The sequence below is a fragment of the Pygocentrus nattereri genome, chromosome 14 (assembly GCF_015220715.1).
Source record: "Pygocentrus nattereri isolate fPygNat1 chromosome 14, fPygNat1.pri, whole genome shotgun sequence".
Classification (NCBI taxonomy): domain Eukaryota; kingdom Metazoa; phylum Chordata; class Actinopteri; order Characiformes; family Serrasalmidae; genus Pygocentrus; species Pygocentrus nattereri.
In genome coordinates this window covers 27,191,087-27,245,723 of record NC_051224.1, presented here as the reverse complement: position 1 = coordinate 27,245,723, position 54,637 = coordinate 27,191,087, and the positions used below count along the sequence as shown (strand labels likewise).

General features: G+C 41.6%; 1 protein-coding gene across 2 annotated transcripts; it reads left to right on the top strand.

Moving 5' to 3' along the window:
• Positions 1–15,716: 15,716 nt before the first annotated feature.
• LOC108442529 (cytochrome P450 2K4-like) lies at positions 15,717–33,445 on the top strand. 2 transcript variants are annotated; one of them, XM_017722609.2, is made up of 9 exons: positions 15,717–15,926; positions 24,669–24,831; positions 24,913–25,062; positions 25,799–25,959; positions 26,065–26,244; positions 29,948–30,089; positions 30,193–30,377; positions 32,323–32,464; positions 32,552–33,445. In XM_017722609.2, exons 1-9 carry the CDS (start codon positions 15,717–15,719, stop codon positions 32,740–32,742), a joined length of 1,524 nt encoding a protein of 507 aa, XP_017578098.1. In that variant the 3' UTR covers positions 32,743–33,445. The 2 variants fall into 2 exon arrangements, with proteins under 2 accessions (XP_017578098.1, XP_037400415.1); XM_037544518.1 differs by lacking the exon at positions 15,717–15,926 and adding an exon at positions 16,792–16,834.
• The last annotated feature ends 21,192 nt before the right edge of the window (positions 33,446–54,637 follow it).

Here is a 54,637-nt window from a genome sequence, read left to right as displayed (position 1 = left end):
GCTCACACCCAATTCTGACACCTCAACTCATCCTGTCACAAATCTTTTAGGGGTGGTGGTGGTGGGGGTACGGATATCCTGACCTGTGACAAAGCTTTTTGTTGTTGGTGGTGGGGACACAGACATCTTGTCAATCATATTGGCCTGTCAATCATAGGGGGTCATACCTGGCCAATAAAGCTTGATTCTTATTCTTTAAACTGGAAGATCTTGCTCTAGAGACTACTGTGGTGCCATTGTTAAAGGTAAGTAAGAATGTTCAAAACATATGCAGTGATGCTTACATTACTCATTTTTGCTGGAGTGTCGCTTTAAAAGGAATTTCCTTAAATGTTTAAGAGGTAAACAAAGTCAAGAATTGTTCCATTCTTACTAAGTAAAAATTGTTCACAGTGGTGCTGATAGGAACCAGACATCTGAAGAGTTAAACGACTCTAAATGCTATGAAAGTTATTACATCACTTTCAGGTTTTCCACTATTTTACCATTAATGACATTACATAAAACATATGTAGACTCGCTGGGGGTTGTCCTACACAAGCACACCTGACTGAACTCAGCAGCTAACTGCCAGGTTTAGTGGGTGTTTTAAGAGCAGGAAAATCACCAAACTGTCCTGGGCACCAGCCCTCCAGAGCCATAGTTAGGCACCCATGCTTTAATTGCACACAGCTCATGCGGGGAGGGATTCAGTGTAAAGCCCACAGCTGGTGTGAGGTCTACCTGATCCTTAGACACGCCTGGTGGAGGAGTGAAGCGGAAGTGTTGCAAGAGGGAGGTAAAGTGCTCCATCATGGCCAGACTCTCTCCCTGCGCCCTGATAAAGACAGAAAGGATATAGTTAAGATTACAGCATGATTTCTTTGAACAATAGATACGTCAGAGAAAAGCATTTTAAAACCTGTAGAAAATGGCATGAAGGCTTCTCTCTTGACAAATCGTCCCTACTCATCCAGGAAGTGTGTTGGGGCTCTCCCATTCCTTCTCATCCCTCAACACGGATGTCAGTAGTGGGAGCACACGTTTTTATGTTCGTCTTCTCATTCAGGTATTATTGTGTAGCATTTGTCACTTTAAGTCCAGGATCCCTTCTGGTGTTCCAGTCCAGGACTTCATGGTGTCCTTGGGCCAATCAGGATAGCTTGCTCCACCCTCTCATACTGGGATAAAAAGAGGACAGCGGGATGCTGTTGTGGCTTTTGCTCCTTGTTCTTGTGATTCGTTGTCTGCTGAGTATTTGATATTGTGTAGGACTTTCTGTGTATGACCTTGTTTCTGTGACCCTTTGTTTTTTGATACTGCCTCATCCTCAAAACAAGATTGCCTGACTATCGTGCATATAGTATTTGTAAACATATTAGTGCCTCTCCATTGATCACCACCTTATCGTGGTGGAGGGGTTTGCGTGCTTGAATGATTCTAGGAGCTATGTTGTCTGGAGCAAAAGCTCCTGGTAGGGTCTCCCATGGCAAACTGGTCCTAGGTGACAGGTCAGACAAAGTGTGATCCATAATAATCCCTATGAAAAGACAAAAACAGGACTTGTGTACCCTGGAGCAAGTGGCCTGTGGGAGGGGCTCGCCAGTGAGCGTCTGGTGGCCAGGCATTTACTCATGGTGCCCAGCCAGGCCCAGCCCGGTGTTACATGAGTCCCCCCTCCCATCGACCCACCACCAATGGGATGGGCAGTAGTAGGGGTTCAGTGCTTTGTGGATCGGGCAGTGTCCGAAGGCGTGGGCCTTGGCGTTCTGATCCTCGGTTGCTGGAACTGGCTTTTGGACCTTAGAACGTTACCTCACTGGTGGGGAAGGAGCCTGAGTTGGTGCGCGAGGTTGAGAGATACCGGCTAGATATAGTCGGGCTCACCTCAACACACAGCTTGGGCTCTGGGTCCAATCTCCTTGAGAGGGGCTGGACTTTATTCTTTTCTGGAGTTGCCCATGGTGAGAGGTGGCGGGCAGGAGTAGGCTTTCTCATAGCCCCTTGAGTCGGTGCCTGTATGTTGGGGTTTTCTCCGGTGGATGAGAGGGTAGCTTCTCTACGCCTTCGGGTTGGGGAATGGGTCCTGACTGCTCTCTGTGCTTATGCACCGAACAGCAGTTCAGTGTACCCAGCCTTCTTAGAGTCCTTGGGAAGGGTGCTTGAAAGTACTCCTCCTGGAGACTCTGTTGTCCTACTGGGGGACTTTATCGCTCACGTGGGCAATGACAGTGAGACTTGGAGGGGTGTGATTTGGAGGAATGGCCTCTCTGATCTGAACCCGAGTGGTGTTCAGTTTTTGGACTGCTGTGCAAACCACAGCTTGTCCATCACGAACACCATGTTTGAGCACAAGGATGCCCATAAGTGCACATGGCACCAGGACACCCTTGGCCGCAGTTCAATGATTGACTTTGTAGTCATGTCATCGGACTTGCGGCCATGTGTTTTGGACACTCTGGTAAAGAGAGGAGCTGAGCTGTCAACTGATCACCACCTGGTGGTGAGTTGGATCAGGTGGTGGGGGAAGATGCTGGTCAGACAGGCAAACCCAAACGTATAGTGAGGGTTTGCTGGGAACGTCTGGCAGAAGAACCTGTCAGATTGATGTTCAACTCACACCTCCGTCAGAACTTTGACCAGATATCGGGGGAGGTGGGGGACATTGACTCAGAATGGGCCATGTTCCGCTCCTCCATTGTTGAAGTGGCTGACTGTAGCTGTGGCCATAAGGTAGTTGGTGCCTGTCTGGGCGGTAATCCTCGAACCTGGTGGTGGACACCCCAGGTGAAAGATGCCATCAAGCTGAAGGAGCCCTACCGGGCACGGTTGGCCTGTGGGACACCAGAGGCAGCTGGCAGGTATCGACAGGCCAAGCGATCTGCGGCTTCTGTCGTCGCCAAGGCAAAAACCCGTGTGTGGGAGGAGTTTGGTGAGACCTTGGAAAGTGACTAAGTCGGCTCCGAAAAGATTCTGGCAAACCGTCAGGTGACTCAGAAGGGGAAAGCAGTGTGCCACTAGCACTGTATATAGTGGAGATGGTGTGCTGCTGAGTTCGACTGAAGACATCATTGGGCGGTGGAATGAATACTTTGAGGACCTTCTCAATCCCACCGACACGTTCTCCAGTGAGGAGGCAGAGTCTGGGGACATGGGAATAGGCTTGTCCATTACTGAGGCCGAAGTCGCTAAGGTAGTTAAGAAGCTCCTTGGTGGCAAGGCTCCAGGGGTGGATGAGATCCGCCCTGAGTTCCTCAAGGCTCTGGATGTTGTGGGGCTGTCTTGGCTGACATGTCTTTTCAACATTGCGTGGACATCGGGGGCGGTGCCACTGGATTGGCAGACTGGGGTGGTGGTGCCTCTTTTTAAAAAAGGGGACCGGAGGGTGTGTTCCAACTACAGGGGAATCACACTCCTCAGCCTCCCTTGTAAGGTCTATGCAGGGGTACTGGAGAAGAGAGTCCGGCTTATAGTTGAACTTCGGATCCAGGAGGAGCAGTGCGGGTTCCGTCCTGGTCGTGGAACACTGGACCAACTTTTCACCCTCTCCAGGATTCTGGAGGGTTCATGGGAGTTTGCCCAACCAGTCCACATGTGCTTTGTGGATCTGGAGAAGGCATTCGACTGTGTTCCCCGGAGTATTCTGTGGGAGGTGCTTTGGGAGTACGGGGTACATGGCTCTTTGCTACGAGCCATTCAGGCCCTGTACAAACAGAGCAGGAGTTTGGTTCGCATGGCCGGCAGTAAGTCAGACTTGTTCCCAGTGAGAGTTGGACTCCGTCAGGGCTGCCCTTTGTCACCGATTCTATTCATAATTTTTATGGATAGAATTTCTAGGCGCAGTCAGGGGATGGAGGGTGTCCGGTTTGGTGACCTCAGGGTCACATCGCTGCTGTTTGCAGATGATGTGGTCCTATTGGGGACATCAGGCCGTGAACTTCAGCTTTCGCTGGATCGGTTTGCAGCCGAGTGTGAAGCGGCTGGGATGAGAATCAGTACCTCCAAATCCGAGACCATGGTTCTCAGGCGGAAAAGGGTAGAGAGCCCTCTCTGGGTCGGGGATAGGCTCTTGCCTCAAGTGGAGGAGTTCAAGTATCTCGGGTTCTTGTTCACGAGTGATGGTACAAGGGAGCGGGAGATTGACAGGCGGATTGGTGCTGGGTCAGCAGTGATGCGGGCTCTTTACCGGTCTGTTGTGGTAAAGAAAGAGCTGAGCCTTAAGGCAAGGCTCTCGATTTACCGGTCGATCTACGTTCCCACCCTCACCTATGGTCATGAGCTTTGGGTAATGACCGAAAGAATAAGATCGCGAATACAAGCGGCCGAAATGAGTTTCCTCCGCAGGGTGTCTGGGCTCTCCCTTAGAGATAGGGTGAGAAGTTCGGTCATCCGGGAGGGACTCGGAGTAGAGCCGCTGCTTCTTCACATCGAGAGGAGTCAGCTGAGGTGGTTCGGGCATCTGGTTAGGATGCCTCCTGGACGCCTCCCTTGGGAGTGACTGGCGCTGGCGTGACTATATCGCCCAGCTGGCCTGGGAGCGCCTCGGAATCCCCCTTGGAGAGCTAGTGGAAGTGGCTGGGGAAAGGGAGGTCTGGGCCTCATTGCTTAGGATGCTGCCCCCGCGACCCGAACCCCCGAGAAGCGGAAGCTAATGGATGGATGGATGGATGGATGGATGGATGGATGGATGGATGGATGGATGGATGGCATGTGCGTTTGTTTCGGTTTTGTAACTCCGCCCTGATTGTTTTCACCAAGGATAGGTGATGTAACACAGTGGTAAACATGCCCCTGTCCCAGCTTCTTTGGAACGTGTTGCAGACATGAAATCTCAAAATGAGTGAATATTTGCAAACAACAATAAAGTGTATCTGTTTGAACATTAAATATCTTGTCTTTGTAGTGTATATAATTGAATATAGGTTGAAAAGGATTTGCAGATCACCGTATTCTGTTTTTATTTGTTTTACACAACGTCCCAACTTAACTGGAATTGGGGTTGTATTATTATTACACATGTGGACAGTACAATTTGGTACTGATGAACCACAACATAAAACAAAATTATCACAATGTAAAATAGCAAATAACTTGGTGATTTCATCATTTACATTACATAAATGATTTGATACATTAAAAGATTCAGAGAATCTGGAGAAATATCTGTATGCAAGATATTTGGCAAGGGCAAAAAACAGTATTTGCTGGCTGTGATCTTTGGGCCCTCAGGCAGCACTGTATTAAAAACAGACTTGATTCTACAGTGGAAATCACTTCTGAAAACTGTCTGTGTCACTGCATTCACAAATGCTAATTAAAACTCTAAAACGCAAAGAAGAAATGATATATAAACAGAATCCAGAAACCCGGCTGCCTTCTCTGAAAAAGTGTCCAACAAATTAAAATTTGAAATTCATTTTGGAAATCATGGACACCTGCATGCTCTAGGCTAAAGACTACTCAGCTGTTATCAGTGCACACTTCAAAAGTCAATATTCATGATGGTTTAGGGGAGCATTAATGCGCATGGCATGGGTGATGCGTACATCTAAGGAGGCACTGTTAATGCTGAACAATTGACACATGTTTTGGCAACATATGCTGCAATCCAGACAGCGTCTTTTTCACAGAAGGCCTTGATTATTTCAGCAAGATAATGTCAAACCACATTCTGCATGTATTACAACAGCAGTGCTCTGTATTAAAAGAGTGATAAACTGGGCAGCCTGCAGTCCAGAACTTTTACCACTGAAAACATCTGGCACAATATGAAATAAAAAAAACTGCAAATGAGACCCTGAACTGTTGAGCAGCAGAAATCCTGTATCAAGCAAGAATGAAAAACATTTCACTTTCAAAGTCTTCCATTTATCTCCTTCCTTTATCCAGATGAGATTGTAAGAACTACGAAGGCTGAATTTAGTGAAATACGTTGCACCCTGTAATTGTTCTAATACTTGTTGAATACTTCTATTAAGTCTAGATACTCGGGAGGTATTACAAAAGCAGAATCTGAATTGGGGCTTTCTATGGTGGTAGACATTATACTGATCTTTGGGATTTCTAGGCAATTTCTGACACAGTAGGGGGACCATAGAGTGATTGAGCGTTTGGGCCATGAAATGACAGGGTTATGTTTCTCAAGCCAAGGAAGACCTAATATCATGTCAAATTCAGATTTCAACAGAATGAGAAAGGACAGTTTTTCTCTATGGGTTGCACTGGTCTGGAGTAACAAGGGAACTGTGGCATGTGAGGTAGTTCCGACTCCTACTGGTTCTCCATCCTGGGCTGAGACCTTTAAGTCTTCTGGCTTCTAGTTTCACTAGTCTTTCATGAATGAAATTCCCCTCGGCTCCAGAGTTGAACAATGCTGAAACAACATGAGATTGTGATTGGCAGTAAATCAGTACAGATATTAACATAGACTTTGAAACCAACCCCTTTGTGGGAACACTCACCACATTAGCATGTGAAGTAAACCCCACATGCTGTCCAGGGGTCGACGCCTTGTTTTTAGGGGGTCTGTGGATACAATCCCTGATGTCCGGCTTGGCCACAATACAGACAGAGGTGGTGCAACAATCTGCATTGCCTTTCTTCCTGGGAGAAATGGGAGAAATCACATAACATAGGCTCTGGGGCTTCCTCTGTTTCTCTATGCAAGTAAACTGGAGCTCTTGGGATTCTCCAGGTTCTCTCCATCTTCTTTCTCTGTGAACTAAGCAGGTGCTCAAGCTTAATAGCTAAAGATATCAGCTGGTCTATGTTAAGTTCATCATCTCTGTTGGCCAGCTCATTCAAGATCTCAGTATTTAATCCCTGACAAAACATGACTAAAAGTATAGCCCCGTTCCATCCGCTATTTGCTGCCAATGCCCGAAACTCTAATGAACAGACCACAACCGAGTGTTTTCCCTGACGAAGTTGGGAAAGCAACTTGCCACTAATCTTTCCTTCATAGGGATGGTCAAATACCTGCTTAAATTCTTTAATATACTGAGCTTAAGATAAACAATGAACATTATTCCAATGCGTGGTAGCCCATTCTAAAGCTTTATCAGCTAGATGTGATATTACAAAAGAAATTTTAGCTTGATCAGAGCTAGGAGGAGAATTATCAAAAAACACTGCACACTGCAGTAAAAAACCTCTGCACTTATCCGGATCGCTTCCAAACTTAACAGGTTTACTAACCAGAAAGTTTGATGGAATGTTCTCAGCAGTGGTGGGTCGGGCAGAGCTCGTGGTTGGTTTAACCAAACTCATCTGTTGTAACTGCCCTGGCAGTCCTTTCACACTCGCTACTAGCTGGGCAAGCTGGGCTTGTTTGTCCGCTTGTTGGTGTGCAAGAGCCTCCAGGGACTGAATGACACATATTGGTGTCTGCTTAGCAGTTGTCATTGCTCTGAAAGAGCCTTCTGAAGGGCTTCTGGATCTGCCGTCTGCATGCTGGCAAAGTATTCTGTAACACTGCAGTAGAATTCAGATGTGAGCAGATTGTAAGAAGAGAGTTTTAATCTTAAGAGTGAGCAAAATCGAAAACAGCAAAGAGTCCATGGGTAAAACACAGGTCAGAAAACTCAGGCAACGGTATCCAAGGGGTAAGACAAAAAGACGGAAGACAGATAACAATGGTGAGAAAACACAGGATGAAAGTCATAACAAAAACGCTCAGTATGATCGGAGATGCAATCCTTTGCGTTTAACCTATGCTAAGCCTGGACTTAAATACTAAATACTAAAACTCAGGTGAGTGAGAGCGCTGACAGGAACGCAAGTCAAGTTCATTAGTCACATGATCTCCTGTAGATCTCTGTGAATTGGTGTCTGACGGAATCATGACAGACAGCAGACAACAGAGGAAAAAAAGGTCACCTGTAGTATATAAATTACAGGGTTTACAAAGTTTGGCCTCAAGTAAACATGGCTTTTTGGCTGCCACTACCCTCTCTTTCTATCCTTTCAGTGCTATTAGACTACTGAGAGATTAGTGTTATATATGTATCCTTCAAATGCACACAAGATATTTTTGTCTATTTCTTTGTGTAATGTTCAACATATTGCTCCAAAAACACTAAGAATTCTTTGGACTAGATCATACCTACACCTTCAAAGTCTAAATGTTTGACAGACATTAATCAGGGGGTGAGAGCTTAGCAAACTTGCTCATTTACAAATAATCTTTAGCAATGACTGACTTGAGCTGTGTAGTCAAATGTTTAATCAGAATTCTACCTGCTATGGATATGAATTCTACTCCTTTTATTTATTTCTCCTGAAACAAAGAGAAGTTGATATGAAAAGGGATGTTTTTTCCTTTGGTAAATTATGTCATGATCAGCCCAACTTAAAGAAACACTGGTCAACAATGACAGTATTTTACAATGATTAAATTTAATAAACACTGGTGGAACTTTCTGGTCAAGTAACATATGACCAGACACAAACCATCTATAAGTACCACCCATAAGTAATTTTACAGAAACACAACCTACTAATGTGCACAACCTACATGCATTCAGCATTAATGATGCCTTCACAGATGTGCACATCAGCCATGCCATGTATAATTATGCACCCATATAACATCATGAATTAGGGCTTTTCACTGATAACAACTTTTCACTGATAACAAGCTGGTCTTTACCCCAAGGGATACAGTGTCCATAATTTCCAAAAAGAATTTCAAATGTTGATTCGTTGGACCATAGGACCACTTGCCTTCAGCTCATTTTAAATAAGCTCGGGCCCAGAGAAAGTGACAACATTCCTGGTTCCTGTTTATATATTTCTATATTTCTTCCTTGCGTTTGAGTTTTAATTAGCATTTGTGCAAGCAGCGCCAAACTGTTTTCACAGACAGTGTTTTTCAGGTTTTCTGGGCCCTTGCAGTGATTTTCACTATAGAATCATGTCTGTGTAGTGCTGCCTGAGGGCCCCAAAATCATGGCCAGCAAATACTTTTAATCTCTGAATCTTTTAATGTTATTTACCATAGATTATGAAAAGCAAAAAATAACTGTGCAATCTTTCACAGAGAACCCCTCCTCATCTTTACTTCTGAAAGACCCAGCCCCTCTGAGATACTCGTTTTATACCCAATTATTTTATTGAGCTGTTGCCAATTAACCACCTTGTTTTTTTGTAAGCATTACACAACTTTACTAGCCTTTTGTTGCCCCCATCCCACCTTTTTTGGAACATATTGTTGACAACAAATTCAAAATGGGCAAATATTTTTCAAAAAACAATCACATTTCTCAGCATTTTTCAACATTTGATATGTTGTCTTTGAAGCATGTTTATTGAAATACTGGGTTTAATTGATTAGCAAATCACTGTATTTTGTTTTTGTTTACATTCTTCACAGTGTCACAACTTTTTGGAAATGGGGTTGTATTTTCATTCTGACAAAGTCTATCAGATAACTCAAGCATCTTGTTCAGCACAGATCAAACTCAAAGGTGTTAAGTTGATGTCAAAGGTGAAGGGTTTCCTGGTCCACTTTGCTGTAGTCTCAGATGATTTATTTTTTCTGTTAAAAACTTGGGAAGCGCCAAGAGACAACTGAGTATAAGTTAATTAACATTTTAAGCTGTTACTGTTCACCGAAATAATTTTTTGCAAAAGTGGCAAGCTTCAACCCATCCTTGCTCATGAAGTCATTTGCCATATGTTTCTTTTATACCAAAGTATGATCACATCACTTGTGTCAGATGTATGAACATTTCATAATTTAATGTACCTATATCTCAACTTTTTGGAATGAATGAGTGCATAAAGTTGATACAAGGTCATATAGAGTAATATAAGCTATTAAGTAAAAACATTAATTATCTTGTCTTTGTACTGTTTTTAGTTCAATACAAGCCAAAGGGCATTTAGAAGATTTTAAAATATTTCATATGTAGAGGCGGGGCGGCACAGTGGCGTGGTGGGTAGCGCTGTCGCCTCACAGCAAGGAGGGCCTGGGTTTGATTCCCCGGCCGGGTGACTGGGGTCCTCTCTGTGTGGAGTTTGCATGTTCTCCCCGTGTCTGCGTGGGTTTCCTCTGGGTTCTCCGGTTTCCTCCCACAGTCCAAAGACATGCAGTCAGGCCAATTGGGTGTGCTAAATTGTCCCTAGGTGTGAGTGTGTGAGTGTGTGAGTGACTGTCTGTGTCTGTCTGTCTGCCCTGCGATGGACTGGCGACCTGTCCAGGGTGTATCCTGCCTTCCGCCCGAAGACTGCTGGGATAGGCTCCAGCTCCCCCCCGCGACCCTGACGGAGAAGCGGCTTAGAAAATGGATGGATGGATGGATATGTAGAGGCAGAAGCTAACCCCAGTCACCTGGATCTCTTCTACTTTGAAAATGTCTACTCTCTTGACAATAAACTTGACCAGATCCTATTATAGCTTTTCCAGTATGAACTACTGCTGAACTACTACTGCATTTTTGTTTTTACAAAAATGTGCTTATAATGACAGCACATTCGGCCATTCAGCTAGCAGGGCTGACAGCACATGATGCCAACAGGGCAGCACTGTCCAGTAGGACCTGCTGTGGTGGCTTTCAATGTTGCATGAAAGCTGTAGTACAACCCCAATTCCAATGAAGTTGGGACATTGTGTAAAACATAAATAAAAACAGAATACAATGATTTGTAAATCCTTTTCAACCTACATTCAATTGAATAAACTACAAAGATAAGACATTTAATGTTCAAACAGATAAACTTTATTGTTTTTTGCAAATATTCACTCATTTAGAATTTGATGCCTGCAATACATTCCAAAGAAGTTGGGACAGGGGCAACAAAAGACTGGGAAAGTTGAGGAATGCTCAAAACACCTGTGTGGAACATTCCACAGGTGAACAGGTCAATTGAAAACATGTGAGTGTCATATTGGGATTGGGTATAAAGGTAGCATCTCTGAAAGGCTCAGTCGCTCACAAGCAAGGATGGGGCGAGGTTCACCACTTTGTGAACAACTGCGTGAGCAAATAGTCCAACAGTTTAAGAACAACGTTTCTCAACATGCAATTGCAAGGAATTTAGGAATTTCATCATCTACAGTCCATAATATCATCAAAAGATTCAGAGAATCTGGAGAAATCTCTGCAAGTAAGCGGCAAGGCAGAAAACCAACATGGAATGCCCGTGACCTTCGATCCCTCAGACGGCACTGCATTAAAAACCGACATCATTCTGTAATGGATATTACCACATGGGCTCAGGAACACTTCAGAAAACCATTGTCAGTGAACACAGTTCGCCGCTCCATCTACAAGTGCAAATTAAAACTCTGCCACGCAAAGTGAAAACCATATATCAACAACACCCAGAAACACTGTCGGCTTTTCTGGGTCTGAGCTCATCTGAGATGGACTGACGCAAAGTGGAAAAGTGTCCTGTGGTCTGACGAGTCCACATTTCAAATTGTTTTTGGAAATCATGGACATCGTGTCCTCCGGGCCAAAGAGGAAAAGGACTGTCTGGATTGTTATCGGCGCAAAGTTCAAAAGCCAGCCTCTCTGATGGTGTGGGGGTGTGTTAGTGCCCATGGCATGGGTAACTTGCACATCTGTGAAGGCCCCATTAATGCTGAAAGGTACATACAGGTTTTAGAGCAACATATGCTGCCATCCAAGCAACGTCTTTTTCAGGGACGTCCTGCTTATTTCAGCAAGACAATGCCAAGTCACATTCTGCACGTGTTACAACAGCATGGCTTCATCGTAAAAGAGTGTGGGGACTAGACTGGCCTGCTTGCAGTCCAGACCTGTCTCCCACTGAAAATGTGTGGTGCATTATGAAGCGCAAAATATGACAATGGAGACCCCAGACTGTTGAGCAATTGAAGTTGTACATCAAGCAAGAATGGGAAAGAATTCCACCTACAAAGCTTCAACAATTAGTGTCCTCAGTTCCTAAACGCTTATTGAGTGTTGTTAAAAGGAAAGGTGATGTAACACAGTGGTAAACATGCCCCTGTCCTAACTTCTTTGGAACGTGTTGCAGGCATCAAATTCAAAATGAGTGAATATTTGCAAAAAAACAACAAAGTTTATCCATTTGAACATTAAATATCTTGTCTTTTTAGTGTATACAATTGAATATTTTTACACAATTGAATAGTTTTACACAACGTCCCAACTTCATTGGAATTGGGGTTGTAGTATCAACTCAATGTTCTGAGCTTGTGGAGTTCATGAGGTGTGTGCTATCTCCCCTGACATTTTACCACCATGCTCATTGTCATAGTGTACATTCCACCCAGCACTAAAGCAAAGGAAACACTATACCAACTCTAAGGGGCTATCAGTGACCTGCAGACTGCTGTAAGGGAAAATATGGCTTTCTGTGTGATTTATTCTCTATTCCTGTGTCGTAACGGTAACACTCTTGTGCGTGCAAAACAGCATATGCTTCTTGTTATTTTTGTGTGTTCCAAAGGCAAGATGAGGAGGAAACTGAGCCTCACTCAGAAAACGGCTGAGTAAGCTAATCACAGCACACACACACACACATAGCGTCCTGCTGAGAGGACAAAGGCTGCTATGTCAGTATATAATTGGCTCTGCTCCAGTGGCGGGGGAGGTTTCACACAGCCTTATAGGAGGGAGAGGGGCGATGTGAGGCTCAGAGTCCTAAGGTTCCTACACTACTTTCACTACACTAAGGCTCTCAATAAATTTTCTTTATTTCATCTTCATTGTCTCGTTGGGTCACATCTTTTGAATTTCCACGACACTGCATACCCTGATGCATTCTTCAGTCTTACTTTAATCATGCAAATCTGAAGTCAGTGCTGCCTACATTCTTGATTTTACATGATGATTTTATGACTTGTGGAATAAACATATTGAATCTTGTTCACACCAATATCCATGGAGCACACAAGACTGTACCCTGAGACCTGCTTAGACCACATCACTGTTGTGGTAATTGCAGCATACAGACCTGTACTCAAGCATGCCAAACCAGTTCGCCTATGCTAAAGCAAACATGTGAGAACCTGATCTGAGGCAAAGCACAGATAAGTACAGAGTATCCACTGACACTTTCAGGACACCAAAGACACACAGCATATGGGGCAGGGCATAAAAGCCATCTCTGAGTGTGTATACATGCACTTATTATTCCAATCATTATCGGATTTCTCCATTCATCCAATTGTTCAAATGGTCATGTAAACACCATAATCTATAATCTTTTCCTAGAAATCTGATAAAGAGAGCTGGATTTTAGCTCAGCAATCAGATTTCTCAGTGCATGTATAGTCATACTCTGATTTCAATCAGAGATCTCAGTCTATGCATGCACGAGACCATATATCACATAGCAGGAAACACTTTTGAAAAGGCATTGAACCCAAACATTAAATAAAGGATTTAAATATTCTTCATCTTCTAAATGATGTGTGTTCATATTTTCAGGTAAAGTGGCATGAGGTTTTTAAAAAATACAGTATGAAGTTTAACTTATGTTACATTTACCTCATGTCTTCTTCTGTGAGTTTATTGGCTGGTTGTAAAGCAAAAATCTGATTATTGCCTGACTCATGTAAAAGCAGAGTTTCCATTATTTGATTACTCAAGGGCATTTAAACATGTTGATTACATACTGACGAAATCTGATTTTCTGCAGTTATCGGATTAAGTGCACACGCTCACTGACTACAAGTGACATCACATGTCTGAGATATTGATGCACTCAACAACTTTAATACTTCAGTACAAGGTTTGAAGCACAAAACCACCACAACTTGTCATACAAAAACTGGCAAAGTAAATAATTAATTTCTATCAGAATGGGGGAAAAAAGAGTAGTAATCTTTTTGAAAAATGAAGTTTGATTTAATTCTAATTTGTATTTGAAATGCATTTTGATTCATAATGTTTTTCATGTGGATTTTATCATTTTGTTTGGAGATTTTGGCACATAATTAACCCCACAGGAGAGGTTTATTGACTGGTGCAGAAACAATCAAACATGTCTCTTAATGTCAATAAGAAAAAAAAGAGATGATTATAGACTTTAGGAACTGACACTTGACTTGGATTTGTGCACTTACATTTACACTTATGTACTTTTTGATGAGCACTGTGATAGCTCACACTTAAGCAACATGTCAAAACAGACAGGCAGGAAAAGAAAATTAACCTCCATATAAATACATTGTCATACTATTTAGTTAGCTATGCTAATTACTTGGAACTGGCTAGTAGCTAATGTTTCCTGTACTTGCTACTTGCTTTCGATCTCAACAACAACACAAAGTAAATTAAAGTTGTTTACTCACTACAAAACTCAGTTTAAGATGATCTAGCTTCATCAAAACATGGATAAACTCCCACAGTATGGCTGCTGGGGGTTGTGGGTTGTGATGCTAATAAAGTTGGAACTGCCTCTCTCTTCAGTCTTAGGTTTGAGAAACTGCTGTCTGGAGTTAAATATGCAGAACAAACTTTGAATTAAAGTTGTCCTGGATCCTGTTAAACATGAGGTAGCTGAAGTTGGCAGCTTGGTTTGTACATTTTCTGTTCCACCTTGAAAGCTGCTGCAGTTACATTCTGGCGCCTATACAAGCTGTAGAATTTAAGATGGAATGGAACATGTACGGTTACAAAGTTGGATAGGAAGCCTATGCAATTTAAAGATGATCACCGGCCATGCCTGTTGATAGCTCAGTTCCTTGGGAAGAATATGAAAATTCCTGCCACAGCTTTGAATATGTACAATTTCTGCAAATACCCCACCATTTCCATTGCTGTTGCTGTTGTCAAGTCCTGCTGGGTTAGAATGTGGGCTGGTGTGCATAAAATTGAGGTATAAATATTAATGGGTCAATACTGTTACATAACAGTTTAGGATTTTGGAATTGGTTAATTTAATGCCATCTTTTGCAAATGTAGGATTTGTACTTCAAGAAGGAAACAGCAGTGTTTGAAGTTCACTGTGTGTCAGTTCCTTGTACTGAGCTCTCCTTATTCAACTATGTCAATGCAAATAGAGTTTGCCATTCTATGGTGCCTTCATGCTGAAATGAGCAGTAATTGGTTTTATTCAACTCAATTATCTATTTTGAATGAAACTATGCAAAGCAACATTTTAGTTTAAATGGGCAAAAGCAATATTTCACATTGGTTCACAAGCTCCTCCCTCAGGGTTGCGGGGCAAATCAGTTCAATCATATTTTTAATTATTTAAAAGACTTTGAAACAGCTTCTGTTCCACATTTTATAGTATACCACTATATGATGTGACTCTTCCTGGATTCCATACAACTGGACAAAACTTGCTGAACTAAACAGTTTGTAATGTGCATGTGTCTTGTACAAGTGACACAATTCCATATAATCAATGTGCTTTACCACAGAGTGTACCCTCAGGTTAATCTTTGACCTGTGTCTCACTTTAGCTGATATTCTCAGTTAACCATCTGGAAATATATGCAGAATTTCACTTTGGCACTGTGGTGACACCTTCTGCTAAAACTTAAAAAATCCTCCATGTGAACTAACTACATATGCTCTGACTTAAACTAAGTAAGTAATCCTTTCTGTGAATACTATAAACTTCCGCCTAGTGCCCTGGTTTTGAATGTAGCTCCACCCCTGGTTCCTGACCACTCCTTGACAACTGGTATTTAAGGGCAATTCAGTCCCCTTACATACCACTTGCTTCCTGAAGACTTCATTATTTTCTACATATTTTGTCTTTCTTTGCAGAGGACATTTTTTTCAGCAATGACTTTGGTGGAAGAGCTTCTTCTGCAACCTACTAGCAGAAGCATATTGCTTGGTGCTGTAGTGATGCTTCTGACACTTGTTTATTTTTGCTCCTCTCGCTCTAGATGTCAGCAAACATGGAAGGAACCCCCAGGACCCAAGCCACTGCCTATCCTGGGAAACTTACTAGATATTGACCTCAAGAAACCCTATTTGAGTCTCTTCTCAGTAAGTGGCTTCATTATTATGTTTACTTTGTGTTGTAGTTCATTTCAATAGCAATGTTGTGAAGGAAATTAAGAATCTTTGCCGATACCGTCAGAGCAATATCAAACCAAGCCATCCCGGGCAGCTTGGGAGAGGGTTCGTGCCAATATAGGTGTTTATGAATAATTATAGGGTCAATATAGACACCCAATATGTCATATGAAAGCTTAGAACCTCTGCTTGCCAGCTATCTAGCCAGTTTAGCTTGTATTTCCTTTCAGAAAATAACCATTTTGGGCGAAATATACCTTGTTAGCAAAAGTTTTATTAAAACTGCGGTTTTTATAAATCCATATTTGATCCAATGTGGACATGTTATACATCATTCAAACTGTCTGGCTCTCCGGATTACGATATGATACGTTTTACTGTACGACGTAGGGTTTCCGAATTAGAGCCAAAAGAGTGTGGCATTTCAAACAGGAATTTTTTTTCCCGAAAACTCAGCCTTGGTGCGTAATGACTCCTGGCGGTCGGAGGAACACGTCACACGCAAACACATCACAGCTTCGCTTACCTCTCCTTGTTGGCTTCAAAATGACACCACACCCGTGTATTTCCGATAATGCATTCGGTAGTAATCCTCTTTTTTGTGCAAAGAGTGCTTGAAAAAAACAGAAGGCAAAAATCTTTTATGTCTAATTTAAACCCAAATTAAAATATGTTCTCCTTGGGCTATCACTTTCAATCACACCTGCTCGTAAAGCTGAGATTCTCCCCTTTCCAACGACACGTCAATCAAACCTGTCGACCAGGTGTCACGTTAGGCGGACGCGCAACAGGGGAGGCGGGATATAAACAGGAAGATTAGCCATGGATAGCACGCCAAGAGCGCAGCAGGCATGGAGAACGTCATAGAGAATGCCACGGTAAACACAGCTGAACATAATTATTTGGCTTTTATAATACAGTTGAAATTGTTGTTATAACAAAATTTTGTCAAATAATGTAAAGAAATACACCATAGGATGTTGCCATCAAGAGTAGGTAATACATAAACTTTTTTTCCTGCAAAAATTGTTAGAAAATTAGTTTTTTTTTCAATTTGGAGAGGTTGTGGTCCTTTGGAGACTTCAAAGGGACACTTGGAGAAACTTATGTACACTATCTACTCTAGAGTGAATATCTTCTGATCAGTGAGGGTAATCAGTTGTCAGTAATCACATGGTAAAAATTTGACCCCAAGGGGCAAAATATGGAACTGCAAAAACATTTCATGGACATGACCTCTTCAGTTTATGGTCCCTAAAATCTAAAACAAAAAAAGAAATTTTGAAAAGCGCCTTGTTTTTTTTCCTATTTTTACCATATTTTGGCCATTATAGTTTAATTTCAATAATTTCAAGTGTTTTCAATTAATTTTGTAAAGGCTTTTGAGTAATAATACTTCTTAAAATTCCTCTGGATTATATAATATTTGACCTCTCCTTGGATCACCACCTTATCGTGGTGGAGGGGTTTGCGTGCTTGAATGATCTTAGGAGCTATGTTGTCTGGAGCAAAAGCTCCTGGTAGGGTCTCCCATGGCAAACTGGTCCTAGGTGACAGGTCAGACAAAGTGTGATCCATAATAACCCCTATGAAGACACAAAAGCAGGACTTGTGTACCCTGCCCGGAACAGGGTTACCGGGGCCCCACCCTGGAGCCAGGCCTGGGGGAGGGGCTCGCCAGCGAGCGTCTGGTGGCCGGGCATTTACTCATGGTGCCCGGCTGGGCCCAGCCCGAAGGAGTTACATGAGTCCCCCCTCCCATCGACCCACCACCAATGGGAGGGGCAGTAGTAGGGGTTCGGTGCGTTGTGGATCGGGCAGTGTCCAAAGACGTGGGCCTTGGCGTTCTGATCCTCGGTTGCTGAAATTGGCTTTTGGAACTTGGAACGTTACCTCACTGGTGGGGAAAGAGCCTGAGTTGGTGCGCGAGGTTGAGAGATACCGGCTAGATATAGTCGGGCTCACCTCAACACACAGCTTGGGATCTGGGTCCAATCTCCTTGAGAGGGGCTGGACTTTATTCTTTTCTGGAGTTGCCCATGGTGAGAGGCGGCGGGCAGGTGTGGGCTTTCTCATAGCCCCTCGACTCGGTGCCTGTATGTTGGGGTTTTCTCCGGTGGACGAGAGGGTAGCTTCCCTACGCCTTCGGGTTGGGGAACGGGTCCTGACTGTTGTCTGTGCTTATGCACCGAACAGCAGTTCAGAGTACCCAGCCTTCTTAGAGTCCTTGGGAAGGGTGCTTGAAGGTGCTCCTCCTGGAGACTCTATTGTCCTACTGGGGGACTTCAATGCTCACGTGGGCAATGACAGTGAGACCTGGAGGGGTGTGATTGGGAGGAATGGCCTCTCTGATCTGAACCCGAGTGGTGTTCAGTTTTTGGACTTCTGCGCAAACCACAGTTTGTCCATCACGAACACCATGTTTGAACACAAGGATGTCCATAAGTGCACATGGCACCAGGACACCCTAGGCCGCAGTTCAATGATTGACTTTGTAGTCGTGTCATCGGACTTGCGGCCATGTGTTTTGGACACTCGGGTAAAGAGAGGAGCTGAGCTGTCAACTGATCACCACCTGGTGGTGAGTTGGATCAGGTGGTGGGGGAAGATGCCGGTCAGACCAGGCAAGCCCAAACGTATAGTGAGGGTTTGCTGGGAACGTCTAGCAGAAGAACCTGTCAGATTGATCTTCAACTCACACCTCCGTCAGAACTTTGACCAGATATCGGGGGAGGTGGGGGACATTGACTCAGAATGGGCCATGTTCCGTTCCTCCATTGCTGAAGCGGCTGACTGTAGCTGTGGCCGTAAGGTAGTTGGTGCCTGTCGGGGCGGTAATCCTCGAACCCGGTGGTGGACACCCCAGGTGAGAGATGCCATCAAGCTGAAGAAGGAGTCCTACCGGGCATGGTTGGCCTGTGGGACACCAGAGGCAGCTGGCAGGTATCGACAGGCCAAGCGATCTGCGGCTTCAGTTGTCGCCAAGGCAAAAACCCGTGTATGGGAGGAGTTTGGTGAGGCCTTGGAAAGTGACTTTAAGTCGGCTCCGAAAAGATTCTGGCAAACCGTCAGGCGACTCAGAAGGGGAAAGCAGTGTGCCACTAGCACTGTATATAGTGGAGATGGTGTGCTGCTGACTTCGACTGAAGACGTCATTGGGCGGTGGAAGGAGTACTTTGAGGACCTTCTCAATCCCACCGACACGTTCTCCAGTGAGGAGGCTGAGTCTGGGGACATGGGAATAGGCTTGTCCATTACTGAGGCCAAAGTCGCTAAGGTAGTTAAGAAGCTCCTTGGTGGCAAGGCTCCAGGGGTGGATGAGATCCGCCCTGAGTTCCTCAAGGCTCTGGATGTTGTGGGGCTGTCTTGGCTGACACGCCTTTTCAACATTGCGTGGACATCGGGGGCGGTGCCACTGGATTGGCAGACTGGGGTGGTGGTGCCTCTTTTTAAAAAAGGGGACCGGAGGGTGTGTTCCAACTACAGGGGAATCACACTCCTCAGCCTCCCTGGCAAGGTCTATGCAGGGGTACTGGAGAAGAGAGTCCGGCTTATAGTCGAACCTCGGATCCAGGAGGAACAGTGCGGGTTCCGCCCTGGTCGTGGAACACTGGACCAACTCTTCACCCTCTCCAGGATTCTGGAGGGTTCATGGGAGTTTGCCCAACCAGTCCACATGTGCTTTGTGGATCTGGAGAAGGCATTCGACTGTGTTCCCCGGGGTATTCTGTGGGAGGTGCTTCGGGAGTACGGGGTACATGGCTCTTTGCTACGAGCCATTCAGGCCCTGTACAAACAAAGCAGGAGTTTGGTTCGCATGGCCGGCAGTAAGTCAGACTCGTTCCCAGTGAGAGTTGGACTCCGTCAGGGCTGCCCTTTGTCACCGATTCTATTCATAATTTTTATGGATAGAATTTCTAGGCGCAGTCAAGGGATGGAGGGTGTCTGGTTTGGTGACCTCAGGGTCACATCGCTGCTGTTTGCAGATGATGTGGTCCTATTGGGGACATCAGGCCGCGAACTTCAGCTTTCGCTGGATCGGTTTGCAGCCGAGTGTGAAGCGGCTGGGATGAGAATCAGTACCTCTAAATCCGAGACCATGGTTCTCAGGCGGAAAAGGGTGGAGAGCCCTCTCTGGGTCGGGGATAGGCTCTTGCCTCAAGTGGAGGAGTTCGAGTATCTCGGGGTCTTGTTCACGAGTGATGGTACAAGGGAGCGGGAGATTGACAGGCGGATTGGTGCTGGGTCAGCAGTGATGCGGGCTCTTTACCGGTCTGTTGTGGTAAAGAAAGAGCTGAGCCATAAGGCAAGGCTCTCGATTTACCGGTCGATCTACGTTCCCACCCTCACCTATGGTCATGAGCTTTGGGTAATGACCGAAAGAATAAGATCGCGAATACAAGCGGCCGAAATGAGTTTCCTCCGCAGGGTGTCTGGACTCTCCCTGAGAGATAGGGTGAGAAGTTCAGTCATCCGGGAGGGACTCGGAGTAGAGCCGCTGCTTCTTCACGTCGAGAGGAGCCAGCTGAGGTGGTTCGGGCATCTGGTTAGGATGCCTCCTGGACGCCTCCCTCGGGAGGTGTCACAGGCGAGTCCACCCGGGAGGAGACCCCGGGGAAGACCCAGGACACGCTGGCGCGACTATATCGCCCAGCTGGCCTGGGAGCGCCTCGGAATCCCCCTTGGAGAGCTTGTGGAAGTGGCTGGGGAAAGGGAGGTCTGGGCTTCATTGCTTAGGATGCTGCCCCCGCGACCCGAACCCCGGAGAAGCGGAAGATAATGGATGGATGGATGGATGGATATATAATATTTGAGTAAAAAGCATTAATATTTGGGTATGTCATTTCAGATGAAAATTGGCAAAAATAGGCTTGGAGTTTAAGAGGTTAAATGACCTCAGCTTATTTTGAAACTCAGAGAGAGAAAGGGAGAGAGAGAGAGAGAGAGAGAGAGGGGGAGAAAAGGGAGAAAGAGACCCATCTCTCTCTCTTGGGACCTAGAGCTTTGGACCATAAGCCTTCTACACATTCCATATACCTAAAATGAGACACCACATATGGAGCCTATTTTCCTATGAGCATTCCAGGCTCAGTACATCAGTAACATATAGTGTTTTCAGATAGCACTCCACTGGAAGTATATTAGAGCCCAATATCATATCAGTATCATATATACTGTTTTTATATCAAGGCTTAGACACCTCTGTGTATAATAGTAATATTTCTCAACCTATTCTGGCATACATTGACCTTTAATTCCATAGAGCCTTGGTTGGCAGACATAGGAATCTAATATTCATTTATGAAAAAAATGACTTACATAACGGTAGAGATAGCAGAGTATAAAGAGGAATAGCAGAGTACAAAACTTTCTCAATTATATTTACAAAAAGAAAAAAATGCATATCTAGACATGCTTTCTAAGTGAATTTAGCTACTTTAAGGTGACACAAATCTTCAGTTTTGTACAGTTTTTATATTCTAAATAAAAATGCACTCTGGAGAAGCCACACCAACTGAGAGTCAACTCCAAAGGACGGAATTGATTCAACACAGAGACTTTTGAGTTTACCTGCAGCCACATTTGAGTGTGAGAAATTCTTCTCTGTTGCTCTTTGTCTTCTTGAAAAATATGTACTTCCACAACACGTACATCAGTAGACTAGCTGTATTTTGCTTTGGAAAAAATGAAAAACAAAGTAAAATGTACAATTTGTCACAACACTTGGCCTGACTTCAGCTTTACCAGTGCTGAAAGATTTATCCACCTGAAGCTGATGGAAAAAAAAAATCAGGTGCCATTTAGCTAGCCCCTGTTAGTCAGCTGTGTTAATTTGGCTAGCATTATCTCGCCAAAATGACCTTGCTGTGGGTCACTGACATTGTATCCCTGAAGAACAACTGTGGTAACACCTGAAGTTAATATATGTTATCATTTATACCATCAATCATAATAATGTATCATACCTTTGCTTTTGCACTTTTGTCAGCTCTGTTTTGCTTTTTTGTTGAAAATTATTTCATGGAATCATATCCATTAATTTCTTTCACTTTAAATTGGAAATGGAGTTGACGCCAACATTCCTAAAATCTTGCAGACCTCCTGAACTGGCAGGTGTCTGCAAACATTACTGTAATTGGAAGTAAATATTTTTGGTTTTTACCAGTTTACCTAAACAATATAAATTGTTTTTTTTTTTGCAAATTTAGTAAATACAATGATATAAACTAATACATTTTACAGTAGGCAAAGAAGCTCTTGCTGTTTGCTGGGACCTAAACTGGCTTGCTTCCAGTATACCTCTCCCAGTTCAAAGACTCTAGGCAGAGCAGAGAGTGGCACATTTTTCTATGGGGCTGTCCTGCTTGCTGGTGCCCACTGAACATGTACACAAGCAGATTGTGTATTCAAGTAGATATTACATGAGCAAAATAATAGTGTTGATATTTAAACAAGCAATAAACAGCACTGTAAGAATGCAATAGTTTTTCAAAGTATTTCCTGCAGTTCTTTTTGATAAAAATCTTATGAAATCTTATTTGAACTATTGTAACAAGTGGGAGCGATGATGAGGCGGATGCATATGCAAAGAGAAGCGAGATTTATTGGGGCAAATGCAGAGTCAGGGTCAAAATGAACCAGAGAGCCTACACGGAGAGATCGGGGAACAGACATGATGAAACAAACACAGACTAAACACACAACGGAAGTCAGAAGAACAAGCACGAGTCAATACAATACACTACAAAGAATACACAACAAAGAATACACTACAAAGACCAGCAAACAACTAGCAAAAAACACAGGGCTTAAAACAGAGACAATGGGGGTTAACACTAGCATGACTGAGATTTCAAGATCCTCAGCACATCACCCCTCTTTTTTGCCAGCAATTAGCAGTACCATAAGTCAACTTTTATAATGTTAATTCACAGAGAAGCACTGAGGCAGCAGCTCTGTGGTGCATCCAGAAAGCCTACTAGTAACATCTGTCTTTCTCTCCCTATGTCTGTAAATATATAAATATATAATATACTGATTGTTGTTAGTGTAATATCTCCATATCATTATCATCAGTATATTTAATTTTCTACAGTAAATTAAAAATAAAAATGTTTTGCACCGTATGTATTTGTTTTATCATTATATATATCTATCATTAGAAATACCGTTTTTGGATACAGTTATACAGTAGTACTAAATTTGCCAAAATCAGGTCAACAATATTAGCATTGTCTGCGAACTTTGCTAGCTGGCTAGTTCACTCCAACCTAGCCAACAGTATGAACGACTGACTGAACGAACTAATTAAACTCTAACAAGGAAATGTTGAAATTATGTTAAACTGAAACAAGGAAATACTACGAGTGTGTTTTATTTACACAAATGGGTTGCAGTTTGTCTTTCGCCATAAATAGGTCAAAATAGCTGTCAATCAAAACAGGATTAAGCCTTTCAACTGATCCTCCAATCATCTTGCAGAAGCTCTGCGTCCCCACCCGCCCACCCACAGCTGCATTCACCCCCAGCAACGCTCCGCGGCCGGGGACGGGACAATTGTAGTCAATGAAACGTTAACACAACTGTACATATTTGATCATTTAATGTTTGACATTTTAGGGGAAGCTGAGCTTCCCTTGCAGTCTTATAGAAATTGCCACTGCTCTGTCCGTCGCTACTGCGCGCCCTTGAATTATAACTTTTGAAACACGATTCTACAAATTCTCCGTCGCGCTGTAGGATCGGTAACATAAACATTCAGATTGTAACTTCAAGTTCACCTTCAAGTTGTGTCATGTTAGGTGCTTTGGGAGCTGTAGGAGCTTTCTGTGGGCACGGGGGTTGGTGCTTCCAACACATTCCTTCACAAGTCCCATTGAGTGACAGAGAAGGTTAACTATGCAGATAAATGGATCTGCCATGAGCTACTGTGCGAACCACCAGCTAACATTCTAGAGTGCTGTGAAAAAGTATTTGTAATTTCTTCAAGTTTTGTATATTTGTCACACTTTAATGTTTTGGATCATCAATTTACTTTTAATATTAGACTTGAGATTACTCAAGTCAACAAAGTCATTGAAATCTACCAGTCTGGACAGGGTCACAAAGCCATTGCTAAAACTCTGGCTCTCTAGCGAACCACAGTAAGAGCTATTATCCACAAATGGAGAAGACTTGGAACAGTGCTGAATTTTCAGTGGCTGGCCTACCAAAATTTTACCAAGAGCGCATCCATGACACATCCAGGAGGTCACAAAAGAGCCCAGATGTATATCTAAAGAACCGCAGGCCTCAGTTAGTCAATGTACATGATTCCACAATAAAAAAGACACAATGCAAAAGTTGCAAGGGGCAAACCACTGCTGACCAAAAAGAAAACACAATACAAAGCAATGTCATAGTGTACACATCTGTTTAGGAGAGCATACTGACAAATAATGTACTGTACCACTTGTGTGTCCAAAACAGCTACAAAATGAGGGACAGAGAACATGGGACATTAGTTTGTTGAAATAGTTCCACAGGAAACTTGGCCCATGCTGTCTTCATTTTTGCAGTCATGTTGAGCAGGAAGGAATGCAGTCTGTACTCTAAATTGCTCATTCTCTTCTACCCCATTAATGTTCATGTTCACATAAATGTTCAAAAACTTTGGACTTAGTTCTGAACTGATGATTTACTTTCCATCTCTCTTTTTGTTGACGCTTGCAGATGTCAAAACAATATGGATCCATATTCACTGTGTATTTTGGTCAGAAGAAAGTGGTTGTTTTGGCAGGATATAAAACTGTCAAGCAAGCTCTGGTGAATCATGCAGAGGAATTTCAGGACAGAGATATCAGTCCTATATTCGCTGACTTCAACAAAGGATATGGTAAGGGTGTTTTACTTAACCAAACCAATGAGCTCTAACAAAGGTTACTATAGTTAATAAAGAAATATATTTCAACTGCAGGAATTCTGTTTTCCAATGGTGACAACTGGAAAGAGATGAGGCGCTTTTCTCTCTCCACCCTTCGAGACTTTGGGATGGGCAAGAGAGGCAGTGAAGAGAAAATCATAGAAGAGACACATTACTTGAGAGAAGTGTTTGAGCAATTTAAAGGTAATGCCATGTCATCAAATATAAGGCAGATGCTTCAAATTCAACTTTTTTTTTGTACACAAACCACAAATTTAATTTTATGCAAACAGTTCAATGTAAGGCACTTATGAGAATCCTGATCTTGTGTAGATGTCAGAAGTAGAAAAATTGTTTCCTGCAAGCATTTGTCTTTTATGTAAACCTTGTCTTCATTTGCATGAAGCAAACAAATCTGTGACAGACATACAAACTGTACAGTGGCAAACTGTCACTTTTAGAGCTGGGCTTCAGTTCAGGCCATAAATGTAAAAACTCATTCAAAAGTGAAGGAAAAAAACACCTTTGCAATAATGCTAATTAGAGAAACACAGATAGAGGAGAGTACATAAAAAAGATCTGTAGCTGCATTATTAAGCTTTTGCCTAATCAACATTATCAAACCTCACAGCCTCAAAGGTGACCACAAGCTCACTGTCAGTCAGCTCTGACAGCACTCAGGAAAGTTAAGACTACTTTATTGCAGCTCATTACGTGCATTACAGCTCAGTCTTTTAATAATTTTTAAAAGCATGTTTTTTGTACTGTCCTTAAACATATGTATTTTAAAGCTTTAACATGAAAGAAACATGTGATCAAATGATAGAAATTCCTAGGCTGCCTTTGATTCTGTAATCAATTCTGTGCCTTTTCTAGTTAGTTTTGTTAGATATACATTCTATTTTTTTAGGTCTCTGATATCTTACCATCTCACTTACAGGAAACCCATTTGATACCAAACAGCCATTGAATTATGCCGTTTCTAATATCATCTCAGCCATTGTGTATGGAAGCAGGTTTGAATACAGTGATCCTCTGTTCAAAGACATGGTTGCCTGGAGTAATGAGAATGTCAGGCTAATTGGCTCAGCATCTATACAGGTACCCTTCTGCGTCTAAAAATGGAACATTTATGTTATTGAATGTGTAAATGTATAAATCATTTCACACATGAATGCTAACGTGCATCTGTGTGTACACCTCTAGGTGTACAACATGTTTCCTTGGCTTCGTTCTTGGGTAAGGAACAGGAAACTCATCATGATAAACCGTGAGAACTCTATCAAAGGAATAAACAGACTAGTGGAGCGTCTGCAGGAGACACTGAACCCTCAGGACTGCAGAGGCCTGATTGACTGCTTTCTTGTACGCAAACAGAAAGCAGAGGTATGTCTTTCCTGTACTTGTATGCAGAAATGATGGGTCTGTGGGTGAAGAACAAGTGTTTCCAGTGTGTGCTGTTGACTTGAAAAAATTTAGCAATGCTATGTTATTATTTGGGAGTTTGGACATTCCAAAATTTGACAAATCAGGACAATTAGGCGCACAAAAACATTACAGGATAAACCCTATATAGCAACTTGGTGTGTTTCAGTGGAGAACCCTCAAGGGCCATCTAGGCCTTCAGAGAAGGCCTAATCATTTCTGGGAACTAAAAAATATACATCTGTAATTTTCATTTTTGTTTTCACTTCAAATAATTATTGTACTTGTATTTAAACTCAACAAGCTATAGACTCAACAGATAATTGCTGAGGGCCTCTGTATTGCTGGGCCTGAGCATCATTGTTCTGCATTGAAGTTTATTTGATTGTCAGTGGCAGGGATGAGGCAGTAGCTAAGTAGCCGGCTACTTTTTGTAGCTAACTCCAATTTTTTTGTAGCTAATAGCTGTAGCTGCTACAGTTTTATGAAATGTAACTAATAGCTGTAATACCTACACATTTTTGTGTAGTTATAGTGATAATTTCACTACAATTATGTTACAGGCTTCAAGCAGTCCACAGAAATTTGAAACATAAAACTCAGTCATTAACTGGGCTGGTGGAGATGAGACTGAGCTGCAGACAGTTGGAGCAAACGGTCACACGCTGGCCTCATGCACTGATTACCCCTTACTAGTAGGCTTAGCTCAGGGGTCAGCAACTGAAATGTTGAGAAGAGCTATTTTATCCTTTCAACAAAAATGAAACCACCTTGGGCACCACAAGAGTATTCTATATTTTCATGGAACAACACTATAGAAATGAAACCTGGATATAACTTAGTGTACAGCTTTTATAGCAGTATAGATTTACTGTCCTCTGAAAATAACTCAACAGACAGCAATTAATATCTATATAGCTGGCAACACAAGTGAGGGCTGTTAAATTTGGTGTTTTAGTTAGAATTCACTCATACTGGCCACTGGATATTCAACATGGCACATCATGGCAAATAACTCTCTGAGGATGTGATAAATAGAATTGTTGCTCTCCATAAAGATGGCCTAGGCTATAAGAAGATTGCTAACACCCTGAACCTGAGCTATAGCACTGTGGCCAAGGTCATACAGCGGTTTTCCAGAACAGGTTCCACTCAGAGCAGGCCTCACCAGGGTCGACCAAAAAAGTTGAGTCCATGTGTTCAGTGTCATATCCAGAGGTTGTCTTCAAAAAATAGATGCATGAGTGCTGCCAGATTTGCTGCAGAGGTTGAAGAAGAGGGCGGTTTGCCTATCAGACCATACACTGCACAATGCTTCAGCAGGATGGAGCTGGATGAGTGCTGCTGGCACTGGGAAGCTGTGGTTCATTGACGGAAACAAGAATTCTACCATGTACTGTGACATTCTTAAGCAGAGTATGATTCCCTCCCTTCGGAAACTGCATAGCAGTTTTCCAAATTGATAATGACGCAGAGTGCAGTGGACAAGTTGGACCTTCTGAGACTGAGGATGAGTGTTTCCAGAGAGATGAGGAACTGTTCTGTACTTTGTCTTACGGAAACATGGCTAAACAACAGCATGCCGGACTCAGCCTTCCAGATCGAAGACCAGCTACTCTTCTGTGCGGACCACAAACAGCTATCGGTGAAAGCCTGCGGGGCGGCTTATGCATGTGTGTAAACAAAGGTTGGTGCACAAACTGCGTCATGATTAACAGCTACTGCTCCAAGGAAATAAAATACCTGACTGTAAAGGGTCGGCCACATTATTTAATTCATCAGTTCACGGTGGTGTTTGTCATAGCCTAGTGCTAAAGCTAATGACGCGCTGAAGGAGATCACATGATCACATCAGCTCACTTAAGAACAAGCACCCGGAGTCATTTTAAATGGTGCCTGGGGATTTTAACCACGTAGATCGGACAAACACTCTACCTAAGTTTTATCAGCACGTCACCATACCTCTTCTTCTTCTTTCGGCTGCTCCCTTTAGGGGTCGCCACAGCGGATCATCTGCCTCCATCTTGCCCTATCCATTGTCTCCTCTACTTTCACACCAACCATCTCCATGTCCACCTTCACTACATCCATTCCAGCACGTCACCATACCAACATGGTGAAATAACACTGGACCGTGTGTATACAAACATATGAGATGCATACAGAGCCGTGCCCCGCCCCCACCTCAGCCTCTCCGATCACATCTCCATCATGCTGGTCCCTGCCTATCATCTCCCGCTGCTCCAGACCCACACAGAAGACCATTACTGTGTGGCCCAGTGATGGTGACTCTGTACTGCGGGACTACTTTGAATGCACAGACGGGCAGGTGTTCAGGGATGCTGCTGTGCATGAAGGGGAGCTGGATCTAGAGGATTATACATCTGCTGTCCTCGGATACATCAGTAAGTGTGTTGAGGATGTCAGCACCACCAGGACTGTGACGTGCTACCCGAACCAGAAACCCTGGCTGAATGCAGAGGTCTGATCTCTGCTGAAAGTCAGGGATGCTGCCTTCAGGTATGGCAATTCACAGAAACTCAGAAGAGCCCTCAATAAGTTCTATTTACGCTTTGAGGACCCAAACACACCCTCCAGCACCAGACTCACTCCACCACATGAAGATCAGCCCCTCAGTGTGACCCAAACTGAGGTGAGGAGGATCCTTAAGAAGATTAATCCTCACAAAGCTGCTGGCCCGGATAACATTCTGGGGCGTGTGCTGACGTGCTGTGCAGACATCTTCAACTCCTCTTTAATCCAGGCAGTTGTCCCAACCTGCCTGAAGACCACCACCATCATCCCAGTGCCTAAGAGCTCCACAGTGACAGGACTGAATGACTACCGGCCAGTAGCCCTCAGCCCGATCGTAACAAAGTGCTTTGAAAGACTGGTTATGATCCACATCAAAGCCAACATTGACGTCACTGGGGATCCACACCAGTATGCGTACCGGATAAAACAATCCACAGAGGATGCCATCTCCTCTGTGGTCCACACTGCCCTCACCCACCTGGAGAGTAAGGATTCTTATGTCTGTATACTCTTTGTGGATTTTACATCTACCTTTATCTACTTCCTCAGACGGTTGAGGTATGCTGGACTGGGGAGCTCAGTCCTCACCTCATTCTACAGCGTTCTGTGCTCCAGCATCACCGTGCGGCACGGAAGCTGCTCTGTGTCAGAAAGGAAAGCTCCATCCATTTTATTTACTATCCCAAACCACCAGTGAACCTACACATCTTCTGTGTTTCTATATGCTGCATGTTGATAATGGTAAAATCATCATGATTTTTAAAAATAAGATGTATTTTGGACAGTTTTGCTCTACAGTGGTGTACATGTAACTCTCTACCATGAATGAATTAAAATTAAGGGATTAAAATACATTTTAAGCCACAAATACTTTTTACAAAATGATCATAAACTAATGAGTCAGACATCAGGCAGTGTATGTCTAACCACAAGGGGGCTTTTAGAGGCATTCAACTCTTCAGATGTCTGGTTCCTCTCACTTCCACTATGAACATTTTTGACTCTGTAGGAACAACAGAGCATTTCATATTGAACCACTCTGAATTACTTTGTTTTTTTTATTTTATTTTACATATTAATCATTTAATTTTACATTTTTTTTTTTATTTTGTTGTGTATATCTGGTCAGGAATCTGGAGAGAAGAGCACTTTGTTCCATAAACAGAATCTACTTTACACAGTAGCCAACCTCTTTGGTGCTGGTACAGACACAACTGCAGCAACTCTGCGCTGGAGCCTTCTGCTAATGGCCAAGTACCCTCATGTACAGGGTATGAATGAAAAATACTGAAAAAAACATGCAAATGTTAAATGTTCATTGTTACAATGACTAATTGCTTATGATTCTTTTTTCCTTTTTTTCATTTTTTGCAGATCGAGTTCAGGAGGAAATTGACAGGGTGGTTGGAGGTCGTCAGCCAGTGATGGAGGACAGGAAGAACTTGCCTTACACTGATGCAGTAATGCATGAAATCCAGAGACTGGCCAACATAGCACCCATGAGCGTACCCCACACCACCACTTGTGATGTTCACTTTCAGGGCTTCTTTATCAAGAAGGTCAGTCAGTGAGGTTAATGAGAAAAAAAAACAAAACAGCTGAGACAATATGACAAATGTAAATGAAAATCCATTTTTGACCTGTTTTCACTTCAATACATTCTTATTCAATTCAATATATTCAATTCATTATTCTAAGTATAATGTTTGCAACCTGTTGTGGAAAAATAATAATTTTATTTAGGTATATGTCTGAGACAAACACTTCAACAAAGAATGTCTTTGTGTTTTTTTATTTTTTATGCAGAAGAGAAAGTTAGTGATTTGACAGAGTGCAAAAAGCAGTCTGCAGAAATGAGAACAAAGAAGCCTTTTCAGAGCACTTTATACTATTCAGCTAGAGGATACAGAAAAGACGAAGCATCTGCACATCCATTGTAACTGAACCATGATACTGGTATAAACAAATTTTAGGCTGAGTTGACCTGTTAGACGGTACATACAAAAATTCACCCTTAAGTTCATGTCTGAGTTCATCGTAAGTTCCATGGTCTCCTTTATACACTGTTTTTCATAATGTGCCAAATGTTTTCAATGGTGAGACAAGTCTGGACTGTATGCAGGCCAGTCTAGCACCTGTGTTCTTACTTTCAGTATGTGGCTTGGCATTGTCTTGCTGAAGCAGGGATGTCCCTGAAAAAGATATTGTCTAGATGGCAGCATATGTAGCTTCACAATGCGCATGTACCCCTCATTATTACCACACACCCATACTATGACAAATGCTAGCTTTAAAACCTTGCCTTAGTAGCACCTATGAAGGTCCTGTTTCTTTTTGGCCTGAAGAAAGCAATATACATTATTTCCAAAAGCAAAATATTTCCAAAATAACTCTGGATGTTATTGAAATGCCTTCTGTTTTAAGTAATCTTAACTTGTATTTACAGATGCAGCAACAAACTCATTTTGCTGGCAGAGGGTTTCTGAAGTATCTGAAGCCCATGTGGTTATCTTCATTACAGAAGCATGCTTTTTAATGCAGTGCCGTATAAGGGATTGAAGGCATCAACTATTGGTTTTTGGCCTTGCCCTTTATGCATGGAGATTTCCCCAGATTCTCTGAATCCTTTAATAATATTATGGGCTGTAGATGGTGAAATACCAGAGGAAGTCTGGTAATGTTTAAAAGTGTGCAATTTGATTGGCTGATTTTATATGGGATAAATAACCCTGATTGAAACAGCATTACACGGATGTGTACCTCAGCAGTATGCAACATGCATCACAATTTTGAACAATACCAATATTGTGTGTGGGTAACTGGCATATATAATAGGTTTAGCATGGAAAAGTTATTTTAGCAAATATTGCCCAATAAGACAGAAAAGAGGTGCTTTTGAGTTATTTCATTTTCCTTCTTGTAATTCAATCATCACCCAAAAAGTTCTTTCAGTAGTCTTAAATGGTGCATGGGAAAATGTGAACAAGAAGCTGGTGAATAGAAAGCAAACTTCAGCCTCATCCATTTTGTCTAACTTGGTTTTGTTATTACATTCCTGAGATGTTGATTCAAGCAGGACCATTATTACTACTACTAGGAGCTTTGAGTTTGGCAAATTATCGGGGATCATTTTCTCAAATCACTCAAATTACAGCATATACTCTGGTAATACTAATCCTGCTCAAACAGGGCTTTACACTGCCCATGTCAAAACTTTTTTGGAATGTGTTGTAGCTATCAAATTTGGAGTTTATTTACAAAAAAGCAATAAATTTGATAAGGTAAAATATTAAATGTCTTATAGTCAACATTCACTTTTGTTATTTGCATTTAATCTACTTTCCAATTTTTTGGTTTTGGGTTGGTAGAGAAATACACATTTTACAGGTGTATTTGCAGTCAAATAAGGCCTAAAAGGTAATGAGAAGATGTCTCTGGATTGAAATGTTACACATTTGCATTGTCATGGAAATTGGTCACTATGGAAGTTCATAATTTCTACAGGGAACATCTGTGGTTCCTCTTTTGACATCTGTACTGAGGGATGAGAATGAATGGGAGACCCCGAACACCTTCAACCCAGCACACTTCCTTGACAAACAGGGACGTTTTGTTAAGAGAGATGCTTTCATGCCATTTTCTGCAGGTATTTTGAAATGGTTTACTGCAATGTATCTAGCATTTAAATAAATCATACTGTAACTGTAACTCTATTCTACATCTCTGCTTTCAGGGCACAGGGTATGTTTGGGAGAGAGTCTGGCCAGGATGGAGTTCTTCCTCTTTTTCACCTCCCTCCTGCAACATTTTCGCTTCACTCCTCCACCAGGCGTGTCTGAGGATCAGCTGGACCTCACTCCAGCTGTGGGCTTCACACTGAGCCCCTCCCCCCACAAGCTGTGTGCAGTTAGCCGCAGTGTTTAACTTCTTCACTGGTCACTAAATCACTGTAACAGTACGGGCATACTTCAGTTGAAGCATCATTTCTGTTTTTCATAACTGTCCAGAATTGTGGTGATGCAATATACATTTGGAAATCTTGAAATCTCAAGATTTAATTCCCACAACTGTTTTTGATTTATTTTTCACAGCAGTTACGATCATGTCATTTTCAACATTAACACCAAATTAGCCAATGGTAGCACATCTGTGGCCCCTCCTTTCAAAGCCTTGTATCTGACCACAAAGACATCATAATCCAAAACACTTGGTTGGTAATACAGTAAGAGACAGAAATAAATTCCTAGCTTCTAGCCTCTAATACTATTGTCAGTAATTCATACAATTACTCTGATGATTGGAAAAATACTTGAGTGTTACCTTTCAAATGAGACCAAGATCTTGACTACAAACCCAAAGTATGTGGAAAAAGTGCTCCTTTTGCTTTTGGTATGTTGTTTCAAGCAAAAATGTGGTGACAGTTAACAAGTTAACAGAGTGAAGATGTGACTTCTTCACAATAAGGTACACAAGATCACAATAAATTGGTGCTATTGATCCATATGTAGTATCTGCCTCATTCTAGCTTATTCTGTGGCAGCTGATCTATTAGTTAGTAATTTTACTTAATATTTCATGTTCAAATATTCTCTTTTGATGTTTATGCTGTGCAGTTTATTTGTTTATATGCCAGGAAAAAAGACAATTTTATATAAAATGGACAATAAAGTATTCTGATGTAATTATTGTCATTCTTTTGGCATTACATGGGTCATTATCAGTTTACTTTGCTTTTTTTTTTTTTAAACCTGTCATGTCTGGCAATTTTTGCAATCGGAATGGTAATCCGAATGCACTGATGTACCAAACATATTTGTTTTCACAAGAACAGCTCTATAGGTTACTAAAGCCTATTCTTGTTAATGTTTGTATTTTATTTGTTTGACCAGGCCTGACAGGCAATAAAGGAGAGAAAAAAGAGGACAGGAAAGAAAGAGAAGAAGGGAGGAAAAAAAATAATAATCATAATAATAAATTATAATAATAATTAAAAAAAATAAAATAAATAAAAATAAAAGAAACAAAAAAGAAAGAGAAAAAATAAGTAAATAAACAGACAACTAAATAAACAAAAAAAGAGAAAAAAAAATATAGATATACATACATACACATATTCACATATCTATACATATGCATATACATATATACACCCAGACACAATTCTACTATTTGCGGCTACATACATATGTTCACATATCTATACATATGCATATACACACACACAATTCTACTGTTTGCAGCAATGTGTATATGTGTGTATACACGTCCACGTGTCATGTGTCATGGAATGTACTCAATAATGAGGGCAAGAAGCCGCAACCATGCCCCCGTGGTCCAGAGACAGATAGGGAAGGACCCGGGGGACCCGGAGCATCCACAGCCCATTAGGAACTCAGGAGACCTGAGGCCACACGCTCCGACGGCCACCGCGAGCACACCCCAGAGGACGAAGAATGGAGGCCCCAGACGGAGCACCCACAGACAAAGGGCAAGAGACCAGAGAGCCAGAGGCAATGAGCAGCCCACCCCCCCGGCAGGCCGACATCGCCAGCATGAGCCAAGCATGCAGCCCCCGAGGCCCCAAGCGCCCGAGACCGGCCCGACCCCCGGCAGGACCCCCCCCACGCCAAAGAGGCCCAAACCACCAAGACACCACCGCCAAGGGAGCAGGGCAGGGACCAAGCCAAGATGTCCAGCCATGCACCCAGGGACCCACAGGCACCCATACCCCGGGGGGGGGACTCCTGCCCACCACCATGTACCACAGATGTCCAGGCTCAGCAAGTCATAGACCCAGGCCCAGCTGTCCACGCACACATGCTCACCTGCACCCACACACACCCACACCCACACTCACACACGCCAGTCACCCACTCATGCACACACACGGAACATACATGGACTCACAGTGTCGGCGAGCGGACACCAGCATCGGGCCAGCGGCAACCCAGGGAGGCAGACACCAGGCAGGGTGCACGAAACCGGGGTGTGAGAGGACCCGCCCACCCCCCCTCCCACTCAATGTGTGTGTGAAATGAAAAGAATGTGTGTGAGGTACAGTGCAATTAAAATGGGAGGGACAGAGGCAATGTAGTACTGAATAATAGCACACAGCCACACTGCCCCCCCAAGGCCCTCAATGTCTAATGTGTAAATAAAATTGAGGGGCAGGTAGCAGTGAGCAGATAGGTGAGGTCACCTCAGCAGCGCCACCCACCATGCACTGAGTGACACACCTGCCCCCCAAAGCCCTGTGTGTACTGTAATGTGTCATGAAATGTGTCATTGGGAGGGGAAAAAAAAAAAGGGGGGGGGGGGGGGGACAGAGGAGGAGTGGGACATCACGCAGCACAGCGAGCAGAGCCAGGTAGGTGGCCCTACTCACTGCAGCATGAGCCCCCCTCCCCCAGAACCCCCATGTGTAGTGTGATGTTTGACTGAGTGGGAGGAGGGGAAGGGTCAGGATAAGAAAGACCGAGAGGCAGAGGACTACCCCTCGGCGGAAGAGTGCCAGCTGGCGCTAGCTCACTAGGCACCCCGGTTTCCTACACCCGGCTGCGGCGCAGGGAAGGCCGGCCCAGGGCCCGAAGCAGCCCCGGCCCCAGGACAACACCCTCCAGCGCAGGGAGGAGCCCAAACGGGAGACGGGCGACCCCAGCCACCAAGGCCCCAGACCCCGCACCCCGGCCCCCACAGAGGAGGCCAGCCCCCCGGACGGGGCCAGCACCCACCACCACGGGCCCCCAGATCCCCACCCCAAGACCATGAGCGCACACATCCAGGCCCCCCACCATCAACAACCAGGGCCCGCACACAGAAACCGCAGAGCGGCAGCCCCCATCTCCAGTCCAAGAGCCATCAGACACCCAAATAATTTTATTATTTATTCCTTTTTCTTGCCATTCTGAAAATTTCAGTACTGTTCCAACATATATCGGGATTGTTCCAAATGGGTGTCAATTTACAAGGGATTAGTGAAGACTTAGCCATCTTTAAAAATTCCCACCAGGCTGTCAGGGTGGTGCTTATTGTAAGGCTTTTAAAGCAATTGTAATGTTTAATGCTGGAGCTAATGAAAGGTAAGTCAGATATTTTCAATTTCCCACAGAGTGTTTGTTTCAGATCCAGCCATGGGCTGTCTGAACAGTTTGATTTCATCCACCTTGAAACATACTGTAGTCTCTTGGCTAAAAAATAGTGATAAAAATTTGGTAGTTCTAGACCACCGCTGCATTTTAGCTTTTGTAAAGTCTTCAAACTTATTCTCGATGTTTTACTTTTGCATAAAAATTTAGAAATGTATGAGTCTAGCGACTTAAACCAAGCAATAGAAGGTTTATTAGGGATCATTAAGAACAGATAATTTACTTTAGGCAGAATCATCATTTTTATTGTGGCAACTCTCCCCATGAGAGATATAGGTAGAGAGTTGTGAGATCGTCCAACGTGTGAGATCGTCCTCTATTGTTTTCAGTAGAGGAATATGGTTCAGTCGTACCAGATCTAACAGCCTGGGAGAAAAATTTATACCTAGATATCTAATGTTGCCCGACTGTAGTGATGTAGTGATGATATTCTGAAATTTACAATGAATAGCTGTTTTTTCTTTATTCAGTTTTAACTGATTGGCCAGGAATTTTCTAGATTTATTTCCATGTTCAAAGTTTTCCAGACGCAACCTCTGCAACATAAATTGTGTCTTCTTATCAAGTATTTCATTTAATTCCAATTTAAGTTTCCTCAGGCTGTTAATTATATTTTCTTGTGGTGATGGAGCATAGGCATTTTCTAAAGATTTAATTTTCTGTTCCAATTCTAATATAAGTGTTTTTTCTTTATTTTTCTTATGTGCGCAGTAAGATATTATTTTACCTCGCATTACTGCCTTTCCTGCTTCCCAAAGAACACATGGCGATATTTCCGGCAGATTATTTTGTTCTAAGTATATAGCCCACTCTCGTTTAAAATGATTAATGAAATCTTGTTCTTTAAGTAATGATGTATTAAATCTCCAGTTCCTAGTTGGTGGTGTAATTCGTTTCTGTGTCAGAGACATAGATACAGGTGCGTGATCACTAATAGTGATAGGATGTATCTGAGTGTCTGTGATTTCCGTCATCATGGAGCTACTGACTAAAAAGTAATCCAAGCGGGAGTGAGAGTGATGTACTTGTGAGAAAAAACTATAATCTCTCAGAGTGGGGTGATGTGAGCGCCAAGCATCGCAAAGACCAAAATCCTTCATGTATTGTTTAAGAATGTCTGCAGACTGCCAGTTCCTTTGACTCACTGCTGTACTGAGCCTGTCAATCTCTGCATTAAGTACCAGGTTGAAGTCCCCTCCTATTACAAGTGTGGTGTCAGAGTGATCAGCAAGTGAGGTGAAAAAGGTATGAAAGAAGGAGGGATCATCAACATTTGGTCCATATATACTAGCAATACATAAATCTATATTCTGAATAGATAGATTAAGTATTATAAATCTGCCTTCGGGGTCTGATATCGTGTTTCTAATAGAGAAGTTTATCCTTTTGTTAATTAATATAGCTACACCTCTTTGTTTAGAGTTGTAACAGGCTGAGTACATATGAGGAAACTGTGAAGAGGAGAGTGTGTGTGCAGATGTTCTGGACACATGTCTCTCCTGTAGGAACACAATGTCAGCCTGTAAATCGTTTAACTGGTTAATAATTTTCACCTTCTTCTCCCTTGAACCAACTCCGCGTACATTCCATGAAACAAACCTCAGTATGCTCATATTGAAATTAATTGAGAAAGTGTTGTGTGCTCACTGAAGATGTGTGTGTGTGTGGGTGTGTATGTGAGTGTACGCTGCATGTTGTGTGTCCTGTATAGCATTGTGTGTGCTGTGTGGCAAACACGTTGGGTGCAGAAAGAAAAGGAAAGGGTGCTTCAAAGTGACAAATATAGCAAAAGAATAAAAAAAAAAGTAAATAAATAAAAAAATAAATAAAATAATAATAATAATTACTTAGCATAACAAAACAATCCACTATGCTGACTGAACCGGCATTAATTGTTATATACAGACATGTCTAATGAATCTTTTAGAAGAAAAGAGCGAAAGAGTTACAAAAAAAAAAAAAGAAGATAGAGAAAAAAGGCGTTTGTGTACACAGATCACCTGATTAGTATAGCCATGGCGTGGTTTCCTGGTCGCGATAAAGCTGTCCGTTTACATAGAGTTTATCCACCGCGATGACAGCTCGTGAACCTTCTTGGATGTGTTTTTTCCGGAGAAAAAATGTGTTTTTTTGAGTCACTCCAGGATCCCTTTAGGAAACTGATCGTTGACGCTGAAGTCCGTTCCTCTCAGCTCCCGTCCGCGGCTCTTCACCAGCTCTTTCTGCTTGAAACGTTCAAATTTGGCTACGATTGGTCTAGGTCTGTGTGCCCCGGGTCGCTTAGCTCCTATACAGTGAACACAATCGAAGTTGATGGTTTTTACGGTGTCCTCCGGGAGCTTCAAGTAGGCCTGCATGAACTCCTTCACTGTCGTCTCCGGGTTTTCTTCCGATTTCTCCGGTAGTCCCGAAAACACGAGGTTGTCCCTCATGCTGCGGGCCTGGAGCTCGGTGACGGCTTCCCTGATTTTTTTATTCTCCTCCAAGAGCCGGGTCATTCCCTAGGTGAGGGAATTCACCGACTCTCTGAGAGCGGCGTTCTCCACAGCGAGTGCTTCCACCTGCTGCTGGCTGAACTCTACCGACTCCCGGAGAGCCTGAAACTCCTTGTGGAGAATTTCCAGAATGGAGAGCCGAGCGTCGAAACTGGACAGCTTCTTATCAATGGACTCCAAAATATCCACCATTTCGCTTGACTGAGAAGAAGCCCCTGGTGAATCTTCTGGGCGACTCCTCTTGGTGGATGGAGCTCCTTTGCTGCCGGACGGAGTCGGCGTGTTGTTTGGTTTCCCCATAACAACTCGTTCGAAACATTCGTCGATATAAGCCTGCAGACTGTCCAGATCTTCTTCACCATCCTCCAGTGTACTTCCGGTAGTGAGTAGCTTATTAATATAAATTTTATAGCTTTTAAGGTTTATGTTTATAACTATGCTGGCTAAGAAAACTAAACCATGTAGTGTATACCTATTACTGACTCGCTGCCTTGCTCGATACTGCTGAGGTTCGCGTTGAGGTCTCGCGTTACTACAGCATAGCGTCTTCCTGTTCTCTTCCTCCTTCCTGTTCTCCTTCCTCCTTGAAGTTTACTTTGCATTTGAGAAGTCATGATTGGCCCCTCCCAGTCTTCCATGTGCTTTTGTTTTCTTGTACATGTGCTTTTTGTTTTGATTCTTCTCTGTTCTGCCCCCTTGTTTCCAAACACTGCTCTTGATTGTTTTCACCTGTGTTTATCATCTGTGTCTCGTTTGCCCATTGTATTTGAAGACCTGAGTTTTCCCTAGTCCCTTGCTGGTCTTTGTTTGATGTATTGTTTGATTTTTGGATTGTTTGAAATGTATTGTTTGGAATTCTGTGTTTCTGTTCATCATGTCTATACCTAGATCTCTCTATGTTGGTTCCTTGACACTGGACTGTTCTGACCTGAATATGGATTTGCCCAGAATAAATCTCGCTTCTCTCAGCATTTGCATCCCCCTCATCATTGCTCCCACACATTATACATAACTTTTTAAAAAATTACTTACATTTTAATTTCTTTGAATATTCATCATAGTTATAAAACTATAGCAATGGCAACTACATTATAAGGTGAGACCTAACTAGCAGCAGCATTCAACACAACAAATGTCAAAATTTCTCTGTTTCCTGTTATCTTGGAAGTGTGATGATTTTTGCCTGACTTGAAAACATCAAATTTTTCACTTACATTCTCATAAGACACATCCTTCATTAAGTTCGCTTGTGATCCTCTTTCATAATACTCAAAAACATCAGATATGATATGATATGGGGTCTAAAGTACAACAGACATTACAAGATGTTCGTCTGCATGTGGCATGCAATTTCACTTTTCTACCATAGATGTCTTCAAACCAACAAAACTTATGTAGTGTAGCTTTAATGTATTCTTCTGTAAGCAAACCAGAGTAAACATGTTTAATATCTGCAGTATTTCACAAATATGCTCACTATTAATTATTAATATATATATATATATATATATATATATATATATATATATATATATATATATATATATATATATTATGCAAAACTGTCATAATCATATTAATCATACATCAGTGCATTCACCACACAATCCTGCAAAAGTCCACCACTCATTTCTCTAAGGTTAGTAAACTAATAGAGATGAGTGGATCAAAAACAAGTTACAGGGCAAATATCCATACTAACTAAACTATGAGGAAAGTACCAACTCAATTCTAAAATTGTTGGGATAGTATGTAAAATGCAAATAAATACTGAAAGCAATGACTTGTAAATCCTCCTTGGCCTGTATTTAAATGGAGGCAGTACAAAGAAAAGATATTTATTGTATTACAGTGCTGAAAAATATATTTGTCCCTCACCCTATTTCTTCCATTTTTGCTAATTTGTCACATTTAAAGGTTTCAGATTGCACAACTAACACAAGTAAAAACAAAATACATTAAAAACACAAGTAAAAACAAAATGCAGAAGTAAAAGTAAACACAAGTAAAAACACATCAGGCCGTGAATTTCATCTTTCCCTGGATCGGTTTGCAACCTAGTGTGAAGCGGCCGGGATGAGAATCAGTACCTCTAAATCCGAGACCATGGTTCTCAGGCGGAAAAGGGTGGGGAGCCCTCTCTGGGTCCGGTATAAGCTCTTGCCTCAAGTGGAGGAGTTTAAGTATCTCGGGGTCTTGTTCATGAGTGATGCTACAAGGGGAGATTGACAGGCGGATTGGTGCTGGGTCAGCAGTGATGCGGGCTCTTTACCGGTCTGTTGTGGTAAAGAAAGAGCTGAGCCACAAGGCACAGCTCTCAATTTACCGGTCAATCTACGTTTCCACCCTCACCTATGGTCATGAGCTTTGGGTAATGACCGAAAGAATAAGATCGCGAATACAAGCGGCCGAAATGAGTTTCCTCCGCAGGGTGTCTGGACTCTCCCTTAGAGATAGGGTGAGAAGTTCGTCATCCGGGAGGGACTCAGAGTAGAGCCACTGCTTCTTTACATCGAGAGGAGTGGTTCGGGCATCTGGTTAGGATGCCTCCTGGACGCCTCCCTTGTGAGGTGTCACAGGCAAGTCCACCAGGGAGGAGATCCTGGGGAAGACCCAGGACATGCTGGCATGACTATATTGCCCAGCTGGCCTGGGAACGCCTCGGAATCCCCCCGGAGATCTAGTGGAAGTGGCAGGGGAAAGGGAGATCTGGGCCTTATTGCTTAGGATGCTGCCCACACGACCCGAACACCAGAGAAGTGGAAGATGATAGATGGATGGATGTTGTCACAAAGCAGCTTCACAGAATTCCAGAAAAGACAAAGTTTTAACAAGAATGTAAAAAATGTAAAACCCCTCCGCCGGGCAAGCCAGGGGCAAGAGTGGAAAGGAAAAACTCCCTCAGAACTGAGGAAGAAACCTTGGGAGGAACCAGGCTCACCAGAGGGGACCCATCCTCCTCTGGTCAAACTACCTACAAGTGGTTATACTACTATTATCAATAGTTTTGGTATTAGGAATAGCTAGGAGTCTATGAAAACATCAGTGTAGGGTGGGCAGCTAGTCCAAGGCAGGTGGTGGTAGCTGGGGCATGGGCAGCTGGTCTGAAGTGGGTAGCAGGAGGGCTCGACAGTCAGTCGTCCTTCAGTGTCCGGCCGCACATGTGGGCGATTGTGTACTCGGAAAAGAAGCAGGGAGAGGGAATTAGTTTTATTCTGTCTGTTTGTACGTAAAACAGGGGATGTAAACATTTACAGAGTGTGGCTAATGACTCCGACAGATCTGAATATGACAGCTTAGCTAAAAGGAGAGAACCAGAAGGAGACACAGACACGAGAGCACTCTGAAACAGTTGGGCATCCCTCCGCTCCACTGTCCACAAACCTGAGTGACCGCGTGCGAGCAGCGGGACGACAGCACCAGCATCTCAGTTTATTATAATTCCCTGTGTCCATGGACTCCTGGATCTGCTGCCTTTATCTAAGGGGGAACATTAGCTACCAAAAGCTAAACTGAACAAGTGAGTTTTCAGCCTAGCTTTAAAGATTGTGAGTCCCGAACATTTTCTGGAAGATCATTCCAGATTTTGGGGGCTTTATAAGAAAAAGCTCTTCCCCCAACTGCAGCCTATGAATTCTGGGAACTATTAATAAGCAAGCACTCTGGGATTTGAGTATTTCGCTAAAACATTTAGTAAAGACATTTTCTCCACTAACTATTTCTAACTATTCTTATAATGGAAAAATGGGGTAAAATGACAATGGAACACCAAATTCACCTTTGGACTGAACTGTTCTTTAGACTGCTGTTTAGTCATTTTCATATGGGGCCCAATAAAAAAAATAAAAAGTAAATAAAAATAAAATTGCCATGTATTCAACTGCAAATGCCCAACAAATTTAGAATAAGAACTGTAAAATCTGCTAGATAAAATTCAGCATTCAACTTCATTATGCTAAACCTTTCCATTAAAGGAAGAGTTTGGTGAATAAAAATAACCACAATGCAACCAGGCTGCACAGACAGCAACCTGGCTGCACACAAAGCTCAGTCTGAAAAGCCAAAGTTAATAATAACTGGGCAATCATTTATTTCAATAAATTCACAGATGGACTGAATAGATTCATTGTCAGTCTAGGTGGCTGCACGCATTAACAATTAAGTTTGCTTGTTGAAAAGGTTTTGGAGATATATTTTTGCCAAGCTGAGAATTATGGTGCCATTATGGTTCTTTTGGTATCACTAGAGCAAGTGGGGAAAATGTGTGAACTGGATTTTTTTTTATTCACCATACTATTCTTTTAAGGAAATACAAAGGGTGTTCATGTTAAAATATTGGAAACAACATTAATAACTGCAGGAAGCTTTTAAAAATGTAAGAACCAGTACTTTTCACAACACTTCACAAATCTGCAAATTGAGACAATAATTTTTGACACAATAACTTCACTTTCATTTACACTTTTAGGAGTAAAAAAACAAAAGCCACTGATGAAATAACTTGCACGGTTCTAATACTCACACACATGTTGTATGTTAATTACTGAAAAAATGAGAGCTGTGTAATGCAACCAAAAAAAGGTATTCTAAATTCAGGAAGCACTAAGCAGATCTATAGGTATATATCACATTGAAGGGCACTTACCAGACATTTCTTCATTAAGCTGGATGGATTTAACCAGAGGAAAACTCTGCTTTTTACAGCAAAACTTGGCCTGCATTACACTTTTTTAGTAAAAAACATAACTGAGCAAAAAAGCTATCGACTCCACTGATCAAACAACTCAAATTGTCTATGTTAACTACTGAAAAAACTTGATAGCCATGTAATGCACCAGCGTGCATCGGCGTAATGCAGAACCATTTGTGGTGTTCAGGAAACAGAAGGAGTCAGTGACCAAGGGTACCAAGAGTAGAGTGGAGGATTAAGCATGCAAAGGCCTGTCCACTTAGCAAAGTCTAATTTTGAAAGACTGTACTCTCGCAGAGCAAGATCCACCAATGTCCATGAAAATACACCGGCCGCGATCTACGCTGCGTTGGGTCACCTTAGAGGGGGCTACACCAGCCGCGGTGGGTGAAATCATTGTTACTGGACTGGACTTTTGTTGCTAATAAGGATGGCTATGAAAGTAATACAAAAGGATATGGAGAAATTAAAAGACGCCGTGAACATGATGTCTGGTGAGTTGGCGACATTGACTAAACAACAGATAACTCTAACTGTACTGCTAAATGAAATCAAGCAGCTTAAAATGCTAAACATGGAACAAGCCAAAAGAATTGAAATTTTGGAAAACAGAGTAGCCAACTTGGAGCAGTATTCTCGAGTAAGTGATGTCATGATAACATGATTAGAAATAAAACCACGGAACTATGTGAGAAGGAGCAGGAATGACAGCAATTTAGAACATGAAAGTACAACAGAGGAGCAGGTAATTACATTCCTGCAGAGTAAAGACATTGAAATTGAAAACGAGAACATTGAAGCTTGTCATACTCTACCAATCAAAAATCAGAGAGGAAAGTCTGCGGTAGCACCAATCGGTTCAATAATAGAAAACATAAGATTGATTTGCTGAAGCAAGGAAGTGTTTATATTAATGAACATCTCCCTAAAAAGAATGCAGATATTGCCAAGAAAGCCAGATTATTAAGAAAACAGAACAAAATCCAGGCAACATGGACAATGAACTGTAAAGTTTTTATAAAAACAAAAGATGCGCCTGAGAATGCCAAAGGTCTATGGATTAGATCCCTAGAGCAATTAGACAGGTTAGAAGCTAATAAGTAGTGATGCACAACAATAACAGTAAAATAACAGAAATAAACATGGGTTTACAAATGCTGTGTTTAGATAAATATAAAAAAGGAAGGAAAGGGAAAAAGAAAAGGGAAAGATTTAGAGTCTAAAATATATGATGTAGATACTATGGTTGATGCAAATTTTTTTCCAGTGATTGAGGATTATAATGAGGAGCAATTCAATGACAATAAAATGGTAAAGGGAGGTTTCTCTATTATTAATTTTAATAGTAGAAGCATGAATTCAAACTTTTTAAAAATAACAGACTATTTAGAACAGTTAAATAGACCCTTTAGTATAATAGCAGTCTCAGAGACCTGGCTCAATGATGAAAACATAAATAATTATAAAATAGAAGGATATACACCATATTATATGAATAGAAGCAATAAAAGAGGTGGGGGGTTGCATTATTTACTGATATTAAATTAAAGTGTAAAATTAGGGACAAATTGTCATTAACTGTTGATGGTGTGATGGAAATGATTACTGTTGATATATTAAATGAAAATTCTAAAAATATAATAATTAGTTGTGTGTACAGGTCACCAGGTTCAAATATTGACTTATACGTTTACTAATACAAATACTAATATTAGTATGTTTATTAATACAATGTATAGCTTAAGTCTTTATCCAAACCAACAAGAATTACAACCCACAGTGATACAGTGATTGATAATATCTTTACAAATATAAGAAAAGAAGAGGTGTTGAGTGGGATTTTGATAACTGCCATAAGTGATCATTTGTCAGTGTTTACAATTTGTAAAAATAATCAGTGCAGTGAAAAAGGTGTTTTACATAAAGAAAAAAATGAGAAATACTTAATAAAAAGCTTTGGAGAATTTGAAAGACGATTTAAGAAAACAAAACTGGAAGGAAGTGTATGTTGATGATGTAAATAGAGCATATGTGTTTATGAGTACTTTGCAAACGTTGTATGAAAAAAACTGTATGCAAAAAAACTGTGCCAGGAGATATGTTGTTGACAAGCCATGGATGACGAATGGGTTAAGGAATGCCTGTAAAATAATTATTATTTGTATTCATGTTTCTTGAAATTGAGAACAAAAGAAGCAGAAGAGAGATATAAGAAGTATAAAAACAAGTTGGTATGGATCTGTATATATTATATACAGACTACAGCAATACATGTGAAATTTACATTAGGCAATAATCATTATAAGATATTATAAGATATATATTAACTGTGACCATGCAAGGATGAACTTGGTCAGCAACAAAGATCTTTCATTGTTGCTGCACTATCAGAAGTAAACTCTCGATATTATGCACACATATCCCAGAGTATCAGCATAAATACTCAAATCAACCCTTCTATCATGAAGGACATTCAACACTCAATCACTGATATCACATTTTTTCTCCATTCTGATTGTTGATGTGAACATTATCTGAAGCTTCTGACCTGTATCTGCATGATTTTATGCCCTGCACTGCTGCCACATGAATGGTTGATTACATAACTGCATGAATGTGTAGTGTACCCAGTGAAGTGCTTATTAAATGAAACTGCATCATCAACTAAAGAAAAACATTCATCTAAATAAAGGTAATTTTACTGATGGAAAAACCTGCTCTTAACATGTCTAATGTAAGTTAAAGTAAAAAGATTAGGCTGGGTAATTTTAGAGCATTTCTATTAGCCTATTTATTAAAGTTACACAGGAACAATACCTGTTCATCCAGGTTCTCCAAAAGTATCTTCATTTCCTGCCCAAATGCCTCCCTGCACCTTCTATATAGCTTCAGGAAGGGTGCTGTATATTTATCTAGAGATCCTTTAAATGTGCTCAGCAGGTTAATATTTGTGATACGAAAGAACTCCCTGCAGATCTGCTTATAACAAAGTATAGAAAACAGACAACTTGATTAGTTTAAATTGCCAGAATGGGTCTTTAGTGAAATAAACTTAAAATACCACAATTCAAAAACACAATCATTTACCTCCTCCTCATAAAAAAGTGCAGGACACCTCTCCCTGATCTCTTCAACCTCTACGACCTCCTTGGGCCAAAGAGAGAATGTTGCTTCCATCTTCTTACGAATAAGTGTTGCATCTATCCTCTTTTTCAGAGTTTCTTCAACAATGGCAACTCTTTCATTTTCAAGAGCTTCATCTGTCTGGCCTTCTGGGTGATCAGGTAAAATGTTGACTTCTGCTCTTTTAGCCCTTCACCCTCACCTCTTTCTCTTATCCGGTTGATATTCACTTCCGAGCATCCAGCATCCCACAATTTTGCACGGTAGTTGCCAAGTTTAAAGTTAATGCTCATCACCCAGCCATCCCAACCTGAACCTGTGCCAGGTTCTTTAAGGCATGGATGTTTCTGTACAAGAGCAGATGCAACTGACTCAATCTCACATGCATCAGGATATGCTTTTATTTCAAATGGTCTGTGCAAGCTTGTGAGGTGTCACAGGCAAGTCCACCAGGGAGGAGATCCTGGGGAAGACCCAGGACATGCTGGCATGACTATATTGCCCAGCTGGCCTGGGAACGCCTCGGAATCCCCCCGGAGATCTAGTGGAAGTGGCAGGGGAAAGGGAGATCTGGGCCTTATTGCTTAGGATGCTGCCCACACGACCCGAACACCGGAGAAGTGGAAGATGATAGATGGATGGATGTTGTCACAAAGCAGCTTCACAGAATTCCAGAAAAGACAAAGTTTTAACAAGAATGTAAAAAATGTAAAACCCCTCCGCCGGGCAAGCCAGGGGCAAGAGTGGAAAGGAAAAACTCCCTCAGAACTGAGGAAGAAACCTTGGGAGGAACCAGGCTCACCAGAGGGGACCCATCCTCCTCTGGTCAAACTACCTACAAGTGGTTATACTACTATTATCAATAGTTTTGGTATTAGGAATAGCTAGGAGTCTATGAAAACATCAGTGTAGGGTGGGCAGCTAGTCCAAGGCAGGTGGTGGTAGCTGGGGCATGGGCAGCTGGTCTGAAGTGGGTAGCAGGAGGGCTCGACAGTCAGTCGTCCTTCAGTGTCCGGCCGCACATGTGGGCGATTGTGTACTCGGAAAAGAAGCAGGGAGAGGGAATTAGTTTTATTCTGTCTGTTTGTACGTAAAACAGGGGATGTAAACATTTACAGAGTGTGGCTAATGACTCCGACAGATCTGAATATGACAGCTTAGCTAAAAGGAGAGAACCAGAAGGAGACACAGACACGAGAGCACTCTGAAACAGTTGGGCATCCCTCCGCTCCACTGTCCACAAACCTGAGTGACCGCGTGCGAGCAGCGGGACGACAGCACCAGCATCTCAGTTTATTATAATTCCCTGTGTCCATGGACTCCTGGATCTGCTGCCTTTATCTAAGGGGGAACATTAGCTACCAAAAGCTAAACTGAACAAGTGAGTTTTCAGCCTAGCTTTAAAGATTGTGAGTCCCGAACATTTTCTGGAAGATCATTCCAGATTTTGGGGGCTTTATAAGAAAAAGCTCTTCCCCCAACTGCAGCCTATGAATTCTGGGAACTATTAATAAGCAAGCACTCTGGGATTTGAGTATTTCGCTAAAACATTTAGTAAAGACATTTTCTCCACTAACTATTTCTAACTATTCTTATAATGGAAAAATGGGGTAAAATGACAATGGAACACCAAATTCACCTTTGGACTGAACTGTTCTTTAGACTGCTGTTTAGTCATTTTCATATGGGGCCCAATAAAAAAAATAAAAAGTAAATAAAAATAAAATTGCCATGTATTCAACTGCAAATGCCCAACAAATTTAGAATAAGAACTGTAAAATCTGCTAGATAAAATTCAGCATTCAACTTCATTATGCTAAACCTTTCCATTAAAGGAAGAGTTTGGTGAATAAAAATAACCACAATGCAACCAGGCTGCACAGACAGCAACCTGGCTGCACACAAAGCTCAGTCTGAAAAGCCAAAGTTAATAATAACTGGGCAATCATTTATTTCAATAAATTCACAGATGGACTGAATAGATTCATTGTCAGTCTAGGTGGCTGCACGCATTAACAATTAAGTTTGCTTGTTGAAAAGGTTTTGGAGATATATTTTTGCCAAGCTGAGAATTATGGTGCCATTATGGTTCTTTTGGTATCACTAGAGCAAGTGGGGAAAATGTGTGAACTGGATTTTTTTTTATTCACCATACTATTCTTTTAAGGAAATACAAAGGGTGTTCATGTTAAAATATTGGAAACAACATTAATAACTGCAGGAAGCTTTTAAAAATGTAAGAACCAGTACTTTTCACAACACTTCACAAATCTGCAAATTGAGACAATAATTTTTGACACAATAACTTCACTTTCATTTACACTTTTAGGAGTAAAAAAACAAAAGCCACTGATGAAATAACTTGCACGGTTCTAATACTCACACACATGTTGTATGTTAATTACTGAAAAAATGAGAGCTGTGTAATGCAACCAAAAAAAGGTATTCTAAATTCAGGAAGCACTAAGCAGATCTATAGGTATATATCACATTGAAGGGCACTTACCAGACATTTCTTCATTAAGCTGGATGGATTTAACCAGAGGAAAACTCTGCTTTTTACAGCAAAACTTGGCCTGCATTACACTTTTTTAGTAAAAAACATAACTGAGCAAAAAAGCTATCGACTCCACTGATCAAACAACTCAAATTGTCTATGTTAACTACTGAAAAAACTTGATAGCCATGTAATGCACCAGCGTGCATCGGCGTAATGCAGAACCATTTGTGGTGTTCAGGAAACAGAAGGAGTCAGTGACCAAGGGTACCAAGAGTAGAGTGGAGGATTAAGCATGCAAAGGCCTGTCCACTTAGCAAAGTCTAATTTTGAAAGACTGTACTCTCGCAGAGCAAGATCCACCAATGTCCATGAAAATACACCGGCCGCGATCTACGCTGCGTTGGGTCACCTTAGAGGGGGCTACACCAGCCGCGGTGGGTGAAATCATTGTTACTGGACTGGACTTTTGTTGCTAATAAGGATGGCTATGAAAGTAATACAAAAGGATATGGAGAAATTAAAAGACGCCGTGAACATGATGTCTGGTGAGTTGGCGACATTGACTAAACAACAGATAACTCTAACTGTACTGCTAAATGAAATCAAGCAGCTTAAAATGCTAAACATGGAACAAGCCAAAAGAATTGAAATTTTGGAAAACAGAGTAGCCAACTTGGAGCAGTATTCTCGAGTAAGTGATGTCATGATAACATGATTAGAAATAAAACCACGGAACTATGTGAGAAGGAGCAGGAATGACAGCAATTTAGAACATGAAAGTACAACAGAGGAGCAGGTAATTACATTCCTGCAGAGTAAAGACATTGAAATTGAAAACGAGAACATTGAAGCTTGTCATACTCTACCAATCAAAAATCAGAGAGGAAAGTCTGCGGTAGCACCAATCGGTTCAATAATAGAAAACATAAGATTGATTTGCTGAAGCAAGGAAGTGTTTATATTAATGAACATCTCCCTAAAAAGAATGCAGATATTGCCAAGAAAGCCAGATTATTAAGAAAACAGAACAAAATCCAGGCAACATGGACAATGAACTGTAAAGTTTTTATAAAAACAAAAGATGCGCCTGAGAATGCCAAAGGTCTATGGATTAGATCCCTAGAGCAATTAGACAGGTTAGAAGCTAATAAGTAGTGATGCACAACAATAACAGTAAAATAACAGAAATAAACATGGGTTTACAAATGCTGTGTTTAGATAAATATAAAAAAGGAAGGAAAGGGAAAAAGAAAAGGGAAAGATTTAGAGTCTAAAATATATGATGTAGATACTATGGTTGATGCAAATTTTTTTCCAGTGATTGAGGATTATAATGAGGAGCAATTCAATGACAATAAAATGGTAAAGGGAGGTTTCTCTATTATTAATTTTAATAGTAGAAGCATGAATTCAAACTTTTTAAAAATAACAGACTATTTAGAACAGTTAAATAGACCCTTTAGTATAATAGCAGTCTCAGAGACCTGGCTCAATGATGAAAACATAAATAATTATAAAATAGAAGGATATACACCATATTATATGAATAGAAGCAATAAAAGAGGTGGGGGGTTGCATTATTTACTGATATTAAATTAAAGTGTAAAATTAGGGACAAATTGTCATTAACTGTTGATGGTGTGATGGAAATGATTACTGTTGATATATTAAATGAAAATTCTAAAAATATAATAATTAGTTGTGTGTACAGGTCACCAGGTTCAAATATTGACTTATACGTTTACTAATACAAATACTAATATTAGTATGTTTATTAATACAATGTATAGCTTAAGTCTTTATCCAAACCAACAAGAATTACAACCCACAGTGATACAGTGATTGATAATATCTTTACAAATATAAGAAAAGAAGAGGTGTTGAGTGGGATTTTGATAACTGCCATAAGTGATCATTTGTCAGTGTTTACAATTTGTAAAAATAATCAGTGCAGTGAAAAAGGTGTTTTACATAAAGAAAAAAATGAGAAATACTTAATAAAAAGCTTTGGAGAATTTGAAAGACGATTTAAGAAAACAAAACTGGAAGGAAGTGTATGTTGATGATGTAAATAGAGCATATGTGTTTATGAGTACTTTGCAAACGTTGTATGAAAAAAACTGTATGCAAAAAAACTGTGCCAGGAGATATGTTGTTGACAAGCCATGGATGACGAATGGGTTAAGGAATGCCTGTAAAATAATTATTATTTGTATTCATGTTTCTTGAAATTGAGAACAAAAGAAGCAGAAGAGAGATATAAGAAGTATAAAAACAAGTTGGTATGGATCTGTATATATTATATACAGACTACAGCAATACATGTGAAATTTACATTAGGCAATAATCATTATAAGATATTATAAGATATATATTAACTGTGACCATGCAAGGATGAACTTGGTCAGCAACAAAGATCTTTCATTGTTGCTGCACTATCAGAAGTAAACTCTCGATATTATGCACACATATCCCAGAGTATCAGCATAAATACTCAAATCAACCCTTCTATCATGAAGGACATTCAACACTCAATCACTGATATCACATTTTTTCTCCATTCTGATTGTTGATGTGAACATTATCTGAAGCTTCTGACCTGTATCTGCATGATTTTATGCCCTGCACTGCTGCCACATGAATGGTTGATTACATAACTGCATGAATGTGTAGTGTACCCAGTGAAGTGCTTATTAAATGAAACTGCATCATCAACTAAAGAAAAACATTCATCTAAATAAAGGTAATTTTACTGATGGAAAAACCTGCTCTTAACATGTCTAATGTAAGTTAAAGTAAAAAGATTAGGCTGGGTAATTTTAGAGCATTTCTATTAGCCTATTTATTAAAGTTACACAGGAACAATACCTGTTCATCCAGGTTCTCCAAAAGTATCTTCATTTCCTGCCCAAATGCCTCCCTGCACCTTCTATATAGCTTCAGGAAGGGTGCTGTATATTTATCTAGAGATCCTTTAAATGTGCTCAGCAGGTTAATATTTGTGATACGAAAGAACTCCCTGCAGATCTGCTTATAACAAAGTATAGAAAACAGACAACTTGATTAGTTTAAATTGCCAGAATGGGTCTTTAGTGAAATAAACTTAAAATACCACAATTCAAAAACACAATCATTTACCTCCTCCTCATAAAAAAGTGCAGGACACCTCTCCCTGATCTCTTCAACCTCTACGACCTCCTTGGGCCAAAGAGAGAATGTTGCTTCCATCTTCTTACGAATAAGTGTTGCATCTATCCTCTTTTTCAGAGTTTCTTCAACAATGGCAACTCTTTCATTTTCAAGAGCTTCATCTGTCTGGCCTTCTGGGTGATCAGGTAAAATGTTGACTTCTGCTCTTTTAGCCCTTCACCCTCACCTCTTTCTCTTATCCGGTTGATATTCACTTCCGAGCATCCAGCATCCCACAATTTTGCACGGTAGTTGCCAAGTTTAAAGTTAATGCTCATCACCCAGCCATCCCAACCTGAACCTGTGCCAGGTTCTTTAAGGCATGGATGTTTCTGTACAAGAGCAGATGCAACTGACTCAATCTCACATGCATCAGGATATGCTTTTATTTCAAATGGTCTGTGCAAGCTTGTCCAGTGTCTCAGACTTCTTACCTGCAGACATTCAAGGCTGTCTTTGTCTCATGATAGATCTCATTAGCCTTTTGCAGCCTAAGTTCAACATCAAGTGAAAATATAGGCACACTTAAGGGGAAGGCCACTGTGCAAGTTTCTTGGGCAAACAGTTGTTGGACTTCGGAGTGTACCTGATGAACTTGTCAAACTTGCTGTGTCCAGGGAGGTCACAGAGCTTGGCTCTATTTCCCCAAATTACCTTCAAGACAGCCATTTCTGCTGGCAACAAGATTAAGTGACCCTTATTTGTCTCACAGTGGGGAAATTTCACCTCTGCATTTAACCCATCCGTGAAGTGAGACACCACATACACTCTAGTGAGCACACACACACACTAGGGGGCAGTGAGCACACTTGCCCGGAGGAGTGGGCAGCCCAATCCGCAGCACCCGGGGAGCAGTTGGGGGTTAGGTGTCTTGCTCAAGGACACCTCAGTCATGTGCTGTCAGCTCTGGGGATCAAACCGGTGACCTTCCGGTCACAAGGCTGGTTCCCTAACCTCCAGCCCATGACTGCCCCACTGTCCCAATGCATCAATGCTGTGCAAGTTACACAGTGCATTATCAAAGTCTGGGTCTTCAAACTGCAACTCAAATCCCTTCTTTAGTTGTAATTTTTCCTCTAGTAAAGTCTTCAAATGGTCCACAGACTTGGGTACCTCAAGCAGCTGAACTTGCCTGACATTGGCCTCAGAAATGTAAATCCGGAGCAACATTTTGTGTAAAGTTTTTTACATCTACCACATATACCAAGCATTTTATGGCAGGTTTCTTTGTTCCAGTTCATGAGGGTACAGTTTTGTAACTTCCCTGCTTAAATGCACATGGTTCAATAACCTCTTTTGCATGAGGAAATCACCTAAATTTGCTAGACACTAGCCATCAAAGACAATGTGTAAAAAGCCCTGACCAGTTTGTAAACTTTGTAAATGTGTGTGAATAAAGTTTGGGGACCCTTAGCCAAATTACATGTTTTGTTATGAAGAGGAATTCATACACAACCTCTACTGAAAATCACATCAAAAATAATATAAAAAGCATGTGCAAAAGTTAATATTCTTGCAGCTGTATTGTCTTTGTAATTAAATCATTAGGCTTTAACTAAATTTTTAGGACTGGTTAGGCAGCTCAAGAACCATCACTAGAAATGGTCAGCTCAAGATAATTTAATAGCGTAATTAGCTTTCACTATGCAATGCTTAGCAGCAATTGGCAGCTCCTGTAAGCAGCTGACTAAAGATCAGAAACAAGTTCAGTGTTAACTGTTCAAAAAAAGCAAAACCACAATTTACACAATTTTAACGAGTTTCTCTAAATATCCAGTATATTCTGGAATCCAGTGTGAGGTCTGTAAGGAAACATGCTAAAACCAGACTGGCTTCAAAAATGTGTCAGAGATCCAACACCAACACTATCCACCTTTTACTACAATGCTTTGGAACCAGCCTGACTGAAACATCTTTGAAAAACTGTGCTAAGATTTTTAACAAACTATACATGCAGGACAGGCCAAGAAAGTCACAGAACTAGCTGTGTTCCAATAGGGCTGATAAAAAAAACAGCTTGACTCAATCTGAAAAAAGATGGTGATTCAGCTCTACTACTAAAATACTGACAGTGTGCCCAAACTTTTGCACAAGCTACAAATGCAGAGGTTGAGTTTATTACTTTGAACAAAAATACTGGCTAAGAGTTCCAAATCTAAGCATAGGACACATCTAGTGTACAAGCATAAATACTCTCAACCAAGTAAAAACACTTTTGGTGTCACAAGCAGTTTGGTACCAACTTTGTAAGTGATCAGCGGGTGGAAATCATTTAACATATCAGGATCAAGCACATGAACGTCATCAAAACTGCCTTCCTGAATCTCAAAAGACCTAAAATGTTTAAGATACCAGGCCGACAGTTTCTTACGAAGGAGTGACACATCTTTGGGAGTCACTACACATTTCAAGATTTTGTAAAACTCTGGCAATCCACTACATTGTCCTGCAGAGAGGATCAGGTCAGCCATATATCGGACTCCATGTAAATGAACATCAAAGCAAAAAGACACTGGTTGCATTTGGATATTTCCTCTCAATTGCTGACTTAACTTGTCCTTCCAAGGAACTAGTTGAATACACTTTTGTACTCTCTACATACAATGATTGTTTGAAAAGGTCATGACCATCTAGATGGTATGCCATCATTTGTTGGTGTTTTGTGGCAAGTGTAAGA

Bases quoted from the DNA above. Each gene is read 5' to 3' on its own strand.
- LOC108442529 (XM_017722609.2), top strand. From the start codon at position 15,717: ATGACTTTGGTGGAAGAGCTTCTTCTGCAACCTACTAGCAGAAGCATA. The intron at 15,927-24,668 runs GTAAGTGGCTTC...TGACGCTTGCAG, and splicing joins CCTATTTGAGTCTCTTCTCA to ATGTCAAAACAATATGGATC. The intron at 25,063-25,798 runs GTAATGCCATGT...TCTCACTTACAG, and splicing joins AGTGTTTGAGCAATTTAAAG to GAAACCCATTTGATACCAAA.